At 37.6% G+C, this 62,356-nt stretch overlaps 1 pseudogene across 1 annotated transcript; it reads right to left on the reverse strand.

The window, feature by feature from the left end:
* Positions 1 to 9,565: 9,565 nt before the first annotated feature.
* On the reverse strand, positions 9,566 to 23,289 carry LOC308641909 (solute carrier family 25 member 33-like; annotated as a pseudogene). Its single transcript has 3 exons — positions 23,256 to 23,289; positions 10,598 to 10,721; positions 9,566 to 10,445 (listed from the first exon to the last, which is right to left on the reverse strand). The product of its transcript is annotated as a solute carrier family 25 member 33-like (transcript).
* Positions 23,290 to 62,356: the final 39,067 nt, after the last annotated feature.

A 62,356-nucleotide genomic window follows, 5' to 3' on the forward strand; every position in this document is an offset into this window, starting at 1 on the left:
TCAAAATGGATCAAGGAACTTGATATCAAACCAGAGACTCTGCGTCTGATAGAAGAAAAAGTTGGCTCCGATCTACAGATTGTGGGGTCGGGCTCCAAATTCCTTAATAGGACACCCATAGCACAAGAGTTAACAACAAGAATCAACAAATGGGACTTAATTAAACTTAAACGTTTTTTCTCAGCAAGAGAAACAATAAGAGAGGTAAATAGGGAGCCTACATCCTGGGAACAAATTTTTACTCCTCACACTTCAGATAGAGCCCTAATATCCAGAGTATACAAAGAACTCAAAAAATTAGACAATAAGATAACAAATAACCCAATCAACAAATGGGCCAAAGACCTGAACAGACACTTCTCAGAGGAGGATATACAATCAATGAACAAGTACATGAAAAAATGCTCACCATCTCTAGCAGTCAGAGAAATGCAAATCAAAACCACCCTAAGATACCATTTCACTCCAGTAAGATTGGCAGCCACTATGAAGTCAAACAAAAACAAGTGCCGGAGAGGTTGTGGAGAAAAGGGTACACTTGTACATTGCTGGTGGGACTGCAAATTGGTGCGGCCAATTTGGAAAGCAGTTTGGAGATTCCTGGGAAAGCTGGGAATGGAACCACCATTTGACCCTGCTATTGCCCTTCTTGGACTATTCCCTGAAGACCTTAAAAGAGCATGCTACAGGGATACTGCCACATCGATGTTCATAGCAGCACAATTCACAATTGCTAGACTGTGGAACCAACCCAGATGCCCCTCAGTAGATGAATGGATAAAAAAAATGTGGCATCTATACACAATGGAGTACTATGCAGCAATAAAAAATGACAAAAATCATAGAATTTGCAGGGAAATGGACGGCACTAGAGCAGATTATGCTTAGGGAAGCTAGCCAATCCCTAAAAAAAATGCCAAATGTCTTCTTTGATATAATGAGAGCAAATATGAACAGAGCAGGGAGGAAGAGTAGGAAGAAAAGAGTAACATTAATCAGTGACATGACATGGGAGGGAAACGGAGAGATGAGGAAAATTGCATGGAAATGAAGGGAGACCCTCATTGCTATACAAAATTACATATAAGAGGTTGGGAGGGGAATGGGAAAATAAACAAGGAGAGAAATGAATTACAGTAGATGGGGTAGAGAGAGAAGAAGGGAGGGGAGGGGAGGGGGGATAGTAGGGGATAGGAAAGGTAGCAGAATACAACAATTACTAATAGGGCATTATGTAAAATTGTGGGAGTGTAACCGACATGATTCTGCAATCTGCATTTGGGGTAAAATTGGGGGTTCATAACCCACTTCAATCTAATGTATGAAGTATGATATGTCAAGAGCTTTGTAAAGTTGTGAACAACCAATAAAAAAAAATTAAATAGCATGATTTAATTTAGTTGCCTCTTAAACCTCAATTCTCTTAAGTTAAAAAAATATAATTAACTATTAACATTAATAAATTTAAACCTTCCAGAAAGCATGAATCCAAAAGGAAATGTCCAGCAGGTGACAGGAGCCAGATGCTCTATGGCCTTTCCTATTTTGGTATCAGACACTCTGGGCAAATTAACTCTTCAAGGACAACACCTGAGAAGGGGAGAGCTTCTTCTCCCCTTTCTTTTCTCCCCCTACCAGCTGTTACCATGGAGCCCAATTGTAACTTATCTTAAAAATGTATGGGGCTGGGGATGTGGCTGAAGCAGTAGCGCGCTCGCCTGGCATGCGTGCGGCCCGGGTTCGATCCTCAGCACCACATACCAACAGAGATGTTGTGTCCGCTGAGAACTAAAAAATAAATATTAAAAATTCTCTCTCTCTCTCACTCTCTCCTCTCTCACTCTCTCTTTAAAAAAAAATGTAGACCATCTCTGTGAAGCCCAGCTCAAGGCCAGAGGCCTTGTTTGCACATTTCTTCAAGGCACTATACTGGATATGTTTGTGAAAAACCAGTAAGGGGGAGTCCAGCACCTGGAGTGCTGGTATCTTCTCGGCCAGTGGCCAAGTAAACATGGTGACACCAAAATAGGAAGTTTATCTACATTGGACTCTTTCTCAGAGACTCTTTTGCTGACAGTCCTAAAATCAGCCATGGTGAAAAGGGCTTTTCTGTGGAGAAAGGCGGTGCCACTTTAATTCCCCCCTTTAATGATGCTCCCCACAATTTAATCCTTTAAATTTAAGAGCATCATTACCATTATCTTGGCTTAAAACCTTATACAATGTCAAAACCTTAGTTGTTGTCATCCTTTCAACAGCAACTGCTTTAGTGGACCCAATAGTTTTAATGCACAGTGGAGCCAAACATGGGAGCAATGAACAGGTTAACAGCAGAATACCCACTACACTCGTTAAGCTTTTAAATCTACCAAGAATTGAAAACCATTTCCCAAAATCATGTTTGGGACCTAAACTTTAATTCCCTTCTAGGTATGAACTAGCACATGTGCTAATTCTCTTGTGTTGTTGGCTATATTCTTAACTGTTTGTCTATTGTCATCCATTTGTATGCAACAATCTGAGCTTTTGAACTCTCCACATATTTCTTTTTCCTCAGCCAGTAGGTAATCTAATGCCAAGCGGTTTTGATAGTTAGCCACTCGCATCTGGTCTGTTGTGTGGCTAGGAGGTCAAAGGCTGTGGCAGTCTGATTAATAATAATTTCTAGTACAGCTTGTAAGTGAATAATTCTATTTAACATGTAAATAGGAGTTCTATAGCTCCAACTGTCATTTTGTGCCCAGGTAGCTGGAGCATAAGTGGCAATAATCCTCTGGGTTGCCTGTTACCTTCATCCCAAGATTGGTGACCTCCTAAATCAAGTTTCTTTCCAATGGACCTCTTTTTCCTTTCCAAACAGCCATTCATCTATAGCATTACTCTGGTGGGACAGGCCCTAAATATATGTTTTACCACCTCTTGGTTTTAGTGGATTTTCTTGACACATGGTTCACATGATCTCCATGGTTGGAATAGGAGTAGGGCAGAATCCCTTAAGGTTATCAAAGGAAACCAAACTAAATAATATACTTACATTTTGGTTAGCATAGGTTAAACAGCATGAATGAATAAAGCCAAACTAATAACACCAAACAAATTCTAGAAAACTTATATAAGCAAGATAAAAAAGTATAAGTGAAATGTTGTTACCCAGAGTCCAGTCAGTAGATGTTACTGTTATCAAACCAGTAGCAAAAACCAAACAGAGAATTATGTATATATCTAGAAGCAAAGGGTGGAAATACATTATAGTACAAGAACTATCTTAGAAGTTAAAAGAGTTTATTAGGCCTGTGGGAAGTTTATCTTTCACTGTGCATTGATTGGCCAGTCAGTCCTTCCTGTATGGCTGAAACAGGGCTGTAGTCTCCTCAAGCTTCAGCCCTGTGTAGACCAGTCAGCTTCCAGAGTGACTGGAGCAGGGCTGTTGTCCTTCTGATCCTCAAGCTTCTCTGGTGCTCCTTTTTCTTTTGAATGGTCAGCTTCAAGGGCGTAGCAACATCTGGAGAGCATGCCCTGTCCGCAGCTGAAGGCATGAGTCTGATGTAGTGAATCCAGGGACCTCTCTGTCTCTCTCGCAAACTTGACTGCAGTTGGGGTGGATAAAATAACAGTGAAAGGGCCCTTCCAAACAAGTTCAGGGGTTGAATATTTCATTCTTTGACCCAGACTCAATCTCCAGGCTTGAAGGAGTGTGCACCTGTGGTCAAATTTAGTGGCAATCTTTCTCTAACCCATTGGTTGAGAACCTGTAAAGTTTTCCCTAAGGCGTGAAGCTGTCATCTCAGGGTTAATTTCCCTACCTCTCTTAAGTCTCCCTGTAGTCCCCTAATAAGAGAGGGACTCCCATATATTATTTTAAAAGAAAAGAATACAATCCTCCTAGTGGATCTAATCCTCAGCAGTATAATAGGGAGAAGTTGATCACAATATAACTGAGTCTCCTGACACAGCTTACCCAATTGAGTTTTAAAGTCCTGTTCATCATTTTAACTTTACCAGAACTCTGCAGCCTATAGACAGTATGTAACTTCCATCTGATGTTTAAACTCTTGTCAGTAATCATATCACCTCTGCCCAAAAGCTGGCTCATTTTCTGAGCCAATAGTTATTGGGGCACCAAATCTGGGAATAATTTCCCAGAGAAGCATCCTAGTATCTCCCTAGCCTTTTCAGTGCAGGTGGGAAAGGCTTCCACCTATCAGAATATGAACACATAAAAACCAAAAGTTATTTATAGCCCCATGAGCATGGTAGTTCAGTGAAGTTTACTTCCAAGTCTTCAAAAGGTGCTCCTCCTATAGTTTGGATTCCTGGTGGGAGCTCTGGCCCCTGACAAGGATTGTTGTGAGCACAAACCTCACATTGTTTGTAGATCATCCAGGTTTTGCTTATGAGCTGGGGGACATAGAAATGTCAACTCAGAACTGTCTCAAGTGCTGTATGTCCAAATGTATTCCTGCAGAACTGTCTGATAAAAGCTGGGGCTAGAATCTCCGGGATGGCTATTCCAGCCATCAGAACATCTCCACCATCCACCTGGGAGAAAATTTTCTTTTTCAATCTTAAATCACTTACTTTCATGTTGGGAATATGTTGGTTCCCATTCTGTTAGCTAGTCAGCCAGGCAGAAGGACAGCATTTAAACCTGGGACTGGATTTTCTTTCCATTTCTCGCAGACAACTAACCTGGCCTCTCTGTCAGCTCTCTGGTTGCCCTCAGAAACCATAGTGTTTCCCTCCTGATGACCTTGGCAACATATAATCACAGCCTTCTTGGGAGCCTACAGTGCATCCAAAAGTTTAAGTATTTCTTGCCCACATATCATGTCCCTTTTCTTTTCTCTCCTGAGTTAATTAGCATACATAAGGCCATATGAACAAGAAGGGTAGTGAATATATTTTGAGTCTATGTAAATATCCACACAGATTCCTGCTGTCAACTGAAGTGCTCGAATCAAAGCAATAAGTTTTATTTTTCGTGCTGAAGTTCCCTGAGGCAGAGGTTTTGCCTTGACAATGGAGTCCATGCATATCCAGCAAAACATATCTCATCTTTTATAAAACTGCTTCCATCTGTGAAGCAGTTTGTATCAGTGTCCTTGAGAGGTCGGTCTGCTGGAGAACACTTCACCCATGACCTCAACACGTTTGTGATCAGGTTTTTTAGGTCCAAATGGGCAGTAAAGTTGCTGAGTTTAGAGTTCTGATGACCTCAATGCAGATACATGGGTTTTCACATAACATGCCCTGATATTTGATCAATCTTTCATTAGTTAACCAATAATGTCCTTTATATTTTAACAATGTCAAAATTGAATGAGGAACTCTGATAACCAATTCTTGTCCCATGGCCAGTTTATCAGCTTCCAACACCAGAAGAGCTGTGGCTGCAAGGGCCCATAAACAAGGTGGCCAGCCTTGGGTTACAGAGTCCAGTTGTTTGGACAAATAGGCCACTGGATGGTGCCATGTCTCCAGCATCTGAGTCAAAACTCTCACAAACACTCCAGACTGATCATGGACATACAGAAGGAAAGGCTTTGTGAGGTCAGGGAGCCCTAATCCAGGTGAGTGCTTGTTGAATGTCCTCAAAGGCCTTTTGCTTAGTTGGCCCCCAAATCAGAGGATCTCATTCTCCCCCCTTTGTGGCTTCCTTAAGGGGTTTTTCCATGAACAAAAAGTTAGGGATCCATATATGGCTGAACCCAGTAGCCCCCAAGAATTCTCTAATGTGATGGCAGGTTGAAGGGACTGGAATTGAGCAGATCTCCTTTTTTTTTTTTTTTTTTTTTTTTTGAGGCCCAGTTGTTCTGTTCTGTTGTTAAGTAAGATGGTAACCAAGGTATTTGACCTTTTGTCTTGATAGATATGGGCTTTTAAGTCAGAGTCCAGTGCTGTCCCAAGGATGGTGTATTGAAGTCCTTGGGAGGAACTGTCATTTAGGGAATGGAGGCATACATAGAGCCTCAGGCGCTTTAAATGCAGGATTTTTTTTGTTATCTCCTAGTGCAGGATCTTGGCTGTTAGGATTCTCCAACTCTTAAATCTAATGTAAATCCTAGCAGAGACTGATGACCTGAGACATTATTTGTATAAAAGGCACCTATGTCAATCTCGTTGTGGGTCATCTGCCAAGGTTGGAGGGCAGCGGTGTGGTCCCATTCAGGTCCCATTGTGGCAGCCACATTGTTTGTGCCTACCTAGGTGTTTCTCTTTGTTTGCATGGCTTTATCCTCCTGCCAGGTGGGAGCCTGCTCTGATTGTATATAGTGACTGCCCCACTTGTGTTTTTGTTCAGTAAGCCTGGGTGCATGGGGCTCTGTGGCCCTTCCTGTTGGTGGCTCACAGCGTGTGGCTTGGAGCCAGGGTGGCATGTCCTTTTGGAGTGAGCATCCTATGGCCCACTATTGGCTGTTAACATGAACATATTCCTGGTTCATTTGGGGGATTGCAGCAGCTGAGCCCTCCTGAGGTGCTGGGTCCTGTGCATCAGATGCAGTTGTGTGTGTCTATGGGACCCCTGCCATATTCGTCAATCACAGACTTCTGAGCAAGTGGGAAGAAACTGAAAGAAGGGGCTGGGGCCCAAACATTCATTCCTTCTCTGTTCAAGGCTTAGCATTTGAGCATGGCAGTGGGTACTTGTCTGCCGGGGCCACTGGAGGCTTCCCCTTTTGTCTTGCCGTGCTTTTTTTCCTTATAAACATTTGGACCGTTGGCTTTGTTCTAGTGAGACGCCCCTTTGAGTGACCTTTGGGTTTGTAAGGAGATCCATCCTCCTTTTTATCTTTCTGGTCTGCCTGTCTTTGAGTCTCTGGATCTTGATTGATGAAAACAGTGGTGGCCACCTTAATCAGCTCAGGGTAAACTTCTCAGTATTGTCCTCTAGGATTGTAATTTTTGGCAAATGGCTTTCTGAGCCTGTCCCACAAAGGCTGCATTGATAACCTGTTGCTTGCACCTGTGCATTTCTTCACTGACTAACTTGCACTATGGCTGCAATGTTTGTATGGTGCCCCTCCTCTCCCGGGCACCTCTGGGCAGGGAGAGGGGTGGCAGTGGTGGTGGCCTGGACATTTAGCTCTGAGTCAGTTGGGCACATCTCTTTTGATCATTGCTGCCAGTTTCATAGGGCAGAGGGGCCTTAGGCAGACATAGGGCCAAGAGAAATGTTCAGAGCTATGGAGGGTGTAAGAGGGAGATGCTGGAGCAGCAGGAGGATTATCTCAGCTCTGTTTGTCTGCAGATGCACTCAGCTTAGGCTAGGGCTCAGGGCTGGCTCTGATTCCTTCTAACTCTTGGGCACAGACAGTGTGTTTTGCTCTCTCTTTTTTTTCTATTCTTTTAGACTTTCTATAAGGGCTTCTTGACATCTCTTTATCTTTAGATCTTCTTCTTTGTTGGGGCCCATCCTAGGTCTGGATAATGGGCTGCACCAGATCAGTCATGGCCCAGGGTTTCTCCATGTAGGAGGGAGTATGATTTTTCCAGCTTATGAGCTCAATGGTGGTGAAAGGCTGGCTCACAAAACTGCCTTGTCTCTCTCAGGTGTTTTCCTCTGGTCAATATGGGCAGGTCCTTTAGTCCCTTGCAGGGGCATCTGGAGAGTTCTCATCTGAGTTGTGGCTCTAGTCTTGGGACAAATCACCCACCTTAATCTTGGGAAGTGAAAGAGTCTTTGGTTCTAGGAAGCCTTTGGCTCTGAGGACATCACAGAGGATGGAATAGCTAGTATTGGGGGGCCATCACTTGTTGCCTCTGAGGACAAGGGGGCTAGGGGACAAGGGGGCTGTGGTCTTGGCAAACTTGAGTAGAGTGGCACATAAGGTCCTGGGTCCTCTTCTGGCTCAGGGGAAAACTGTTTCCTTTCCTGTCCTTCCTAGTCAGGTTTTCTGTTTAGCTGCTTTCCGCTGGGTCTTAGAGACCACTATGCACCTGGCTAACATCAGCTTGGACTGTCCATCTAGACAGGCTCTCAACCAAGGGGGATGTTTCTGTACTATCTCTTGCCAGCAATCAATATAAGAGAATTGGTTCAAGTGTTCCAACAACAATCAGATGGACCTCGGCAATGACTCTCTCATCTAAAGATCCTTCTGGTGGCCAGCCCACATCTTGGGTGAGCCACTGCAACATTTGTGGAGTGAGTCTCACCCCACAGTTACCAGGAAAACCATCCTAAAGGTTTCTAACACACATTTCAGAAGGCTCAGTTTCCTTAGTGTGCCTCCCATGTTCCACCCTACGTCAGTGTCACACAGTTAAAACAAAACACACCTAGGACAAGACTTGCTTTGTCCATCTTTGGCTGCTCCCCTCACAGGGACTTAGGGCCCTCTTAGCCTTGCGGGTTGGTATCAACCCCTGACCTGGAGTTTTCACCTAGACATTGGTTGGTGAAATTCTTCCATAGACTGTATGAGGTGCCTCAGAACCGCAGATCAGGACTCTGCATTTGCTTCAGCCCTCGGGTTGGGTCGGAACCCTTTCCTTTGTCCGTCTCATTCACACACTTTCACACAGACATGGACAGAACAAAATTTCTACACCGCCCCAATTCCAACAATTCCAAACCAAACTGAAAGGGCACCATGGTTTCCCCTCTGCTAGCTGACCCTGATCAAGGGCTACTCAGGTGACTCCTTGTTTCAGCTCCAACCACTTTGAAGGGTACTCAGGACCCAATGGAGGTTGATCAAGCCTCTCTTCCACCCACTTAGGCCTCAAAGGGGAAGTCAGGCGGGCTGCAAAACCAAATGGACCTGGGTCCTACCTGTTCAGCTGGGCCATGCTCCAAAACCCTAATTCTGATTCCTGTTGCCTTTGGGTTCTGTTGTGCTCCGAGGTGGCAGCCCCAGGGTGCTGGGTGAGTCAATCACCCTTCAGGCCAAGAGTGGCCTGGGTGCACCAAGGGAACCGCTGTTCTCCCACCACCCCAGGGAAGCCGGTCCCCGGAGACAAGAGAGGCAGAATATCCTTCCTTACCTCCTCTGTCCCATCTGAGACGCCAAAAATGTTGTAGGGACAAACGAGGCAACGCACTGAAGACAGCAGGAAACAGTTTTATTTGGCTGCAGCCAGGTTCAGAGGGCACAGCTTTTGCTGTAATCAATCAATCCCCTTAACCCCGAGTTCAGGGAGTTTCAGAGTTTTATACCCAGCGTGTAAGGGGAGGGGCTCAGAAGTTCACAGTCTGCAGAAATTCACATAGAAGCAGCTTTTTCTTTCACTGTTCTGGGCAAGTTAACTCTTCAAGGACAACATCTGAGAAGAGGAGAGCTTCTTCTCCCCTCTCTTTCCTCCCCCTGCCAGCTGTTACCATGGAGCCCAATTGTAACTTATCTTAAAAATGTAGACCATCTCTGTGAAGCCCAGCTCAAGGCCAGAGGCCTTGTTTGCACATTTCTTCAAGGTACTATACTGGATATGTTTGTGAAAAACCAGTAAGGGGGAGTCCAGCACCTGGAGTGCTGGTATCTTCTCGGCCAGTGGCCAAGTAAATAGGGTGACATGAAAATAGGAAGTTTGTCTACATTGGACTCTTTTGCTGACAGTCTTAAAATCAGCCATGGTGAAGAGGGCTTTTCTGTGGAGAAAGGGGGTGCCACTTCATGATGAGCTGGGCTGAGAGTCCTCTATAGAAGATGAGGTAGCCTTCCTCCCAGAACACCAGGCAGCTGTCTGGATGAAGGACTTGTATTTGGTGCCCTCCTCCTGGAGCCGAGTTCTAATGACCTGGTGTGGATAAGCAATGCAGGAGGCACATCCCTTAGAAAGAGCAGCAGCTGCCATGAGTCCAAAAAAACTTGTGGAATTTTTCTCAGTTCCACTTGTGGAAGAGGCTAATGGATCTTCTTTCAGATACTTCTTTAAACTTTCATAAATAGCAAAACAGATGATAGTTCCTGAGATTCCAGCATATGAGGCAGTTAGTCCTCTATAGAAGCCATGGATGCCCTCTGTCTGGTAAACATATCCAGTGCACTGGAGTGTGTTCATCTTCTTGGAGCCCCTTATTTTTCCCTCTAGCTGTATCCGAGTTTTAACCATCTATATAGGATTCATTAAGGAATTTGTGACAAAAGCTGCAGAACCAGCTGAGAAAATATGCACAATATTGCTATTAGGCACGAAAATGTCATTAAATTGCTCTTTGGAGTAACATGGAAAGTACACAGCCCTTGATGGTGCCACTCCAACCAAATTTGGACCCAAGCCTCTAAAGAGTGACTTTGGTCCTTCCTTCTCCAGGATCCACTTCAGAACCTGTAGGAGTCCAGGTGTCACCAAGTCAGTCTCACCATTACAGCTCCATTAATGGTCCCCAGATGAACCTGAGGATAACAGATGTCCAGAGAGCAAGTCTTAAAGACTGTAGCCTGGTCTTAATGACTTCTAGTGGGCAAGTGAAAATAGCACCAACTGTGCCCCCACACCAGCCACTAATTGTTAAGGAGAAAATGCCTGGCATCCCAGGGCGAGTGGGGAGTGGGGGAAGAGGCCCCGGCCCCTCCCCCCGTCCCGTGCGGAACCCACGGAGAAGGCCCCATGGGGGTCCTAGAGGCGGGTAGCTGGGGCTGGGCCTTAGGCTCACCCGCCAGCGAAGAGGGGAAGCAGCGTGTTCTCCTTCTGCTGGGTGCTGGGTGCCTGTGGCCATGGCCTCCCCGGCTCCGTGGCCCGCGGGAGGGATGCGCAAGGTCCCGGTCCTCTCGCGCCCGCTGTCCAATGGGGCCTCCACGTGCAAGCGGGCTCCGCAGTCCCACAACCCCTGGGGCATCCGCAGATGCCTCACCGGCCTCTGCCAAAATACAGGTTTTTTAAAGAAACTTAATGACATATAAGTGAATAAGACAACACATTAAAAATTTAAAGACTATTCTTGGTATAAATGAAAACTCACCAAAGAGGCAGAGATCATGAAAGTGAACTAAACAGAAATCTAGCTGAAGAGCTTAATAAGCACAAGTAATAAAATGATGGAGAGATAAAAAGGAGATCAAGTGTAACACGTAACTTGAAGACAAATCTTTTGAACAGAACCACTTAAAGAGAGATGCCTGGAAAGGAATGGGGGGAAAACAAACAAACAAACAAACAAACAAAACACCCTGCAAGGCTTATGAGAGACCAATAAGTAAAAGATACCATCACAGACATTTCTGAGGATCATTACAGATCATAGAATCATTTGCAAACTTTTGTTCCAATATGATGGCAAACCTAGAAGAAAAGGGGAAGATTTATAGACACAGACAACCTACCAAATTTGTATTGTTTTTTATTTTTTCTTTTTAGTCATACATAACAGTAGAATGTATTTTGACATATCATACATACATGGAGTACAAGTTCCTATTTTTGTGGTTGTACATGATGTGGAGTTACACTAGTTGTGTATTCATTATTGAACAAAAGAAAGTTATGTCTGATTCATTCTATTCACTTTGCATTCTCATTCCTCCTCCACTGCTCCCACTCTCCCTTGTCCAATCTAGTAATTCTTAATTCCTCCTTTCTCCACCCAACCCCTTCCTATTGTGAGCCAGCATCCACATATTGGAGAGAATGTTCAGCCTTTGGATTTTGGGAATGGCTTGTTTCACTTAGCATGATAATCTCCAGTTCCATCCATTTCCAAGCAAATTCCATAATTTTATTCTTTTTTATGGAAGAGTACTATTCCATTGTATATATACCACATTTTAAAATGTATTTATCTATTAAAGGGAACCTAGGGTTGTTCTATAGCTGAGTTATTGTGAATCGAACTGTTATGAACATTGATGTGGCATATTACTATGGTATGCTGAGTTTTTATATATGACAATGGGATGCATTACAATTCTTATTACACATAGAGAGCACAATTTTTCATATCTCAGATTATATACAAAGTATATTCATGCCAATTTGTGTCTTCATACCTGTACTTTGGATGATAATGATCACACATTTCACAATCATTAATAACCCCATGCCACTTCCCTTCCCCTCCAAACCCTCTGCCCTATTTAGAGTTTGCTCCCTCTTCCTATCCCACTATGAATCAGCCTCCTTATATTAAAGGAATATTCAGCATTTGTTTTTTTTTGGGGGGGGGATTGGCTAGCTTCACTTAGCATTATCTTCTCTAACTCCATCCATTTACCTGCAAATGCCATGATTTTATTCCATTTTGTTGCTGAGTAATATTCCATAGTGTATATATGCTACATTTTTTTCATTCATTCATCTAATTGAAGGGCATCTAAGTTGGCTCTACAGTTTAGCTATTGTGGATTGTGCTGCTATAAGCATTGATGTGGCTGTGTCCCTGTAGTATGCTGTTTTTAGGTCCTTTGGGTATACACGGAGGAAAGGGTTAGCTGGGTCAAAAGGTGGTTCCATTCCCAATTTTCCAAGAAACCTCCATACTGTTTTCCTTATTGGCTGCACCAATTTGCAGTCCCACCAATAGTGTATGAATGTGTACCTTTTCCCCCACATCCTCACCAACACAAACTGTTGTTTGTTTTCATAATAGCTGTCATTCTGAATGGAGTGAGATGAAATATTAGAGTGGTTTTGATTTGCATTTCTCTAATTGCTAGAGATGTTGAATATTTTTTTCATATATTTGTTGATTGATTGTATATCCTCTGCTGAGAAATGTCTGTTCAGGTCCTTGGCTCATTGATTGATTGGGTTATTTGTTTTTTTAGTGCTTAGCTTTTTGAGTTATTTATATCCCTAGAGATTAGTGCTCTATCAGATATGTGAGGAGTTTGCTCCCAAGATGTAGGCTGTCTATTCACCTCACAGATTGTTTCTTGGCTGAGAAGAAAATTCTTAGTTTGATTACATCCCATTTATTGATTCTTGATTTTCATTCTTGCACTATATGAGTTTTATTAAGGAAGTTGGGGCCTAATCCCACATGATGGAGATTAGGGTGTACTTTTTCTTCTATTAGCCACAGGGTCTTTGGTTTAATTCCTAGGTCCTTGATCCACTTTGAGTTGAGTTTTGTGCATGGTGAGAGATAAGGGTTTAATTTCGTTTTGTTGCATATGGATTGCCAGTTTTCCCAGCACCATTTGTTGAAGAGGTTATCTTTTCTCCAATGCATGTTTTTGGCACCTTTATCTAATATAAGGTGATTGTAATTTTGTGGGTTAGTCTCTGTGTCCTCTATTCTGTACCATTGGTCTATCAGTCTATTTTGGTGCCAATACCATGCTGTTTTTGTTACTATTGCTCTATAGTATAGTTTAAGGTCTGGTATAGTGATGCCACCTGCTTCATTCTTCCTGCTAAGGACTGCTTTAGCTATTCTGGGTCTCTTATTTTTCCAGATGAATATCATGGTTGCTTTTTCTATTTCTGTGAGAAATGTCATTGGAATTTTGATTAGAATTTCATTAAATCTGTATAGTGCTTTTGGAAGTATGATCATTTTGACAATATTAATTCTGCCTATCCAAGAGCAAGGTAGATCTTTCCATATTCTAAGGTATTCTTTGACTTCTTTCTTTAGGGCTCTGTGATTTTCATTATATAAATCTTTTACCTCTTTTGTTAAGTTGATTCCCAAGTATCTTATTTTTTTGAGGCTATTGTAAATGGGGTAGTTTTTCTCATTTTTCTTTCTGAGGATTTGTCACTGATATACAGAAATGACTTTGATTTATGAATATTGATTTTATATCCTGCCACTTTGCTGAATTCATTTACTAGTTCTAGATATTGAATCATATCATCAGCAAATAGTACCAATTTGAGTTTTTCCCCCCATGTGTATCCCTTTAATTTCTTTCATCTGTCTGATTGCTCTGGCTAGTGTTTTAAGAACTATGTTAAGTAGAAATGGTGAATGAGGGCATCCCTGTCTTGTTTCTGTTTTTGGAATTTCAATTCAACTTCAATATTTCTCCATTTAGAATGATGTTGGCCTGGGGCTTAGCATAGATAGTCTTTATGATGTCGAGATATGTTCCTGTCATCCTTAGTTTTTCTAGTGTTTTGAACATGAAGGGATGCTGTATTTTGTCAAATGCTTTTTCTACATCTATTGAGATGATCATGTGATTCATATCTTTAAGTCTATCTATGTGATGAACTACATTTATTGATTTCTGTATGTTGAACCAACCTTGCATTTCTGGGATGAATCCCACTTGATTGTGGTGTACAATCTTTTTGATGTTTTTGTATTCAAATTTCCAGAATTTTATTGAAAATTTTTGCATCTGTGTTCACTAGAGATATTGGTCTGAAGTTTTCTTTTTTTGGATGTGTCCGTCTGGTTTTGGAATCAGAGTGATATTGGCCTCTTAGAATAAGTTGGCAGTGCTGCCTCCTTTTGCTATTTCCTGAAATAAATTGAAGAGTATTCATACTAATTCTTCTATAAAGGTCTTGTGGAACTTGGCTATGTATCCATCCAGTCCTCAGCTTTTCTTGGTTGGTAGACTTTTGTTGACGTCTTCTATTTTATCTTTTGAAATTGATCTGTTTAAATTGTGTATATCATCCTGATTCAATTTGGGCAAATTATATGACTAGAAATTTGTCAATGCCTTTGATATTTTCTATTTTATTGGAGTTTAAGTTTTCAAAATAATTTCTAATTATGTTCTGTATTTCTGTACTGATGTTGTGATATTTCCTTTTTCATCACATAATGTTAGTGATTTGAGTTTTCTCTCTCCATCTCTTCATTAGCTTTCTAAGGATCTATTAATTTTATTTATTTTTTCAAAGAAAAAACTTTTTGTTCTGTCATTTTTTTGTTTATTTTGTTTCAATTTCATTGATTTCAGCTCTAATTTTAATTCTTTCCTGTCTTGTACTGCTTTTAGTGTTGATTTTTTCTTCTTTTTCTAGGGCTTTGGGATGTAATGTTAAGTCGTTTATTTGTTGACTTTTTCTTTTTTTTGAGGAATGAACTTAATGCAAGGAACTTTCCTCTTAGAGCTGTTTCCATAGTGTTCCACAGATTATGATATGTTGTATCTGTGTTCTCACTCACTTCTAAAAATTTAAAAATCTTTTCCTTGCTGTCTTCTGTAACCCATTATTCATTCATTAACATATTATTTAGTCTGCAGGTGTTGGAGTGGATTTTATTTCTTATTTTATCATTGATTTCTAATTTCATTTCATCTAATCTGAAAGAATTCAGGGTAGTATCTATACATCTTTATATTTGCTAAGAGTTGCTTTGTGGTATGATATATGGTCTATTTTAGAGAAGGATCCATGTGCTTCTGAGAAGAAAGTTTATTTTCTCCTTGAAGGATGAAATATTCTATATATGTCAGTTAAGTTTAAGTTATTGATTGTATTATTGAGTTCTATAGTTTATTTGTTCAGCTTTTGTTTGGAAAATCTATGTAGTGATGAAAGAGATGTGTTAAAGTCACACAATATTATTGTGTTGTGGTCTATTTGACTCTTGAAGTTTAGAAGAGTTTGTTTGATGAACATAGATGCTCCATTGTTTGGGGCATATATATTTATACTTATTAAGTCTTGTTTCTGTATGGTTTCCTTGAGCAGTATGTAGTGTCCTTCTTTATCCTTTTTAATTGACTTTAGTTTGAAGTCTGCTCTCTTTGATATGAGGCAGGAAACCCCTGCTTGCTTCCACAGTCCATGTGAGTGGTATGATTTCTCCCAACTCTTCACCTTCAGTCTGTGGATGTCTTTTTCTATGAGATGAGTCTCTTGGAGGCAGCATATTTTTGGGTCTTTTTTATATCCAATCTGCTAGTCTATGTCTTTTGATTTGTAAGTTTAGTCTATTAACATTTAGGGTTATTATTGAGACATGATTCGTATTCCCAGTCATTTTTGTTAATTTTTCGTATTTAACATAACTTGTTTTTATTTCATCATCAAATATAAAGCTTAGTTTTGCTTAATATAAGATTCTTGATTGGCATCCATTTTCTTTCAGAGCTTGGTATATGTTGTTTTACAATCTCCTGGTTTTGAGGGTTTGTGTTGATAAAATCCGCTGAGATACAAATTGGTCTTTCCTGATATGCAATCTATTTTCTCTCTCTTGCAGCTTTTAAGATTCTATCATTATTCTGTATGCTAAGCATTTTCATTATAATGTGCCTTGGTATAGATCTGTTATAATTTTGTACATTTGGTATCCTGTAAGCCTCTTGTATTTGGTTTTCCAATTCATTCTTCATGCATGGGAAATTTTCTGATATTATCTCATTGAAGAGATTGTGAATTCCTTTGATTTTAAACTTTGTACTTTCCTCTATCCCAATAACTCTTATATTTGGTCTTTCAATGATGTCCCATAATTCTTGGATGTTATGTTCATGGTTTCTAACTGTCTTCACTATGTGATCAACTGTATTTTCCAGGTTTTATACTTTGTTTTCATCATTTGATGTTCTTTCTTCCAAGTGATCTAGTCTGTTGGTTATGCTTTCTATTGAGTTTTTTATTTGATTTACTATATCCTTTATTTGAAGGATTTCTGACTGTTTTTCTTTCAGAGTCTCTCTCTCTCTCTCTCTCTCTCTCTCTCTCTCTCTCTCTCTCTCTCTAATCTTTTGTTACCTGTATTTGCACTCTTATCTCATTGTTGGAGTGATCAATTTTTGCCTGTATTTTCTCATTTAGGTCATTCTTTAGTTCACAGATCATTTTAATTATGAACCTTCTGAATTCCTTCTATGACATTTCATCAACTTTTCTGTCTGTGGGTTCTGTTATTATAGTTTCCTGGTTTGTTTGGGGCACTTTCCTCCCTTGTTTTTTCATGTTGTCTGTGTGTTTTCCTTTCTTGCAGTGTGGATCTGCGGTATTACAGTTTCTTCTCCATATTCTTGTAGTACCCATGCAGATTGTCTCTATCTCACTTTGATGTTGGTCTTCCAGATCCTGCTGGTTTCCCTCAATGAACGCTACTGCATTCTGGATCTGGTTCCTGTGCAAGTTGGTGTGGGTGGTTCTGGGTCACTGGGTTTGACCTCCTTCAGTGTTCTGCCCATCGGAAGGGGCAGTCCTTCACCAGAGACTAAACTCTAGTAGGTGTCTGCCCTGCCAGGGGAGGGGTGAATTGAGCCTGCTAAGCACCTGGGACCCACACACCTGGTGTTGGTTGATCTAGTCCACAGGACTTGACCTCCCTCGGTAGTCTCTGGTATGCTGATTTTAAGTTCTTTGGGTATATGTCAAGAAGTGGGATAACTGGGTCAAATGGTGGTTCCAGTCCAAGTTTTCTGAGGAATCTCTATATTGCTTTGCAGAGTGGTTGCACCAATTTGCAATGTGTGAGTGTACATTTGTCCCCATATCTTCTTCAACATTTATTGTTAATTGTATTCTTGATAATTGCCATTCTAACTAGAGAAAGAAGAAATCTCAGTGTAGTTTTATTTTGCATTTTTCTAATTGCTAGAGACGTTGAACATTTTTTGACCATTCATATTTCTTCTGTACAGTGTCTGTTCAATTCTGTAGCACATTTATTGATTGGGTTATTTGGATTTTTGGTGTTAAGTTTTTTTGAGTTCTCTATATATCTAGAATATTAAAGTTTTATCTGAGGTAAAGGTGAAAAGATGTTCTCCCATTCTCTATGCTCTCCCTTCATGTTATTGATTATTTGCTTTGCTGTAAAGAAATTTTTAGTTTGATACAATCCCATTTGTTGATTCTTGATTTTAATTCTTATGCTTTATGAGCCTTTCAAGGGATTTGGTTCCTAAGCCAACATGATTCAGATTTGGGCCTACTTTTTCTCTCATAGGAGCAGGATCTCTGGTCTAATGCATAGATCCTTGATCCACTTTGAGTTTTGTGCTGAGTGAGAGGTAGGAGTTTATTTTCATTTTGCTACAATGATTTTCAGTTTTTCAGCAACATTTCTTGAAGATGCTATCTTTTCTTGAATGTATTTTTATGGTGCCTTTGTACAATATGAGATAACTGTATTTATATGGATTTGTCTCTGGTAAGCCAGACTTTTTTAGAAAGAAGTGGTGCCAATATCTCTTGAATAATTTTATAAAACCAAAAGGGGAACACTCCCCAGTTTATTCCATAAAACCAATATCACCCTGATACTAAAACCAGGTAAAGACACATCAAAGAAAGAAAATTTCAGACCAATATTCTTGATGAATAAGAATTCAAAAACCCTAATTGAAATATTAGTAATTATTCTTTAAAAACACAGTTAAGAAAATTGAACATGATGATTCTATGGATTTAATCTCAGAGATTTAAGAATCATTCAACAAATGCAAAACAATAAATGTAATTCAACACATAAGAAATAAGAACAAAAATCATATGATTATCAATTTAGATGCATGAAAAATATTTGAAAAAAATAAAGCACCCATTCATTTTAAAAACAGTGAAGAAAATATAGAAGGAACTTACCTAAACATCATACATGTATACATAACAAAGCAAAAACCAACATCATATGGAATGGGGAAAAATTAGAAGCATTTTTTTCTAAAACCAGGATCAAGACATGGATGTCAAATCTCACCATTCCTGTTCAATATAATGCTTGAAATTTTAGCTGGAGCAATTAGAGAATAAAAAAATTAAAATTTTCTTATATTTTTCCTCAAAGGAAATCTAAACAAAAAGTGTAATACTAGTGAATCATAATATGAGATTTAAAATTATACTACAGAGCTATGGCAAGAAAACTAGCATGGTATTTCAATAAGTAGTGGACAAGTGGACCAATAGAATAAAATAAAAGACAGATAAAAAACCTACACAGATTATGATCATGTGACCTTAATAAAGGTGCCAATAACATACATTGGGAAAAATGAGAATTTTAAAAAATGATGCTAGGAAAATTGGATATCCACATGTAGAAGACTAAAACTAGATCCTTATCTCTAGTCCTGTACTAAAGTCAACTCAAAGTGCATTAATGCTCTAGGATTTAGACCCCAAACTTTGAACTCCTAGGAGAAAAAAAAGAAGCATCACTCCAACATATAGCCACAGGGGAAAATTTTCTTAATAAAGCCCCTAAATGTCAAGAAATAAAACAAAAAATTAATAAATGGAATTGCATCAAACTAAAAAGCTTCTGCATAGAAAAGGAAACAACTAAGAGTATGAATAGAGAGCCTACAATATGGGATAAAACTGTTGCCATTATTCTTCTGAATAATTAATATCCAGAATACACAAAGAACACACACAGGAAAACCAATTTAACACCAAAATAACAATAACTTATTAAAAATGGGAAATAAACTGAATAGAATTTTTTCAAAAGAAAAAAATCAAATGGCCAACAAGTATATGAAAAAGTGTTTGATATCGTTAGCTAACAGTGAAATTCATTAAGCTTTTATTTCACTTCAGGTACAATGGACTCATAAAGAATACAAGTAATAGTAATGGCTTACCAGAACTTTGGGGAAAATGTACAGATATATATTATTGGCAAGACTGCAAATTAGTACATACACTGTGGAAATCAGTATGAAGTTTCCTCAAAAGACTAGGAATGAAACCACAATATGATCTAATTCTACTGCTCCTCATAAAATATCCAAAAGAAATAAGGTCAGAATATTACAGCAATATGTGCATGCCCATGTTCATAGCAGCACAAATTTAAAAAGCCAAGTTATGGAACCAGTTTATGTGTCCATCAATTGATGGATGAATAAAAAAAAGTGTGGGATATGTACACAATAGATTTTATTTTTGTTCTTTATAAAGAAGGACAAAATTATGTCATTTTCAGGGAAATTGATTGAACTGGAGAGCATTATGTTGAGCAAAATAAGTCAGATATAATGGATCATAAATTATCTCTTGTATGTGGAAACTAGACAGAAAAAAGTAGGAAAAAGTAACATCATGAAAATAGAATGAAGAACCAATATCATGGAACATGGAGATAAAGGAAAAGGAGGAGGGGAGAGGAATGGAGGGTGGAGGATGTAATTGAACAAATTATATTATGTGCCTATATACATATGTCACAATAAATTACACTATTATTTGAAATTATAAAAAGGCTATATTACACTAATAAGTGAACAAATATTTGTTACAGAGAGATAAAAATGGCAAAATGCATAAAACCCATATGTAATGAAATGGTAGTTGAAAACTTACCAAATGTTATGAGAGATATGGACATCCAGGTTCAGGAAGCTCAAAGAACTCCAATTAGATTCAGCAAAATAATAAATTCTTCTCTAAGGCATATTATAATCAGGTTATCCAAAGTATAAGAGAAAAAAAAAAGGAATTCAGAATACAGCACATATAAGGGAATCCCCATTAGACTAATAGCAGATTTCTCGGAAGAGACCTTACATAGTAGAAAAGAATGACATGATATACTGAAAATCCTCAAAGACAAAACATTACTTAACAAGAAAACTATACACAGCAAAGCTGTCCTTCAGAAATGAAGGACAAATAAGGACTTTGCAGCACAAGCAAAAGCTGAGAGATCTACTAACCATCACGCTAGACTTAGAAGAAATGCGTCAGAAAAATTCAGCATCAAGAGACAAAGGATAATAACCATCATCATGAGCATGCAAAGGTGTAATTTAGAAGAGCATAAACTCAAAAGAGAAACAGAAAAATCAGGCAATGTCTATATAGAAAACCATCAAATCACAAAATCGAACAATAAGAGAGGAAGAAAGAACACAGGATTAGAAAAAACACAAAAACCAGAAAAAAGTCAACAAAATCACAACAGTTCTTACTTGTCAGTAACAATCTTGAAAATGAATGGATTAACATCTTCAATTAAAATATTTAAACTATCTGTATTAAATGTAAGTTGGAAAAAAATATCTAATGATTCATTAGCTACAATTAACACCTCGATAGTGAAGACATGCACAGACTGTAAGTGAAGTGACGAAAAATGATATTCTATGATAATAGAAACCAAAAGTGAGCTTACATGTATCAGATAAAGTAGTCAAAAATTGTAAAAAGAGACAAAGGACAAGTGGCTATATAGTGGTACAGTTGTCAATTCCATAAGCAAAAATAACAATTGTAAATATATATGCATTGAATGACAGAGCACCCAATTATATAAAACTAACATTACTAAATCTAGAAGGAAGGGTAGACATCAATACAGAAGGATTTGGGGATTCCAGTACCCCAGTTTCACCAATAGATCTTCCAGATAAAAATATCAATGTAGAGACTTAGGAATTATACTATACTAAAGGCCAAATGTACCTAACAGAATCTATAGAACATTTAATAAAAAATGTAGAATAGTGTTCTTCTCATAAGTGCATGGAAAATTCTTCAGGATAGACTCTCTGTTAGGACACAAAGAATATTTTAGCTGATTAAAAAATGTTATAATGTATCTTCTCTGACCCCCATAGAATAAAATTACAAATCAATAACAAACATGTATTGAAATATCACACTGTACCCCCAAAATATGTACAATCACAACTCAACATTTAAAACGTTTTTAAAAATTAAACAGAAAAAATTTAGAAATTGTACAAATACATGAAAATTAAACAACATACCTATGAATAACAAATGGATCAATAAAAGAATTAATATGGACCCTTAAAGAATCTACTTACTCCTACCCCCCAAAAATAGATGATCTCTGATACCCAACCTGACGATGCACCTCGAGGAAGTGGAAAAGCAAGAACTCATGTGAAAGTAACTGGTTCAGCACCAGCCCACACAGCATCAAAGAATTTATGGAAGCAGCTTGGACTGTGCATTATAAATGCACAGGGTGCTTAAAAATTTTCCCTGGTTAAATTTGTTTCTAAAAGTTTGTGCCCATTTCTTGTCCTTATATCAACACAGAATAAACCTCAGGAGAAAACAATTAATTGCTTCTTTAGGTATTTCCTGATATAGTGGTCAGGTATGTGTGTTCCTATGGTATGGATGTTCTTAATTGGTCTGTTTAACTGCCCCACAGCCTAAAGGGCCTTGGCCTTAGTTCATATTCAGATGTCAATTTAGTTGATCTTATTGCCATGGCCTGGGCCATTTTCCAGAAATATAAGAGAATATAAAGTTATCTAGACTTCAGGAGAAGTTATAATGTCTTGTGGTCCCAGATGAACAAACTGATTCATCTAACCACAAGAGAATGGCTCACATGGAATCTGTTCTTTTCTGTTAGGAGGTCCATGACCAATAACTTGCAATGTCCTGAAGGGAAGTCATAGCCTCCCATATTTCAACCCACAGGTATGTATTGGAGGACATAAACTCATCTCAGGCAGGACACTGGTTCATTACAAGTGTAAAGACACATTGAAGTAACACTTAATTTTTACATACAAGTTCTTTGCCTATGTCCATATTAAAAGCCAAATTCAACACACATACAAACAAATTCTAAAATACTGAAATAGTATTTGTGGGGATTTTTTGTTTGTTTGTTTTGTTTGTTTGTTTTGAGAACACACATTTAATCTATTTTATGGTCTTTTGTGGCAATATGTTGATCAATATGAGATCTTCTCAAATAATTTACATACTCCAAATGTGTGATGTATATTCATGTATATATATGTATATATATGCATGCATATATACCAATCATTTGGAGTGATTGGAGTGTGTTATATATATTTATTTATATATAAATGTTATACTTGGTAATAGCCTCAGCTTGATCTTTCTTCAGAACCCAATATTGAGTTACATCCGTAAGCTGGAAGAATATGAAACCATGGGTTCCTTTCCCCAAGCACACCAATTAAACAATAACTTATGGGAAAATTTCTTTTCTGAAAAATCTAGAAACTAATTGAGAAGGTTCTGCTCCTTAAGCAACTGTGAAACCAGACACATCAAAGTTAGGAGGTAAATTAGCAACACCTTCTCTCCAGTATCCTCTGGCACAGTACCATATGATTAAGAGGAAACTTTCTTGGTCTTAGATTTTCCAAGGACAGAAAAGTTGGGGCTTAGTGGTAGAGCACTTGCCTAGCATGGATGAGGCACTGAGTTCAATCCCTGGCACCACATAAAAATTAAAACAACTGACTCAACATGGTGGTGGGCAGGGAAGCAGCACTTTCAGTACCTCCTCAGCCACGCGGACAGAGAGACACATCAGAACGTTTGGATTCTACCTGCTGAGAAATTCCCAGCAAAATTCCACTGAAGTGAGACCTAGATGGGGAATTTGGGATTATTGGAGGTGACGGCTTGCCCCGGACGGGTGAATCTTGGCCACCATGCGTGGAGGTCCAGGCTGCCGCTACCTGGCGACCAGCACAGAAGGAGGCGTTTCAGCATTGCCGGATATCGTGTGCGGCTAGAGACCCTTTGAAGAGGTTGCTAACCAATCCTTCATGAAACAGCGGACCAGAACTGAAAGTGAGTCTGGGACAGACCAGAGACAGGCCAGACCCACGCCTCCCATCAGGCACTCCGGCAAGGAGTCTGGGGCCTGCCATAGCAGAAAGCTGACGTCACCAGAGTTTGGCGAATGGGATACCTTCCCAGCGGAATTGCTTCAACAGGTGTGTGACTCCCATCCCCATCAGATGCATACAGCTGGGAAACCTCAAAACTCTCGCCCCAGAGCTCTGTGGGCATGACTGTAGGGGCCGAGGGAAGCAGAGGGGACTCCCGATCCCCAACTCCCTCTACCACCAGCGGTGACACCCAAGGCCTTAGCCACCAGTTCCTGGGGGCATGGCCACCGAAGGGGTCCAGACAAATTAAACTGACGGTTCCTAGATCACCCGCTCCACAACCTTGGGGTCTGGATGAATGACAAACAGAGAGAGTGCTCAGTCGTTTGGGAAATAGGGCACTCAGGGGGGCTGCAAGTGTAACTAGGTCTGTGGAAATCACCTCTGGGGAGCAGGGCCTGGCTGGCTGGCAGGAGGAAGGGGGGAGGGGGCCGAGAAGAGAAATGGCTCTGGACTAACAGGATTGGAGAGACTCCAAGTAGGGGAAGAGGAGCCACCTTACAAGGATTGCTGCCAGCACATAGAGGGCAGAAGCTTGGCTCGGAGGGCACAGCTCCACCTACTGGAAGAGAAGAAAATAGAACTCTAAGACTTCATTTATCATTTTTTTTCTTTTCCCTTTTCAATTTTTATTGTTCTTTCCATTCTCTTTTATTCTACCTATTTTTCTCTCCCTCTTTCTATTTAAGGACTCCTCCTTCCCCTTTCCTCTAATTTTCATCTCAAGCATTACAACTTTCATTATGTGTAATTTTCTAAATGCAAATAGGTGAATGCTCTGAGGCTATCTATATGGCTTCTAAATACCTAGCTATTACCAAATACCCTGATCCATTCACCTGTTAATATCCCCCTTCAGTAGAGCAATCTTCCAAACTAGACAAGACATACTAACCTTCATAACATCATAGCACCCAACCTAAACATAAAGTCCCAAGACCAAATAACAGATCACTATATGCCTACAGAATCTGTAAGCCTTTTATGAATTGAATGAAGCAGGTTTAAATTCAATAAAGCCCAACATCTCTAGACATAGACTCCTACCACAAAGGAGAGACCAAAGAGATATACAAAACCAAAACAAATTTATAGGAGAAAACAGAAACAAAGCAATTAAACAGAGTTGGCAAGTAATGGGAACACCATGAAAAAACAAGGGAAAAAAGGATTACAAACAATGCAGGACAACTTAAATTCACAGGAGAACCTAGAAGCATCAGAGAAATGGACAGAGAAAGAACTCAAGGCATATCTGACTCAGATAAAATGGAATCTTAAAGAAGTCAATAGACAACAAGTCCAAACAATGAAAGAATACTTTGAAAGTGAATTACATAAGCAGATTCAAGAAGCAAAAAATGAACTCTACCAGGAGATAGAGATTTTTAAAAAAATCAAAGAGTAATGCTATAAATGCAGGAAACCATAAACCAAATCAAAAACTCAAATGAGAATATTACAAATAGACTAGATGAAATAGAAGTCAGAACATCACATAATGAAGACAAAGTTTATCAACTCAAAAAGAGTATAGTCAATGCAGAAAGGCTGGTAAGAAACCACGAGCAAAACATCCAAGAGATATGGGATGTCATAAAAAAACCAAACTTGAGTAATTGGGATAGAGGAAGGTATAGAGGTCCAAACCAAAGGAATGAGCAATCTGTTGAATGAAATAATTTTAGAAAACTTTCCTGACATGAAAGATGGAATGGATTGCCAAATCCTGGCAGCCTAAAGGACCCCAAACATACAAAACCATAATAGACCGACTGAAAGACACATTATTTGGAAGATATCCAACATACAGAACAAGGAGAGAATATTAAAAGCTACAAGAGAAAGGAGGTACATTACATTCAGGGGTAAATCAATTAGGTTAATGGCTGATTTTTCATCACAGACGTTGAAAGCAAGAAGATCCTGGAACAACGTAATTCAAATGCTGAAAAATAATGGATTCCAACCAAGAATATTGTATCCAGCAAAATTAAGCTTCAGGTTTGACAATGAAATTAAAATATTTCATGATAAACAAAAGTTAAAAGAATTCGCAGCCAGAAAACCAGCACTGCAAAGCATTTTGAGCAAAACACTACAAGAAGAGGAAATGAAAAACAGCACCCAAAACCAACAATGGGAAGTAACTCAGTAAAGGGGGGGGGGGAATAACCAAAGAGGAAAAACAAGCCAAATTATAATAAATAAATAAATAAACATGACTGGAAGTACAAACCATATATCAATAGTAACCCTAAACGTTAATGGCTTAAACTCACCAGTCAAGCAACATAGGTTAGTAACTTGGATTAAATAAAAACAGATCCAACAATATGCTGCCTTCAGGAGACTCATATGATAGGAAAAGACATACACAGGCTGAAGGTGAAAGGTTGGGAAAAATCATACCACTCACATGGTCCTCGGAAGCAAGCAGGATGGCCATACTCATATCAAATAAAATCAACTTCAAACCTAAGTTAATCAAAAGGGATAAAGAAGGACACTATATACTGTCAAAAGGAACCATTCACCAATAAGACATAAAAATTATCAATATGTATGCACCAAATAATGGTGCTGCAACATTCATAAAACAAACTCTCCTCAAGTTCAAGAATCAAATAGACCACAACACAATAATTATGGGTGACTTTAACACACTGCTCTCACCATTGGACAGATTCTCCAAACAAAAGTTGAATAAAGAAACTATAGAAGTCAATAACACAATCAATAACATAGATTTAACCAACATATATAGAATACATCAACCCTCATCAAGTGGATATATGTTCTTCTCAGCAGTACATGGATCCTTCTCAAAGACAGACCATATATTATGCCATAGGGCAACCCTTAGTAAATATAAAGTTGTGGAGATAATACCATGCATCTTAACTGATCATAACAGAATGAAACTGGAAATCAATGATAAAAGAAGGAAGGGAAAATCCTGCATCACCTGGAAAATTAACAATATGTTACTGAATGAAAAATGGGTTACAGAATACATAAAAGAGGAAATCAAAAAATTCTTAGAGATAAATGAAAATACAGACACAACATATCGGAATCTAAGGGACACAATGAAAGCAGTTTTAAGAGGGAAATTCACTGCCCGGAGTTCATTCCTCAAAAAAAGAAAAAAAACAACAAATAAATGAGCTTACACTTCATCTCAAAACCCTAGAAAAGGAAGATCAAAACAACAGCAAACGTAGCAGAAGGCAAGAAATAATTAAAATCAGAGTGGAAATCAATGAAATTGAAACAAAAGAAACCATTGAAAAAATTGACAAAACTAAAGGTTGGTTCTTTGAAAAAATAAATAAGATCAAACGACCCTTAGCTATGCTAACGAAGAGAAGAGAGAGAACTCAAATTACTAACATACATGATGAAAAAGGCAATATCACAACAGACATTACAGAAATACAGAAGATAATTAGAAATTATTTTGAAACCCTATATTCCAATAAAATAGAAGATAGTGAAGATATCGATAAATTTCTTAAGTCATATGATTTGCACAGATTGAGTCAGGAAGATACACACAATTTAAAAAGACCAATAACAAAGGAGGGAATAGAAGAAGCCATCAAAAGACTATCAACCAAGAAAAGCCCTGGACCAGATGGGTATACAGAGGAGTTTTACAAAACCTTTTAAGAAGAATTACTACCAATACTTTTCAAGTTATTTCAGGAAATAGAAAAAGAAGAAGCTCTTCCAAATTCATTCTATGAGGCCAACATCACCCTGATCCCGAAACCAGACAAAGACACTTCAAAGAAAGACAACTACAGACCAATATCTCTAATAAACCTAAATGCAAAAATCCTCGATAAAATTCTGGTGAATCGGAAACAAAAACATATCAAAAAAATTGTGTACCATCATCAAGTAGGATTCATCCCTGCGATGCAAGGATGGTTCAAAATACAGATATCAATAAATGCTATTCACCACATCAGTACACTTAAAGATAAGAACCATATGATCATCTCGACAGACACAGAAAAAGCATTCAACAAAGTACAGCATCCCTTTATGTTCAAAACACTAGAAAAACTAGGGATAACAAGAACTTACCTCAACATTGTAAAAGCTACATATGCTAAGCCTCAGGCTAGCATCATTCTAAATGGAGAAAAACTGAAGGCATTCCCTCTAAAATCTGAAACAAGACAAGGATGCCCTCTCTCACCACTTCTATTCAATATAGTTCTTGAAATACTGGCCAGAGCAGTTAGACAAAAGAAATTAAAGGCATAAAAGTAGGAAAAGAAGAACTTAAATTATCACTATTTGCAGGTGACATGATTCTATACCTAGCAGACCCAAAATGTTTTACAAAGAAACTACTAGAACTAATAAATGAATTCAGCAATGTGGCAGGATATAAAATCAACATGCATAAATCAAAGGCATTCCTGTATATCAGCGAGAAATCTTCTGAAATGGAAATAAGGACAACAAACCTATTGACAATATCTTCAAAAAAATAAAGTAAAATATTTGGGAATCAACATAAAAAAAGAGGTGAAAGATATATACAATGAAAACTACAGTACCCTAAAGAGAGAAATACAAGAAGATCTTAGAAGATTTAAATATATACCCTGATCATGGATAGGCAGAACTAACATCATCAAAATGGCAATATTACCAAAAGTTCTCTATAGGCTTAATGCAATGCCAATCATAATCCCAAAGGCATTTCTTCTGGAAATAGATAAAGCAATCATGAAATTCATATGGAAAAATAAAAGACCCAGAATAACAAAAGCAATTCTAAGCAGGAAGATGAAACAGGCGGTATAGCGATACCAGACTTCAAACTATACTACAGAGCAATAGTAACAAAAACAGCATGGTACTGGTACCAAAACAGGCAGTTGGACCAATGGTACAGAATAGAGGACACAGAGACCAATCCACAAAATTGCAACTATCTTATATTTGACAAAGGGGCTAAAAGCATGCAATGGAGAAATGATAGCATCTTCAACAAATGGTGCTGGGAAAACTGGAAATCCATATGCAACAAAATGAATCTGAATTGCTTTCTCTCGCCATGCACAAAAGTTAACTCAAAATGGATCAAGGAGCTTGATATCAAGACAGAGTCTCTGCATCTGATAGAAGAAAAAGTTGGCTCTAATCTACATATTGTGGGGTCGGGCTCCAAATTCCTTAATAGGACACCCATACACAAGAGTTAAAAACAAGAATCAACAAATGGGACTTACCCAAATTAAAAAGTTTTTTCTCAGCAAGAGAAACAATAAGAGAGGTAAATAGGGAGCCTACATCCTGGGAACAAATTTTTACTCCTCACACTTCAGATAGAGCCCTAATATCCAGAGTATACAAAGAACTCAAAAAATTAAACAATAAGAAAGCAAATAACCCAATCAACAAATTGGCCAAAGACCTGAACAGACACTTCTGAGACTAGGACATACAATCAATCAACAAGTACATGAAAAAATGCTCACCATCTCTAGCAGTCAGAGAAATGCAAATCAAAACCACTCTAAGATAGCATCTCACTCCAGTAAGATCGGCAGCCATTATGAAGTCAAACAACAACAAATGCTGGTGAGGATGTGGGGAAACGGGTACACTTATACATTTCTGGTGGGACTGAAAATTGGTGCAGCCAATTTGGAAGACAGTATGGAGATTCCTTGGAAAGCTGGGAATGGAACCGCCATTTGACCCAGGTATTCCCCTTCTCGGACTATTTCCTAAAGAACTTAAAAGAGCATACTATAGGGATACTGCTACATCGATGTTCATAGCAGCACAATTCACAATAGCTAGACTGTGGAACCAACCTAGATGCCCTTCAATAGAAGAATGGATAAAAAAAATGTGGCATTTATACACAATGGAGTATTACTCAGCACTAAAAAATGACAAAATCATGGCATTTGCAGGGAAATGGATGGCATTAGAGCAGATTATGCTAAGTGAAGCTAGCCAATCCCTAAAAAACAAATGCCAAATGTCTTCTTTGATATAAGGAGAGCAACAAAGAACAGAGCAGGGAGGAAGAGCATGAGAAGAAGATTAACATTAAACAGGATGAGAGGTGGGAGGGAAAGGGAGAGAGAAGGGAAATCGCATGAAATGGAAGGAGACCCTCATTGTTATACAAAATTACATATAAGAGGAAGTGAGGGGAAAGGAAAAAAACAAGGGAGAGAAATGAATTACAGTAGATGGGGTAGAGAGAGAAGATGGAAAGGGAGGGGAGGGGAGGGGAGATAGTAGAGGATAGGAAAGGTAGCAGAATACAACAGACACTAGTATGGCAGTATGTAAAAATGTGGATGTGTAACTGATGTGATTCTGCAATCTGTATACGGGGTAAAAATAGGAGTTCATAACCCACTTGAATCAAATGTATGAAATATGATATGTCAAGAGCTTTGTAATGTTTTGAACAACTAATAATAAAAAAAATGGCACAGTATTGGCACGAAAATAGGTTTGTATACCCAAGGTGCAGAATAGATTACACAGAGACAAGCCCACATAAATGCTGTTATCTCATATTACACAAAGCCAACAAAAACATATATTGGGGAAAGGACAGCCTCTTCAACAAATAGTGCTGGAAAAACTGGAAATCCACATGCAACAAAACGAATTTAAGCCCCAATCTCTCACCATGCACAAAAATTAAATCAATGTGTATCAAGGACCACGACCCTGTGCCTAATAGAAAAAAAACTAGGGCCAAATCTTCATCATGTCTAATTAGGCCCCGTCTTCCTTAATAAGAGTCCAATAGTGCAAGAAATAAAATGAAGAATCAATAAAAGGGGTGAATTTAAACTAAAAAGCTTCTTCTCAGCAAAAGAAACTATCAGTGAGGTAAATAGAAAGCCTACAGAATGGGAGCAAATTTTTACCACATGCACATCAGACAAAGCACTAATCTCTGGGATATATAAAGAACCCCCAAATCTTAACACCCAAAAAGCAAATAACCAAATCAATAAATGGGCTAAGAAATTGATGAAAGACTTCTTAGAAGATGATATACAATCAATCAACAAATTTTTGAAAAACATGTTCAATATCTCTAGCAATTTGAGTAATGCTAATGAAAATTAAGATTTCATCTCACTCCAGTCAGAATGGCAGTTATTAAAATTACAAGCAACAATGATTATTGGAGAGGATATGGGGAATAAGGCACATGCATACATTGCTTGTCAGACTGCAAGTTGTTACCACCAATCTGGAAAGTGGTTTGAAGATTCCTTTGAAAACTTGGAAAGGAACTCCCATTTGACCCAGATATGCCACTCCTCAGTTTATACCCAAAGGACTTAAAAACACCATACTATAATGATGTAGCCACATCAATGTTTATAGCAGCACAATTCACAATAGCTAAATTGTGGAGCCAACCTAGATGTCCTTCAGTAGATGAATGGATAAAGAAAATGTGGTGTATCTACACAATGGATTATTACTCAGCATTAGAAGAAAATAAAATTATGGTATTTTCAGGTAAATGGATGGAATTGAAGAATATTCGGCAAAGTGAAGTAATCCAATCTCAAAAAATTAAATGCTGAATGTTTTCTGATATGAGGATGCTGATCCATAATGGGGAAGGGGAGGGGGGGCTTGGAGGAATGGAGGAACTTTAGGTAGGGGAAAGGGGTAGGAAAGAGGGTGGAATGAGAAAGACATCATGGCCCTAAATACATACATGAAGACACAAATTGTGTGACTCTACTTTGTGTACAACCAGAGACACGAAAAATTGTGCTCTATACATGTGCAATAAATTGAAATACATTCTGCTGTCCTATGTTACAAATTAGAGTAAATAAATAAATTTTTTAAAGTAATTTGGGAAATGAATTATGGAAAATAACAAAAAATATGGAAATTTGCTTTTTTTAAATATAAATACCTATGTAATAGCTTCAACTTTGCATCTTGGTCTACAGATCTTAAATTATTTATTATCTAAAGGTCATTTCCTAGACCTTACAGAAAACATCTGCTAATCCATGATGCAAGATTTTTCACGTCTGAGTTTTGAGCCACCTGCCTCATGATCACTTCCAGAACAAAGTCTCATTATCATTTCCTCAAGGGCAGTTATTAAGCAACTGAGGAATCAACATTTGATCTTCAGGATAAAGTTGATCCTTTTGTTTATTCCTTTAAAATCTCTTCTCTAGTCATGTACCCTCTTTAATATCTGACTATGTTAAGAAAGCACTGATTGCACAATGATCCCATGTTCCTCTACCCCTCTGTTCATAGTTGTGCTTGTTATTACTCAGCCTGGAATGATATTTTCCTAGTGTTTAATTCCACCTACCCTTCTTTAACTCTGGAGGGTTCACTCATCCTTGGATACCTGGTTGAAACCTCATCTCTACAGCTGAGACTTCTTTATTTTGTATTTACTAAGTACTACAAACACCATCTTATTGATTCTTCTACAGCACGTTGTACATCCTGCCCTCACAAACTGAACTCTTCCTTTTTGGAAGAAATATGAGACCATTAGAAATCCTTATTATGTTCTTTGAACTCTGTGTTCCTAGCAAGCACAGATGATGTTCTTAAAATACATTAAATAAATGAAAAATAAGATAAAGAAAGTAAACTGCTTTGTCAGAAGGAATACTAATTCTCCAATGCCACCACTCAGCCCCAAATCCATTTCCCAAATTTTATAAATTTAAAATCACTCTGAACTCCTGGTTAGATTCCATTGAGGTAAATCATTGGTTAATAAAATTAGTATTTTATATTGAACATTCCATCTGGATTTAATTTAACTCATAATTGATTGTTTTAACTGATCTTTTAACCAAAATATAACACTAACATAATTGATTGTTTTAACTAATTTTTTAACCAAAATGTAATGCTAAATAACCTAGCATTTATTCTTTCTAAAAAACAAAAAAAAAAGTTTGAACGTGTATCAACATTTTTACTTTATAGGAAAAAATGCTATAGATCCTTATCATTTTGGCTGTGTGGTCTATGTACTTTTCAAAATGATCTATTTGATCTTTATTGTCTGATGTCCTATCTTCTAAGTGGTCTACTCTAATGGTGATGCTTTCATGTGAGTTTTTAATTTGGTTTATTAGTTCTTTCATTTCAAGGATTTCTGTTTTTTTTTTTTTTTTAAAGAACCTCTATATCCCTTCTACCACGCGGCCTGCGCAGTGGTTTCATTAATGAGGTTCTGGCATTCAGTTAGTTAGAAGAGATCAAAATAAAACACACAGACAGTACCTTATTTTAATGCTAGGTCCGAGACGGCTCGGTCTCCCTGTTTCCCTGCCTCCAGCCGCTCAGCAGGGCAGCGAGGATTACTCTGGGCTAGCAGGAGAGAGAGAGAGCGAACACGCCGGGGATCAGCCTTTTATTTGGGGGAAACAAGAGATTCAGGGGAGAATTCCATCCAATGAAGGTTGAGGGGGGGCTGTACTCCAAGGTCAGGGTCAGTGATTGGGTCTCCAGGGTCAGTGGTTACGCACACCCCCACACGGATGGGCTCTCTCATCAGGAAAGGGTCGGGATAACTCCGACACAGCCAGAGTGCCTCAGGCCCTTAACGGGAGTCACCCAATCACGTGTCAGAATGGCTCCCCACAATCCCTGTTGAGGTGATCTTTTGCTTCTTGGATTTGTTTATGTGGCCAGGTGTCTGGTGATGTGGGGGAGTTGGACGATGGACTTGTGCTATGGATAGGTAGCATCCGAGTGACCTGATGAGAGCTGAGCACAGTCTGGAATTCTGCAGAGGTGCTGATAGGTGTTTCTGCTAATCTGCTTGTGAGTCCTGTGTGAGCTAGAACTGCAGGATGTTGGTCTGGAGTCTGGAGACTTACTTGAGCCCAGAGCTTCTGATTTCTGTGCAGATGGTTGCAGCACTGGTGATGTCTGCTCAAATCCACTGTATAGAGATCTTCTCACACTCTCTGAGATGTTGTATTCTACCTAGCCAAGACCTTGTGGAGAACTCTGCCTGTCTGCTTTCTTGGTTTCATGTCACAGAGCAGCCAGAAACAGGCTTTATTTTCCTCTATGATCTTGGAATTTGGAGTCCAAGAAGCTGCTGTGAAAGCTGGAGGCCTGCTTCCAGCCCAAATAAGACTTGTTGCAGATAGGGAAGGAGGAGAATCTGTTAGGACCAGGGCTGACCTTGGAGTTCTGAACCTGGCACAAAAACTATAGATACCACTCTAGGCCCTTTAGCAGGTATACTTTTGTTTACTTATTTTATTAAACTACAAGTTTCTTCTGGTGTTATAGTTGTCCCTGAAGTCAGGGACATTTACAGAAGGGGAATTTAATATGTGCATTTATCAGTTATTAGAAGAAACATTTTAAATAATTCCGCTTTTGACTCTAATGAAAAATGTCTCTGCCTGAACTAACAAAAACCCCAAGAAACTGTTAATATTACTTTTCTAAAGCATTGGTGAAGGAAATGTTGACAGATAAGTGATGTTAGGATAAAGCTGGGTGTGTGAATTAGTGGCAGAAGCTATGTTCTATCTCCATAAAGACATTCTTTGCCAGCAATAACCGGTTCAAATGTGATAGTCTTTAAGGAGCCCCTAAATCAAGCTGGAAACATAGGAAAATTCCAAACCCTTCAAATGGCTTTCTTCTTACCTCTATCAAGATAATGTGCCCTCACATTTTTTTTAAGAACTGCACCAAAATTTTCCTAGTTATTGCTGACAGAATTCACTTCCTGGCCCATGATGTTTTTTTTTTTTTTTTTTTTTTTTTTTTTTTTTTTTGCTAATGTCACTGGGATCATAATCCCAAATGCCCTCAAGTGAATTTGCATCACACTCAATACAAAACTGGATTCATGTGACTGTTATAATATCCTCCACACTCAGGAGCAGCTCCTACATCTTTTTTCTCATGTTTTATTTTTTAGTTGTAGTTAGACACAATACCTTTATTTTATTTATTTATTTTTATGTGGTGCTAAGGATTGAAACCAGGGCTTTATACATGCTACACGAGTGCTCTACCACTGAGCCACAACCCCAGGCCAGCTGAGGATTTTTCACACATATGAATGAGTAAAAGGAACCAGATCATTCCACACAGACCAGCTAAATAAGTAATTCTGTGCATGGCCCAGGAATTTGCACTTTGGGAATTTACTTGAGTGATCGACATATGCCAAAATTAAGAGCCACTGTGCTAAATGATGAAAGGAGAGTAAAAGGATGGTGAAGCAGGAGTCCTACTATAATGTAAAGATATCAAGAGAGCATCCTGGAGAAAGTTATGTTTCAGGTGACACTTAATGGATGTTTATCAATTGTTGAACTACTGAGAGTTGGTTGTGTAATAACTAACAAAATATGCTATTCAGATGAGATAAGAAGATTGCTTAAAACCCAGTAGGTGAGAAAAAGTCTGGAGCAGTTTAAAATCTGATAGAATTTCAGTAATTTTTAAGTGTGGCATTCTCAAGAAAGCAGCCAATGAAAAGAATGGGAAGAAATGGGGCCATATTAGTTTCCTATGGCTGTCATAAAGTACTACAGGTTCAGTGACTTTAAACAATGTAAATTTATTTTTTCATGATTTTGGAGTTGAGTAGTCAAAAATCGAAGAGTCATCAGGGCAATGCTCCCTTTAAAAGCTCTAGAGGCTTTTAAATCACTCATTACCTCTTCTTAGCTGAAAATTCTTGGATTTCTTTGGCTTGTAAAAAAAACCCTCAAATCTCCACCTCCATCACCTCATGGTGTTCTACCTATATATCAGTGTCCAAAGTTCCCTTCCAATAAGGACACCAGTCATTAGAAGGGTACAATCTAATCAATATTGACTTTTTAACTTGATTATATCTGCAAAAAACCTATATTCAAACAAGGCCACACTCATGGGTCCCCAGGTTTAGGATTCAACATATATCTTTAGATTGTACAGTTAAATTCACAATAACCCACCCTCTGACATCCCCAAATTCATATACATTCCATGTGCATTCATCCCATATTGACTTCCACAAATGTCATAACTCATTACAGAATCAACTCTAATTCCAAAATTTTAACTAAACATCAACTCAAAGTGTCCCAAACTTTATCATCTTATCATCTAATTTAGAAATGGGGGAGAGACCTGAAAGACTAGGGGAAACATTATCTGCTTCCAAAATAAAATGATGGACCAAACACAGGGTAGATATTCTCATTCCAAAAGGAACAGAATGAGGCCCTGGGATTGTAGTTCAGTGATAGAGCACTTGCCTAGCATCTGTGTGGCACTGGGTTCAAATCTCAGCACCACATATAAATAAATAAAATAAAGGTCCTTCTACAACTAAAACATTTTTTAAAGACATAGAATGAGAGGAATGAAGGTATTACTAGTCTAAAATATATTTGGGATAGAGAAGAGTAAGTTCTATTAGGTTTTAAGGCCTGAGAATAATTCTCTGAGGCTCAGTCCTCTGTCCTATGATCCCTTCATTGCAGCAGTCCAAACTCTAGCTTTCACATGAGTGGCTCTCCCTTTGTTCATTTCTCTTTTGTTTCCTGCTCCTGTTCCTTTCCATCCAATCTGACAGTTTTCCTGCTGGTCAAATCCCCACTCAACCACCCCCCAAAAAACCCCTTGTGGTTTTGCACAGGTGTCAAGAAGATTCACATTCATCAGACAAAAAGTTTGGATAACCTAAATAAATGAAATAAAATCCTAAACACATACAACCTACCAAGACTGAATCATTTAAGAATGGGAAGTGTGAATAGGCCAATAATGAATTTGGAGATTGAAATAAAAATGTTTTTAGACATCTCATCAAAGAGAAGTCCAGGACCTGAAGTCTTTATTGTTAAATTCAACAAACATTTAAAGAACTAATACCAAAACTTCTCAAACATTTCAAAAACCTGATGAAAAGAGAATACCCCAAAACACATTTTACAATGTCAGCATTACTCTACACCATAGAAAAACAAGAATACAAGAGAGAAGGTTAAGGTCAACATCCTTGATTAACATCAGTGCAATAATCCTCAACAAAATGATAGCAAACTAAATCCAATAGTAGAGTGTAGGGAGTTTCACCATGATCAAGTGGGATTTATCCCAGGAAAGAAAAAAGTACCCATGGAAAGTGATGATATGTTATTTTGCAATCATTACACTATATGCATCAAACACATTGTGTAGTACACCTTAAACACAAGCAATAAATAAAACTTAAAATTTAAGGAAAAAGAGAAGTACAAGTGTGGAAGACATGGGATTTTCCACTTCAGAGAATAATGAGGCCAAACCAGTTATTTGTTACATTTTATTCTGTTTGTGGTTACACTTTATTCTGTTTTTTAAAGTTTATAGAAACCATTGAGTTAAAATAAAGCAAAGTACAATGTTCAGTATAAATTTTTGGTTTTTCATTATGTTCCAATGATGGAGAGAAATTATTCCTGTTGGTTTTCCAGAGAATAATCATAAAGAATTCTTCGGTTAAAGGTTATACATAATCAGAAAGTTAAAAAGAAAGAAAAAAAGAACAATTTAGAGAAGATGCCACCACCCGAAGTGCTAAGAATTAAAATGGAAAGATCTGAATTTACCAAGTGGGGCCCTTGCACAAAGTGCTTGTTCCTCTTAGCATGCAGGAAGCTCACCATAACCTGATCTATGAGGAAAAGCATATCTAACACCTGGTACTAGTTTCTCTGAAGAAGAGAGGATAATGGGAGACAAGGCTGATTCTGTACTTGTTGGGAAAATATCCAAACAGGAGTTGGTTACTTCTAGAAGAAAGAACCTCAGTCACTGTGTGAAGAGTCACTAAAGAGCAACAGATAGGAAGGAACCCTACAGAAAGCAGTCAGAAAACCCTCTGAGCTCCTTTCTGGTGATGCCTAATTGACCCAACCAGCAAAACAGAAACTTGATTTGCTTATTTCCAGCACCAGGATCACAAATCAAAACTAATGGATGGAATGTGGAGTAGAGACAGTAATGAAAAATCTGACTCAATTAGTAACAGAGGTTCTGCTTCATTGCCAATATAACCATGGCTAACTCAGTGATTTTGAGTTCCAATAAATTGGAAAACAAGAATAAGAGTCATGCCAAGTAAGGTCATGGTAAGAGAATAACTCAATTGGTATGAAAATTTAATTCTCCAGGTTATTATTCAAAGAACATATTAAACCACTCAGAGACAGAGTAACATGAAGAAGTTCATTGTCCTTACAAATGCATACCCATTGAAAGATAAATAATAGTCATGAGGGTTATATATGGAGAATTCATCAGATCCACTGGGTACTAGAAAAAAATTTAATGCTTCCTGTGTAGATGACAAAGGACACAAAACATTCTACTGTAAAAGTAAACTTTGAGTCAGGCATTGAAGGATGAAAGTGACTTCCTGAAACAAGGAAAAGTTGGGTGAAAGAGTGAGGAAAGACTTTTAGGTAGAATAAAAAGTAAATAATGATGTGCTTAGAAAGATACAAAGTAATTGTGAAAATTAATATGTTTAACACCTAGAGATCAAAAATTTTTCTTAGTCTGCTATTTTCATGATTTTGAATACTTCTCTACTGAGGACTTGAAATTTTACATGTACATCCTGAAATAATTCCCTAATCATCAGAAGTGTACAGCCATGACATTCATGGCTCATCACAGGCCCAGAAACAACAAAGCCCAGTGACTCTGGACTAAAATCTCTGAAACCATGAGCTAAAATATGCCTTTCCTCCTTTAAGTTATATCAGGTATTTTGTCACAGTTGACTAACACATCAGGTTAGTTGAAAAGTTAACTAACACATCAGTTCATGAAAATCTCTCCTAGATTACATTATTTTTAAGATAAAACCAAAAGAATGTGTATCAATTAATGAAATCAAGGGAGTTGTGGGTATAATGAAAAACACAAGTGAAAGTCACATGGGAAGAAGAGACTGATGAATGTTCTGGGATGAGGGTGAGCCAAGTACATGTGAAGAACTTAAAGAAGTATTACCAGTGTGTGGGTTGCTGAGAGACAAGTGGCATGAGGCTATAAAGAGAGGCAGGGCCCAACTACCAGAGAAATAGAAATCCAGGAAAAGAATAATTTGTATGAGGTTGCATATCAAAGTGCTCATTTCACTAGACCTCAGATTTAGATACAGACCTGGATAATGTCACATTATTATAGAGGCAGAGATTGGAGAAATGAATCTACAGTAAGGGAGAAAGTAGGAAAAAATAAAAGGTTTTTTTTTGGATTAGAAAAAAGGGAACACATGGAAGGGAGAAGGATTGGAAATAGGAAAGAGAGTAGAATGAATTGGACATTACTTTCCTGTGTGCCCATATGATTACACAATCAATGTAATTCCACATCATGTACAACCAAAATAATGAGAAGTTATACTCCATATACGTATAATATATCAGCATATTCTACTGTAATGTGTAACTAATAAGAACAAATAAAAAATAAAACCCAAAACAACAAAATTTGTTGAGAGTGCTTGAAAAAGAAACACTTACACACTGTTGGTGGGAATGTATATCAGTGTACCACTATGGTGGTTCCTCCAAAACTTAAAATAGAACGTTGGTTCTATATGATCCAGCTATACTGCTCTAGTGTGTACCTGAAGGAAATGAAACCAGCATGCAAAAGAGACACATGCATACCCATGTTATTGCAGCACTACTCAAAATATTCAAGATATACCGAACCAACCTAGATGTCCATCATTAGGTGAATGGGTAAAAATGTGTTTTTATTTTGTAGCTACAAAATGGAGTATTACTCAACCATAAAGAAGAATAAAATCATGCCATTTGTAGGAAAATAAATGGTACTGAAAATCACCAGGTAAAGTGAAATAAGTCAGACTCAGACTAACATCCCATGTTTTCTCTCATGTGGAATAAATAAATAGTAGAAGGATTGCTAGGGAATGGGAAGGGAGTCAGGGAGAGGGTATTAAGGAAAGGTAATAGGGAGGATGGATATAATCAAGTATGTTCGAGTCATGTATGAAAGTGTCACAATGAAACCCATTATTTGTATAATTAATACACACTAATAATTACAATAAAATTAAAATAAATTGACTTTTTAAAATTACTCTACCAATTACCACTGAAAGTAAATTTCTCAGAGTTGTGAAATGGAGAAAGTGATGGTGCACAGAGGAGTCAGTCAGTGGTAATCTCACTGTTTTACTGCCTTGCTGATTCAGATAGTATTTATGAGCCTCTATTCTGTGCTAATAGCAGAAATAGATATATAGAGTACTTTAAGAGAATCATCAATGATTTTAATCTCTTTTGATACCCTGTCCCTTATTATTGCTTGATTTTATTGATATCATTTAAAATTGAACTCCTGTTAATCTAGGCACCCAAGAAATATACTTAAGAGTTGAGCCCTTAACTTTCTTTTATTCACTCAAAAATTTACCCCAGCAAATCAGTTAATTCTGTCTACCAAATATATCCTCATCACCATGGTAAAATCAGAATAAAATTTGTAGCTTTTTTTTTTTTTTGACCTGATATGGTTTCAACACAAAATGAAGAAATAATATTCAGGTTCTAATTTTGTGTACTGAAGTGTTAACTCACTTCATATCCTTGTGTGTGCATGCATATGTATGTGACAAAAATAGATATATAGAGGGAAAAAGAAGAAGACCTCAGAAGATGGAAAGATATACCTTTTTCATGGATAGGCAGAACTAACATCATCAAAATGGCGATATTACCAAAAGTACTCTATAGGTTTGATGCAATGCCAATCAAAATCCCAACAGCATTCCTCGCAGAAATAGAAAAAGCAATCATGAAATTCATCTGGAGAAATAAAAGACCCAGAATAGCTAAAGCAATTATAAGCAGGAAGAGTGAAACAGGTGGTATAGCGATACCAGATTTTTAACTATATTATAGAGCAATAGTAACAAAAACAGCATGGTACTGGTACCAAAACAGGCAGGTAGACCAATGATACAGAACAGAAGACACAGAGACAAATCTACAAAATTACAACTGCCTTATATTAGACAAAAGTGCGAAAAGCATGCAATGGAGAAAGGATAGCATCTTCAACAAATGGTGCTGGGAAAACTGAAAATCCATATGCAACAAAATGAAATTGAATCCCTATCTCTCACCATGCACAAAAGTTAACTCAAAATGGATCAAAGAGCTAGGAATAAAACCAGAGACTCTGCATCCAATAGAAGAAAAATTTGGCCCTAATCTCCATCTCGTGGGGTTGGGATCCAAATTCCTTAAATAGGACACCTATAGCACTAGAGTTAAAATCAAGAATCAACAAATGGGACATATTCAAACTAAAAATTTGTTTCTCAGCAAGAGAAATAATAAGTGAGGTAAATAGGGAGCCTACATCCTGGAAACAAATTTTTACCCCTCACACTTCAGATACAGCACTAATCTCCAGAGTATACAAAGAACTCAAAAAGTTAAACAACAACAACAAAAAAACAAATAACCCAATCAACAAATGGGATAAAGATCTAAACAGACACTTCACAGAGGAGGATATACAATCAATCAACAAGTACATGAAAAAATGCTCACCATCTCTAGCAATCAGAGAAATGCAAATTAAAACCACTCTAAGATACCATCTCACTCCAGTAAGAATGTCAGCCATTATGAAGTCAAACAATAACAAGTACTAAAGTGTTAAATTCAGTTAACACTTCAGGATGTGGGGAAAAAGATATACTTGTACATTGCTGGTGGGACTGCAAATTGGTGCAGCCAATTTGGAGAGCAGTATGGAGATTTCTTGGAAAGTTAGGAATGAAACCACCATTTGACCCAGCTATTCCCCTTCTTGGACTATACCCAAAAGACCTAAAAAGAGCATACTACAAGGACACAGCTACATCAATGTTCATAGCAGCACAATTCACAATAGCTAGACTGTGGAACCAACCTAGGAGCCCTTCAACAGATGAATGTATAAAAAATGTGGCATTTATACACAATGGAATATTACTCAGCACTAAAACATAACAAAATCATGGCATTTGAAGGGAAATGGATGGCACTAGAGCAGATTATGCTAAGCAAAGTTAGCCAATCCCTAAAAAACAAATGCTGAATGTGTTCTCTGATATAAGGGAGGTGACTCAAAACAGAGTAGGAAGGAAGAGAATGAGAAGAATATTACCACAAAACAAGAAAAAGAGGTGGGAGGGAATGGGAAGGAGAAGGTGAATTGCACAGAAGATGGAAGGAGACACTCATGGGTTCACAAAATACATATACAATGGTGTGAGGGGAAAGGGAAGAAAAGTAAAAGAGAGAGAGATAAGTGTCACAGTAGAATGGGTAGAGAATAGTGATGGGAGGGGAGGGGAGCAGAGGGGGAATAGGGAAAGCAGAATACTACTGACTAGGATTGCTGTATGTATATACATGAATGTACAAACAATGTGATCCTGCAATTTGTACACGTGGAAAAATGAGAATTCATACCCTATTTGAATCAAATGTATGATATGTCAAGATCATTGTATTGTCTTGAGCAACTAACTAAAAAAAGAATAGAAGGAAAAATAAAAAATAAAAAAATCAAGCCTCACTTCTGAACATTGCAATTCTGGGTACCAAGAACATGAGTTCATAGAGGAAATTACAATCCAAACTGATAGGTATCAGATAGACATGCATGGTAGGAATATTACTGAGAGTTGTCTTTAGTTATTTATTTTGTCATGTTAATCTCATTATAATAGTTAACCTCCATGGGTTTTACTTGGGTACTATTGGGTAAAAATATGCACAGTAGGGACTTAAAATCTAAGGCAAACCTCCTTTCCATCAAAACTTGAGATTTAGCATCTACCAAGAAACTTCTGTAGAAACTTCTCTAGAAACTTCCGCAAGATTCCAATACAAAACTAGGGAAAAGAGATGTCATCACCGTTTTATTTCTGCCAAACAACTAAATCCCATAACAACATCTTTTCTTTCCTTTCTAATAAATTTTGTAAACTTTTACTATAATTTTTGTTTTGCCTGAAATTTTCTCCTAAGAGAATACAAGCATCTAGAAATAAAACACAACTTCTCAGATTCTCAGGACCCCTGCTAACACAACCCTGAAAAAGAGCATACCAGGAGGAGTGGCCTAAGGAACACAGTGAGTCCCTGTTTCTAAATAAAATATTTAAAAAATGTCTGGAGATGTGGTTCAGTGGTTGAGAGCCCCTGAGTTAGACATGTTTCTGCATAACAGGTAATTGTTTTAGTCAGCATTTTCATTGATGTGACTAAAGATCTGACCAGAACAATTGTATAGGATGAAAAGTTTATTTGAGATCTTATGGTTTCAGAGGTGCCAGTTAATAAATAGCTGGCTCCTATCACCTATCCACCATAGATAGCCATGATGTTCTGCCTCACCTCAAGCCAGGAGGCTGTTTTTGTACATGTGATCCTCCTGCCTCAGCCTCCTGAGCCACTGGGATTATAGGCATACAACACTATACCAGGCTCTAACATAATCAATTTGACATTAAAATACTTGGTGGTCTTCTTAAGGAATGATGTAATATCGAGAGGGAGCACTTCTGGAAACAAGCTTTTATTAGAAGGACTCTGATCCTAGAAGGTTCTATTCATAAAAAGGCAGACGGGTCAAGACTACAAGGGAACAGGTGAGTATAACTCAACCCTAGGGGCACACCCACAAAGAAGACCTCCTTACTAACCCAGAAGGTCTCTGCCTAATCCATAGTGAATACAATGGTTGGTCAGAGCCTGAGGCATCAGGACTGGAAGAGGTGGTTATTCAGTCTGGCTCCCCACATATTTCCCTTTCTTTCTTTGAAAAAGCAGGTGATGAGTCACAATCTTGAGTCCCCAAATTCTTGTTTTGAAGGCACAGCATTCTACAATTACAACACAAGACAGAATTAGTAGCAAAGAGAACAATTCAAGGATATATCATGAAGAGTGTTTGAGAATGTTTCCAGGGTTAAAGCCATTTAACACTCTAAGTATTTTATCAGCTAAAGAAGTAGGATCTGAAAAATCAATCTTTCTTTTTTTGTATATATTGAATATGATGATGTAACTCCAAAAGATCCAAGGTGTTATTATTATTCTGCTAAATACTTAACAAATGGTTTTTAACCTTCTCCCAAACCAATTGGAAGCATTGTATTTGGCAGCAGTAACACATGCATACTTATAGTCAGTGTGACCTTAAAGTCTTTCTCAAATTTCAAAGCTGAAAGTTCATTACAAATATTTGACAATAGTTTCTAAGGCATTTAGTGTAGTCTCAATCCTTTCATCAATATTTATTGTATTATTAAGACCTTTGAAATTGTTCTTAGATAAATTATTAAAAAAATCTGCATGTTAAATATTTTGAGATATGGCCACTGAAGCTGTCACAATTGAGGCAATAAAGGAAACTAAGGCAACTACTCCCAATACTACGTATGAGTCCAAGAGCACGTTTATATTTCACTAGGTGGGCATGTATTTTTTGAAAACCAGCATCAGTGCCCCATAGCTCTGAAATATTAGCTGGCAATAAGACAAAAGAGGGCTGATGAAGTATTAGTGTTCTTCCCCCTCTATTATATCTGGTAATACAATTAGTTTAATTGCATTTATTACATGCTACAAGATATCTATCTTCTTTTAACTTTCACATTTCCAGTAATTAAAACATAAGGAGACTGAACACTGGTCTGTAGGCCATAATAGAAACCCTCCTTAGAGTTTTTGCCTACAAAGTCCGGTAAAGTCTTGTCAGTAAAATGTAAGAATTCTGAGGCAGCAATTAAGCATCAGACATCTTTCTGAATGCCACTTTTGCTGAAGGTCAGCATGTTACTAACAAATCCTCCAGGGGTCATGGCAGCACCTTTGCATACTTACTTTTTGTCAAAAAAGTACCCACTATTTTTAGATACCTTGTTCTGTTCTGGGAAAGTATTTATACACAATCCATCCACTTAGGAAAGGTGCCAATTTCTATCACAGAATGGTTAGGACAATGAGGTATTAGTGGATATTGTGCTGAAATGACTGCTTGTTATGATGAAGTCCCATTTTAATAACTGATCTGATATAAGGCTATGAGTCTCCAGGAATAGTACAATTAGCTGGTCTAGGTTCCCCAACTGCTGTCATTTCCTCAAAGGACACTTTTAGGCAGCCAGCATGTATATCACAGGAACAACACATAGTAATGTGTTGAACCTTATAGCCAGAATAATTAAATACAGTCACATGGATGGGAGTAATATGGGTGTCTGTAAATCCTCCCATCATATATGAGTCATTAGTAAATACAAGGATGGTTTTTCCAGTCCACACCCTGAGTGTACTAAAGGTGGATCTGGAAAATATGTCCAGTAGGTTTCTCCCTGATTTCCCTTTACCTTACAGCTCAATAGAGCTTGTACTGCTACAAACATCATCTTGGAGATACAGGTTTTCCTTGATGTTGAATCATTTTTTTTAGCCTCTAGTGTCAGATTATTCAGCTCCTTTCATGAGGGTAGCTTCACTTTGGGGCCTCTCTGGGTCATCTGCTTTCCCCTTTTCCTTTGAGAATTTTTCTTGACAGTGAGAGTCAGGTCTAGCATTTCTGGATTGATCCTCAATTGTTTGAATCTTGGTTTTAGGTCCTCTATGTCTGATGGTACATTCAGATACCCAAGCACCTTCTAGGAAAATACAAGCATGATCTCCACCCCATATAATTGCTGGATATGGTCCTCTCCATTGGCCAGTCTGCAATTCCTTCCACCAAATGCAGCCTAAAGGGCCTGTTGCTCTGGAAGACATGTGTCACTCAGCTACAGTGCGACCTTCTGAGTCACAGTTTAAAAAAATTAAAATGAACAGAGCATTATTGAGGTTATTTTGGGGAGTCTTAGTTGTATCTCCTCCTTTCTATTTTTGTAATTCTTGCTTAATAGATAAATGAACTCATTCAGCAATAGTTTGATCTTGAGGGTTGAAAGGAATACCTCTTTTATGGTCAATATGAAACTCTTGGCAAAATTTTTAAAAAGAAGAGTTAACATAAGCCAGTGCATTATCAGTTTTAATCTATAAATGACATCCTAATACTTCAAGAGCCCCTAGGCAATGAGAAATAACATGTTGGATATTTTCTTTTGCATGGGCTGTGGCAAGGATAAATCTAAAATTAGTATCTACAATTACATGTCCATACATTGTTTACCAAATTGAGGCATGTGAGTTACATCCATTTGCCATAATTAATTTGGTTTTAGTCCATGGGGATTTACCTCAGATTGTAAAAATGAAAAGTGTATAACACATTGGGGGCAGTGATGTACAATTTGATGAACTTGTTTTCTAGTAATATGAAATTTTTTTTTATACAAACTAGGAGTTTTTTATAATGCAAAGAATGTGAAGCTTGGGCCTGTCATACAAAGACATTTGCTAAAAAACAGCAACCAACTTATGAATCTTATCATGACATGATCTTAAATGCTCTGGAAGATTAGTGTGGGCCGATCTGAGGTCTATAAACATGGGTGTCATCATATTTTTTGTACCATCTTTTGCAGGGTATGAAATAAATTGAATAACTCCTATGATGGTGCATACCAAATAGTTGAAGTTTTGATATTCTTAGTAACTCCAACTGCATATAAGCTGTCAGAATAAATATTAATGGGATCATTTGCAAAATGATTTAAAGCATAAATGAGAGTTTGAAGTTCTGCTCATTGGGCAGAAATATATGAGGTCTGCATTATGTCTGTATGAGTGTGACTATAAAAACCTGCTTTACCTGAGCTTGAGCCATCAGTGAATTCCATTAGTGCTCCACCTATTGGTTGTGCATGAACAATCTTTGGAAAACTAAATGTAGCTACCAAAGGCAAATTGAATAATTTTATCATGAGGATAATGTCTTTCTATATTACCAGGAAAATTAGAAAATGCTACTTGCCAAGTATTCGAAGTTTTTGGAAAAGCCAATCATTTTGTTGAGCAGAAAAATGGGATGATTATAATATTAGGTTCTGATCCAACCAGCTGTAAAACTCTCATTCTTTCCCTAATAACTAATTGAGAAACATAATCATGAAAAGGAGTTAATGACTTTTGAGGAGAGTGGACTAAATGAATCCGTTAAATAACTTCCAATGATTGCCATATCTCCCCTGTAGGAGCATAATCAATTGGGAATATTAATAAATATATAGACTCTTGTAGGTTAATTCTAGTATGCTGAGCCTTTTTAGTAGCAATTTCAACTATTCTCAAAGCTGCTCTCAGTTCTGTTGTGACATGATGAGAAGAAGTTGGAGAAGGATCTCCTGTAATATTTGAAATAAGGGAATTAAATCTGTAGTAGTTAGCTTCCAAGATAGTCTTAGACAATTAATATTACCCAATATTTTTTGACAATCATTAAGAGTGTGTAGTTCCTTGACTCTTATTTGTAAATTTTGAGGATGGATTACGTGTCTTTCAATTGAGGACCTAGATATTGGAAAGTAGATATCCTCTGTAACTTTTTAGGTGCAATGCACAAGTCCATTGCTGTGAGTGAAGTTTCTAATTGGGCAAGACTTTTAAAAGTACATATGATTAGCATGAGCTAAAAGTATATCATCCATAAAATGAATAATATATGCATCAGGAAATTTCTTTTACAGGCATAATGGCCTGTGTCATAAAATCTTGACATAGTGTAGGGCTGTTACACATTCCCTGAGGCAACACTTTCCATCAGTATCTTTTAACAGGTTCTTTAAAATGTATTGCCAGGACACTGAAGGCAAACCTTTTACAGTTGTCTGAATGCAAAAGTATAGAAAAGAAGCAATCTTTAAATCTATGACTATTAAATGATAATTCAAAGGGATAGCTGTAGGAAAAGAAAGCCCTTGTTGTCACTCCCATGGGCTCAGTAACATAATTAATTGTCTGATATCGTGTAATAACCTCCAGATGCCAGATTTTTTTCCTTAAATACAAGAATGAGTGTGTTCCAAGGACTGAGCATAGGTGATAAATGGCCAGCCTAAAGTTGTTCCTGAACTAGCATGTGGGCTATTTTAATTTCTCCCCTGTTAATGGCCACTGACTAACCCAGATTGGCTCTTCTGTGAGCCAACTAACTTTTTCTGCTGTTCTCTGGGTTAGGGATAAAGTCAGGGCCCCTACCAAAAATTTTGTTTGGGTGAATTAATTAGTCTTTGCTGGGAGGACTGGGTTATAGGTAGATACCCTTCTTGTAAATTGTCCTCAATTTCTCTAGAAATACATTTTTTATTAAGTCCCTCAGATGGCATAATATAATTTGGAGTTATTAATAGCAAACCTAGACTACTTAGAATATCTTGGCCCAACAAATTTACTGGCAAAGTGTCTAAGACATAAGGCTTAAAAATTCCAGAGTTACCATCTTTATCTTCCCATGAAAGATACCAAGCACTTTGTGCAGGCTGAGAGATCTGATGAATCTCCTCCAATAAGGAAAGGGCAGCTCTTAGGCCAGAATCTGCTAGATAGAATAGATCTATCAGCCCCAGTATCCAAAGTAATCCTGAATTATTTTATGATTTATTTTAATATCCACCAGATATTAAAATAAATTTTATTTTAATATTCAGCACTCTTGCTGAACTAACTGAACCCAATACATTTGGTCCAGGGACCAGGAAGTTGAGCTCTCATCTGGGCCATTTGTGGAGCAGGAAGGCAAGAATATTAGCTGCACCCATATATATCTCTTGAAGAGAGCTCAGTAGTGGAATTTGACTGTACAATGATTTTATTTCTCCTTCAAAGTTTGGATCAAGCACTCCTGGCAGCACCTGGATTCTCTTTTGCAAATTGTTTTGCCTCCAAATCAGGCCTATGGTTTGTGGTGCTAGTGGCCCATGAATCCCAGTAGAAATTTGTTGTGGCCCCATTTCAGGGGTTAGGGTTATTCCCATGGCAGGCTGTAACTGTAATGTCTCTGCAGAGCCAGCTGGTAATAATGACTAGCTGCCATGGCCTGCCCTGATGACTTCTGAGTCTGTGACTTTTCTTCTGATTTATACTGTAATGTCCCTACTGTTTTATTGGGCCAGGGAAGGCCTTGACCCTGGTTTCCTGGCTGCAACGAAGGCAGAACTGAGGTTAGAAATGGTGGCGAGCTGCCCCCTTCATATCTGTTGGAGTTCCCCCATGCCATGTGATCATTTCTCTGGTAGCAACATCTACACAAACCAGGAGAGGTCTCTGCCCTATTGCACAGAGACCTGTAATCCCAAACGATAGGCCCAGTTCTACCACAGTTGAAACACTGCCCTTGAGAATGTCATCTCGAAGACTGAGGTCGTACTACCTATTTCAGAGCCACAGCAAGAGTTAAACCCTGTAGCTGCATGGGACACACATCCACACAAAGGCAAATAAATTTGGAAACAGTCCTCCTTTTACCATGGGATCAGAGTATCTCCTGATAAACTTTATTAGCATTTTCAAATGCTAACTGCTTGACCAGGAACTCAGAGGCATTCAAGACTCCTATTGTTCTGTTTGTTGCCAGGTAGAGATATGCCATGAAATCTGAGAACCACTCCTTTGATCCCTGGTGTATCTGATTAAAAGCCAAAGCTAATTCATCTCTATTAAGTAGTTCCCTCCATGCCTTTTTGGTGCATGCAGTAATTTGATCATAAATTGCCAGATCATAATTTAGCTGCCTTTCAAAATCTGCAAAATTTCCAATTCCTTTTAACATGTCTAAGAAGGCATCAAATCCTTGCCTCTGGGGGCTGGGGATGTGGTTCAAGTGGTAGCGCGCTTGCCTGGCATGCGTGCGGCCCGGGTTCGATCCTCAGCACCACATACCAACAAAGATGTTGTGTCCGCCGAGAACTAAAAAGTAAATATTAAAAATTCTCTCTCTCTCTCACTCTCTCGCCTCTCTCACTCTCTCTTTAAAAAAAAAAAAAAAAAAAAAAAAAAAGCCTTGCCTCTGGTTTCTCCCAACCTGTTCAGTGCAATTATCAGTCTAGTGGGATCACCAAAGCAGATAGTCACCCTCTGAAAAACAAGACTTGGCCATAGTAATCCAATCATTTGGGGGTAAGGGCTCATTACATAAGGATTCAAACAGACTTTGAACGAAGGCTGAATTGGGACCCTAAGAACTGCAAGCATTTTTGAGCTCCTTTAGAGTCTTAAAAGGAACCTCAGTCTGCACTTAAGCGTGCTGGGTTTTCTGGTTAATGTGTTCAAACATGGGAAAAGCTGAATATCTGTAATGTCTTTCCTCACTTCCAGAACTGTCTTAAGACCATGTTGGAGTGGCAAAAGTGTATAGTGTATTACCACTAGTTCAGAGTAGTTATTGAACCTTGTTCTCTCAGAGGAGAGTGGCTGGGTCCAAATGACAGGTGTGGGGCCAGCCAGAATTAATCTACTAAAGCCCTCCTGTAACTCATTTTCACCCTCTGACTGGAGTATTCAGACTGTGGCTCAGTTTTGTCAGTTTCTTTTTGTCTATTTTCCTCCCCTTCATCTTGATTTTAACTCACAGAAACCTGATCAGAGCTGATTCCTCTCTAGAGTATGCCCTCTCTAGGGTATGCCCCTTGGTGCACTTGTAAATCATTGGCTCTGTTTCCTTTAGCTGTGACTGAATGTTTGGTTTTTAGGTTTTGCCCCAAAGTCATCTGTCTGAGGATTTCAAGCTGCAGACTGGGCGAGAATTGACTGTGCCCTCAGTCTGGCTACAGATAGAGAAAACCGCCTAAGAGCTCCATCCAGCAACATTTTTGCTCTAAACTTCTAATTGTCTTCTGGAGCCCTTTCAACAAGTCTTTCAAAGACCATTGGTCCTCATCTCAGTCCTCAAAAAGACACATTTCTAGAGCAGTCCAGACTTTTTGAGTATTTTCTAGATAGCTTAGCTGAGAAACAACCTTTAGACAATTTTCTATTGAACCCCTCCCAAGTACGCAAATCTGGTGAATCTTCTTCACAAAACAATGGGCATACATCATTGTTTTTAGGAACTGAGCCAGCTGGGCTCCTTTGACCTGTTTCCCTACCCTGTTAATTAAAATCTCCAGGATCATCAGATAAATCTCTTTTTCTGAAGACATGGAATTGCCCATGACAGTTCTTTAAAGTCCCTGGCTCTTAGTCTGCCAGCTTCTTCTACAACTGCAAAACACAATTCACTGAATTTCTAAAGCATGCTCCACTGAGTCTACCTGGCAATTCACCTCGAGTGATCCCTGTTCAGATGCTGCCTGCTGCCCTTTACCAGAATGGGCAGCTGAATTAAGATTGCTAATGTGAATTTGCAGGGATGAAAAATAAAACATAGACACAATTTACCTTTACACATCTTCAGGATGGCTTCCCCAGCTCTCAGACTCAGGTTCCCCAAAAGGGAGAGCAAGACAAAGTCACTAGGGCTGATGAGAGAAAGGGAACATGTTCAGAAACTAGCTTTTATTGGGGTGACTTTATTCTTAGAAAGTTCTATCCATAAAAATGGCAGAAGGGGCAGGACTACAAGGGAACAGGTAAGTGTAATTCAATTCTAGGGGCACATCCACAAAGAAGACCTCCTTACTATCTGAAGGGTCTCCTCCTACACCACAACGAATGCAGTGGTTGATCAGAAACTGAGGCATCAGGACTGGAAGGCATCACCATTTAGTGGGGCTCATCACAGGACCCAATGTTTATGGGCTGCTGTTTCTGTAGAAAATTTGGAAATTGAAAGATAATTTAAAGTAAATAAGGTTTTGTTCAAGGAATTGTGAAGGGACTTGATATAGTTTCCCCCTCTGTTTGGTAGCATGGTTTTAATCCCTTGTGTGTTCTTTGTATGTTGCCTTGAGTCTGAGGGTTATAGGGGATCTGAGTTAAGGGCTGTATATGCCAATCATTGCAAATTGCCTGAAATATCTTCCTAGCATAGGCTGGCCCATTGTCAGTTTTAATAGACATGGGAACACCCATGATTCCAAACCATTTGGATAAATGGGAAATGGCCTTTTTTGTGGCTTCTCCTGAGGAGGCTGTGGCCATGATACAGGTATCAGTGACTTCATATTTTAAATTTCCAAAGGTGCATAATGAAGGACATCCATTTGTTATAAAGCATTAGATTTTAACTCTCGGGGATTCACTCCAGCAGGTTGTAAAGGGTCAATGGAAAGAAAATGTGCACTTTTTTTTTTTTTTTTTTTTTTGCAATTTCTGACTAGCTGTTTGCAAGCCTCCTTATACCTGCTTTTATGCAACTGCAGTGGCTGATGCCAGCAGAGAGGCTTGAGCTGCTTAAGTCTCTATATACTGGGTGGCCAAAATATAGTCATCCAGTGTGCTATTTTGTACTGGCACAACTTCTGCTGTATGCTCCTTATTTAGTCCATCCCAGGCCAATTCCTTGGCTAGGGCTTCCCTAGCTTTTTCATGAGACATGTTCCCTTCTACCACCTTGCTTACTCTGTCAATAAACTGTGGTAGGACTTCAGTGGCTTTTTGTCTTAAACCTTGATTAGAAAATGTACCTCTGCCAGCTGGTAATTTCCTTCAGGCTCTTAAAACACAGAGCCACACCTGATCAAAATAATTTGGTGGATCTGTGGCTTGTACCACAGGGGAACTGTAGATTCCTGCTCCTTGCAAGCATTCAGCTGGGATGTTAACATTTGTGGTGTGGTTACAATTCCAATGCTGTTCATATTCATCACAGAAAAATGCCTTCCATTTCAAAAATGTTGTGGGCTCAAGAGCCACTCTAGCTATGTCTTTTCAGTCTTGAGGGCAATTAAGTTCAAGACTGAGTGATTTGAGCATTTGCTCTGCAAATGGCCCATGGGGCCCATCCTCTTTTACTGCCTTCTTTAACACTTTCAGTATACCCAATGTGTGCAGATACCAAGTGGCAGGGTGCTGGGACATGAGGGCAGTGTCAACTGGGAAGGCTTGTATTCCCTTATTCCACTTTTCATCTCTTATCTTACATAGACCTTCAAAAGGATCTCTGGAATCTTGGAATGGATTTCTGGGAGACCATGGCTTAGGCTTGTCTGGTGGCCTGATTATTTCACAGTCCCTTTCTGGCTTTTGCATTGCCTCATAAGGAGGCAGTTGCCATTGACTCAGGGAAGGATATAACATTTGCCTGTCAGTAGAAGGTGCACCTGCACCCTTTGTGGTTACCTCCTCTTGCACCATGAAGGCTAGTGGTACCATTTCCTGTCTCTCTTCCTCCTGCATATATTGTGGTTGATTACTTTGAAATAGATTTTTGCCCCCACTTTTTTCCCCTTGTATACCTCTCATAGCCTCATCTTTCCTCAGGTCCATCATTATATGAAAGTGGTCTGTTGTAAGGCCCTCTAATCTTTGGTGAGTGGCTTTCACAACAGGAAAAAATGCAGTGGGAGAGTATATCCTTGTCTCATTTTAGCTTGCTGCTCATTTGACATTATCTTGTCCCATATCTTAGGATCAAAACATCAGTCACACCAATCCAGGGGCTAATGTCTATTAATAAATTCCAAAACTTCTGGGCTTCTTTCTTATTAATGGTTAAACCTCTAGTGTCTAAGAGAGTGCACAGCAATTGCAACTGTGAGTTTTTGATGGAACTTGATAGGTTCCCCCATTTCCCTTTCCTCATTGCTCTGTGAGGGGCCACACCCTTTTATAGGCTTACTTCAAGTCCATGTTAGGATGCCAGCTGCATGGGCTCTCTTATCCAGTGAATAATGTCCACAAAACAGGTAGAGGATACTGTACCTACAGAGTCATGAATTAAGACCTATGGAAACCAAGCTGGTTTCTTTTGTGCCAATAATTAACTAATATAGATCTCAATGTCAGGGATGAGGTGTTGTCCTAATTAATAACCAAGAATGTGTTTGGGGTTTTTCAACCAGACAGTGGGTAGAAGAAAGCTTGATTTGTTGTTGTTGTTGTTGTTGTTTTTGTTTGTTTTTTGAAACCATTAATGAAAATCTGAAGATTTTGAAGAAATTGTAAAAATATTCTATCCTTTCAGTAAAATATGAAGGAGCTAAAGGGAAGTTAACATGTAAGTGAAAAGTAGATGAAGGAGGATCCTGGTTATGTAATAGTAGATTATGAGAAACTGTGCTTCATGGGCTACATAAGAAATTATATATTCAGACTTACTTGCACATGGATATGAGTCTTATGACCAGATCACATACTTTGATCAATGTATAAAAAGAGTAAGAATTCAGGGACCTTGAAAAGGATGAGTGTAGTTTGCATGTAGAAGAAATCTAAACAGTTGGTGTCCAGAAGGGAGTCTCTGTGGGATTTAATCATACGTCAAATAGTTGTTTGTTATTCCTCTTATCAGGAAGTGGAGTCCAATTTTCATTCCCATGAATGTGTGCTGCAATTATGGCTTAATACTAATAAATGGAATGCAACAGAGAGCACATACTCTTCTCTGTAGACAAGGTCATAACAAGGCAGTGAGATTCACTCTCAGTGCCATAGTCCATCACAGATCACCCTCTGCTGGGGAAGCAGCTACTCTGTGGTGAGAAATTGAGCCTCTTTTCAAATTCCCAGCTAGGAACTTTTGCCTGCTGCCTACTGATATATGTTCCATCTTGAAAGTAAACCCTACAGCCTTGATCATGTAAGAAGGTATTCATACCCACATGGCCTTGAGAGTTTTGCATGGTCTAAGAATTCAGAGTAACACAGAATTCGTTCAAATATGAGGTTGTGTAGCATACTCTTGCTCACCTATGAATCAATACCAGGCGTCTAAATGAAGTAACATGCTTGGGATACATGAACAGTGCTTATTATTGGAATGTGAGATATTCCCCTCACAATTTTCAGTTTTATTCACCATTTAGTTTTTCCAAGAGTCAGTATTGCAAAAGAATTTCTCTTTGGAATTCCAGCTAGTGCTGTAAATTGAGTCCAACTAAAGCAATGCCTTATTTTTAGTCAAAATTGATATGCTTTATCTCCAATGTAAAACTTTTTAATAAAACTATAAAGCAATAAGAAGTATAAATAAATAAACAACAAGTAGCCCTGTAATTGAGAAATTCTTGTATGAGAGTAATTTCCTATTGCAGTTAAATATGTTATACCAATAACTTTGTATGGTGAATATGATATTCTTCACCTGTCATTTGTGATTAATGAATGAGCTAATGCTCTTGGACTTTGGAGCAAATGGGCTTTGGTGAAAAATGCTCAACTAAACTACTTGAGTTTTCTAAAAATGAGAATGATGAATTCTTATCAGGATAACACAGATACATAGTCATAGACATACACAGACACACACACACACACACACACACACACACATCAATTCTATGACTGGCCCACATGTAATAGATGTCTAGTTTTTACATAATTCTTCTGAGTTACAACAAACCTAAAATTCCAGCAAGGTGGCAAAAGGGGTCACATAAACCCCATTCTGTCTATATCCTTGAAAGACCATGAAGACCTGTGATATTTTCTCTACAATGGAATGACAGATTTCATGGACTTGCCATTAACTCTTGTTGTGGTGTACAACAGCTGATGTCCCCTGGTTCTCCTGATGGATCATTAAACATGTATTTAGTTGGCACAAAAAGGATAAGCTAATTTATTCATGATGGATGATTCTCTAGTATTCCCCCTTGTCTGTCATTCCACATTTTTTGAGTGGTCAGTTCTTTTTATTCCATGGAAGTGCCTTTTTATCCCATGGAAGGCCTGCAGCAGGAGAAAATTACGTCTTAAATATTATTGTCTTAATAACAACAATTTGTTCATAGGTGATGTATTGTTGAAATTGGGATCTGTTAACATTGTCCTTCCCCACAAAGGAGAGATCTTGGAACCCTACAAGAGCACTACAAATCTATAGGGTAGAAACAATAACACACCAGATTCACAGAGCTGGAAAGGAAGACACATGAGCAACATGAAGAGACAAGGGAAGAATGTACCACAAACAAATCAAGAGAGCACGTCATTAGAAGCATTGGCAGTTTCATCAGAAAAAAAGACAGAGAAAGATTTCAGGATATACATGGTTAAAATGTTTTGGGACCTCAAAGAAGACATAAGAGAACAAATATAGGCAGTGAGAGATTACTTCAACAATGAGCTACACAAACAAATCCAAGAAGCAAAAGATCACCTCAACAGGGAGATAGAGGTTCTAAAAAAAGATTTACTCAAACCCTTGGTCAGGTGCCAGGTTTTTTACCAAAGTTGATGGGAAGAAGATCAGCTTGCTCTAAAGAATGCAGAAGATACCTGCTTTCTCCATGTCCTTTCATGTTTGTGATTCTTTTATTGTGGTTTTTACCATATATGTCCTAGGGGAAAAGGCTCAAAAAAACCAAACAAACAAAAACAGCAGGAAGATACCTCCATCAAAGTGACACACTTCTAAGGAATTCCAGGAATTGATTACTGATCAAAGAGCAAGAAAAAATAAAAAATACCATATCACTTCTAGATGCTACCAAAAAAATAATATATAAATAAATAAACACAATAGAAATAATGAATCCTATTTATTGTTGTTCTACCAAATTATTGTATACAAAATATCTAAACATCCTATTACCAAATGTTTACTCCCCCTGAGTTATGAGCAGGCTTTTCAGCAAGATTTATCCTGTTTGTCACTGAAAGAAGAAGACAAAATTTAGGAATAGCCACCCAAAGAAGTGGACCTGCTCGACAGCAAATGGCTTATCTTATTAAGGAACTTAACATCATAGCTTTGTTCTCAAAGTCAATAGAAAGTAAGTATCATAATTTTAGACATCCAAACCTGTCCAACTACTGACTTTAAAAAATTGGTTAAAATGCCTTAGGCATGAGGTTTTCACTCAGAACAGCAGTTTTCCCTAGCTCCTTTCTGACCTAAGCCAGAACTTACATTGAAATGCAAATGAAAGCTCAGTAGGAGACTGGTCTCAAAACATTAAAAAAGGAAAGTAAAAGTGTCCTTTACCTGAACTTATATTAGACTAAACCAAAAAAGTAAATTGTAGGATACTTTACTAATTACTGGCTGGTCATTTTTTAGGACTCTTGCTTTTTCTTAGAGTCTGTATATTTTGAACTCATGATTTTGATCCTACAGACCTAGGTTACTGTTTTTCCAATCAGCCCCATTTTTATTCAATTATGGAGTTTTTAACAGTGAAATGGAAATTTTACCTGAGAAAAGCTAAAAGGCCTTACTATTATGTTATGTGTGCACATTTGTGTTATATGTTGTATGTCTATATGTTCATATGTCCATATATCCTGTTCATGATATGAAAATTGGCAGATACATAAGAAGCACTAATAAAATTAAAATTTGGATCCAAATACCTTTAATTCATGTGATTTAAAATGGTTCAATTTAAATTGGATAAACAGATGAGAATAAATATGTCTTTAAAATTAAGCTTAACTCAAAATCTCTCCAGGTAGGAAAAAAATTAATTAATAAAACATTGTCTATAACATGTCTAATATTCCTTTGTTCTAGAAATTTTTTTCAACAAGGAATATGGTGAATACTGTTCAATTTATTTGTCTGATATTTTGGTAAAATAAGTAAAATAAATTTGACATGGGATTACTCATGTTTATCAGTAATTTTGTTTTTTAGACATCTGTTTAATTTACAAGGTTAAAATGCTAACTGTTAAATATTCTATAAAGCACTCTTGACTCCTTCAATTCCTTTGGGTAACATTATTGATGTTTTTATAAATTGGTAAATGAAAGAAAGGGTTTAAAGTTGAAAACATACACACAATGTGTAATGATCAAGGTCATTGGCATATCCATCATTTCAAACATTTATCTTTCTTTGTTCTGGGAACATTTCAAGTCCTATTAGCTATTTTGAAATATACAATTAACTGTTGTCAGCTGTAGTTATCCTACTGTGCCCTAAAACAGTAGAGGTCACTCCTCCTCTCTACTACACCTCTGTACCCATTAACCATTCTCTCTCCATCCCTGAGCCCTGAATACATTCATATTGTCCTCATTATATTATAGCCTTCTACTTTAAAATAAATAAATAAATAAAGTTAATTTGTCATCACTAAATAGGTTTTACTAAAAATTTAAATTCCCAATGGGCATAATTCTATATAATTAAACATTGTGTTTCCATAAAATGGTAAACAGATGTAATTCTATATACAAAGGTTTATTGAAGATTTTAATGTGCAAAGGCCCAAAAGTTTTAACTGTTTCAATTAAGAGTGATGTAAACAACATAAAGTATTTCTTTTCATTAAAATGAAATAATTTGTCTAAACTCAAAAATTTACAGGGCTTGTTTCATATTGTGATCAAAAGGGGGTTAACAGATAGAAAAATTAAAAGTTCTATATGAGTTGGTTTTATATACATAAAACAACTAGTCAAGGCTATTTAAAGTTTTTCCTTAAGGTCAAATGTTAATATACTGATATAAACCAAAGTTTCATCTGTATGTTAAAAATGAGGATTTCATAAAACATTGATTTATACATAACATTGTGTTTATTAAGTCTTTTTTTTTGAGCAAGAAATCTTAAAGGAATTAAGGATTATACAATTATGGTTAAACAACAACTGTTATTTTAAAATATTACAATATGTAATTTGCACCACACTCAACTGCAAATAACAACCCTCTGCCTGTTTAAACCTGGCTAGTTCTACCCTTAACTCAAATGCACATATCAGATGGTACAACTTTCTAGATGGAATTCTGAGGCTCCATCCATATATTGAGGTTAGGATTCCATATTTGAAATTCACTTTCTGTTCTTACTTGACTGCTCAGTGGCTTTATCATGTCTACTGATGTGGTGATGGTTGGTGATCTTTCTGAAGACAGAAGCTGTACATGTTTCTGGCCCCTCTCTGTCAAAGGATTTGTCACAGGGAGTCATGGAACATACTGATAAAGGAAATGCAAGGAAGGGAAAAAGATGTGGGGAAGGAAGGCAAAAGGCACAGACACAAGGTTGAATGTATTTGGAAGCTGAGAAAGGTGATATTCAAGAACCATTACTGGAATAAAACTAATCAGCTGAGCTTTGGGACAATGTAAATGTGATCATAGACTGAGCATACTGATAACTATTTTTGCTTTTCAAATTACTTTTTAAATGTAAGATTTATATTTAAAAGCTGCCCATATTTAACAGCAGGCAACTACTTAATGATTTTGGAAGTAACTGCATGCATACCTGTGTAGTTGTCACCAAAACCTCTCCATCAATATATTGAATCCCTTAAAATTTTTTTTCCTGCTCTCTGTATTCACTTTTATTAATTATTTTGAAGAACAGTTAGCTCAAGACTCTCCCTCTTAGAAAGCTTTTAAGTACATAATACATTATTGTTTCTTTTTGTCTCCATGCCAAACAGTAGCTTTCGAGGACTTAGTCATCTTACGTATTTCCACAATAAACATGGAAAGGCAAATGTCTCCTTAAAATCCAAATTTGAATTCATTAGGATATAAACCAAGAGGTGGAACTGGTAGATCAATTAATTCTATCCAAGTTTTTGAGAAATTTCCATATTATTATCCTTTGTAGTGGCATCAAATTATATTATTATCAACTGTGTGTACAAGAGTTGTTTTTTTATCCATGTATTCACCATTAGTTGTCTTTGACTGAATAATAGCTCTCCTAACAGTTATAGTGTGATATCTCAATGTGGTTTTGATTTCTAGTTCTCTGATATTTAGTGATGCTAAGCACTATTTTCACATAGTGTTTTGTCATTTGTGTCTTCATTAAGACATGTCCATATTTCAAGACAAAAGAAAACAGAAACACAAGATAAAAACAACTTGGGGAATACAGTAAAATTAGTAATAAGAGGGCACTGGAAAAGCATCAGATGAAATTCAGCATCCTCTTATCATAAAACTCTCAAAAAATTAGGCATGCAAGAATCATACCTCAACATTATTAAGGCCATTTGTGAGAAATCCACAGGACACTGATGAGTGTTGGGGAGCTGATAGTTTTAGTTGTAATATCTCAAAAAGACAGTAATTCCAGTAGTACTATGTAGTACTGTAAGAACTCAGAGCAATAGGAGAGAGAAAAAATTAAAGACATCCAAATTGGGAAAAAAAGGTAAATTGCATGCTTGCAGATGATATGAGCTTATAGAGAGAAAATCATAATGCTTCCATCAAAAAGCTGATAGAACTCATAAATCACTTAATTAAATGTGCATAAAAATCAATGTACAAAAATCAGTATTATATCTACAAATAATAATAAAGTATGTAAAAAAAGAAGTCAAGAAAGTAATTGCATTTATAGAAGCTACAGAAAAAAATACCTAGGGATAAATTTAATGTGAAGGTGAAAAATCTGTATGATGAAAAATAATACATTTGTGAAATAAATTGTAGAACACAAATAAATAGATATTGATCTTAAGTTTTATTTCCTTGATCTGGTTTTGGTATCAGGGTGATACTAGCCTCATAGAATGAGTTTGGAAGGGTTCCCTCCTTTTCTATTTCACAGAATACTTTGAGGAGTTTTGTAACAATTATTCTTTGAAGGTGTTGTAGAGCTCAGCTGCAAATTCATTTGGTTCTGGCATTTTCTTGATTGGTAGGCTTTTGGCAGCATTTTCTATTCCATTACTTGCAATTGATCTGTTTAAATCATGTATGACCTCCTCATTCAGTTTGGATAGGTTGTATGTCTCTAGAAATTTCTTGGTGTGTTTGATAGTTTCTAATAATCTTCTGTATTTTAGACATTTCTGGTGATATTTTCTTCTTCATCACATATTTTAGTAATTTGGATTTTGTCTTTTTTTCCTATTTATTAGCATGGCTAGAGGTTTATCTGTTTCATTTATTTTTCCAAAGAACCAAATTTGTTTTGTCAATTTTTTATTTTGTTTCAATTTCATTCATTCCAGCTCTGATTTTATTTCCTGACTTCTGCTTTTGGTGTTGATTTGTTCTTCTTTTGGTAGGACTTTGAAATGTAATGTTAATTCATTTATTTGTTGACTTTTTGTTTTTTTAATGAATGAGCTCAATGCAATAAACTTTCCTCTTAGTACTGCCTTTATAGTGTACCAGAGATTTTGATATGTTGTATTGGTGTTCTCATTTACCTCTAAGAATTTTTTCATTTCATCCTTGGTTTCTTCTACTATCCATTCATCATTCAATAGTGTATTTTTTTAGTCTCCATGTGTTAGAGTGGCTTCTATTATTATTATTTTGTCATTGATTTCCAATTTTATTCCATTGTGATATGATTAGAATGCAGGGTATTACCTCTCTCTTTTGTGAATTTCTAAGAGTTGATTTGTGGCATAAGATATGATCTATTGTACAGATGAAGCTGTGTGCTGCTGAGAAAAAAGTATATTCAATTGTTAAAGGATGAAATATTCTATATATGTCTTTTAAGTCTAAATTGTTGATTGTATTATTTAGTTATACAGGTTCTTTATTTAGTTTTTGTTTTTAAGATCTGACCAGTAGTGAGAGAGGTGTGTTAACATCACTCAGTATTGTTGTGTAGGGGTCTATTTGATTTTTGAAATTGAAAAGTCTTTGTTTGATGTGCATAGATGCTCCACTGTTTGGGGTATAACTATTTAAGATTATTAGGTCTTGCTGATATATAATTCTGTTAAGTAGTATGAAATGTCCTTCTTTGTCCCTTCTTATTAAATTTGGCTTGAAGTCTACTTTATCTGAAATGAGGATGAAAACTCCTGCTTGTTTATGTAATTCATATAAGTGATATGTTGTTTTCCCATTCTTTCACCTTCAGTTTGTGGATGTCTTTGCCTTTGAGATGAGTCTTTTGGATTCAACATATAGTTGGGACATTTTTTAATCCAATCTACTAGTCTATGTCTTTTGATTTATGAATGTAGGCTGCAAACATTCAAATACTGAGATATGATTTGTATTCCATCATTTTGATTTGTTTCTGTTTTTTTTTTTAAATTGGCTTAGTTTCTCCTTTGGTTGACCTTTAGTCTAGTTTCTCCCTTTGCTGGTTTCATTTTTTTTTTCCACTTCATTCTCATGAAATATTTCTCCAAGGGAGCATGGTGTATGAGATCCCTAGACCTAATTCTCAAGTCCAGCCAAAGAAAAGGCTTAGAAATACTTATGGGATACAGAAGCTGGGTGGTAGAGCATGGTGGTGCACATATGTAATCCAAGCTTAGGAGGCTGAGGCAGGAGAGTCACAAATTGAAAGACAGCCTTAGCAACCTGAGGCCCTAGGTAACATATGAAGACAATGTCTCAAAATAAAAAATAAAAGTGGGGCTGGGGATGTGGCTCAAGCGGTAGCGCGCTCGCCTGGCATGCGTGCGGTCCGGGTTCGATCCTCAGCACCACATACCAACAAAGATGTTGTGTCCGCCGAGAACTAAAAAATAAATATTAAAAAAATTCTCTCTCTCTCTCTCTCGCTCTCTCCTCTCTCTTAAAAAAAAAATAAATAAATAAAAGTGGCTAGGTATCTGACTCAATGATTAAGTGCAACTGAGTTCAATCCCTCGTACCAAAACAAACAACAACAACAATATGCAACCAAACATGGTGGTCAGAGATAGGAGGAAAAGGTGACCAAAGGAAGGGAAAAAATCGGCAAAATATCAGAACAGACAGCTCTCAAACAAAGATCTGTGGACATGCAATAGGTAAAAAACAACAACAATAAAATACTCAATATTATTAAAAGCACAGTAAGTGTACATCAGTCCTACAATTAAACACAGCATGGTGGCATGTGCTTGTAA

This window comes from Spermophilus citellus (assembly GCF_964194105.1).
Source record: "Spermophilus citellus genome assembly, chromosome: 2".
Taxonomy (NCBI): Eukaryota; Metazoa; Chordata; class Mammalia; order Rodentia; family Sciuridae; genus Spermophilus; species Spermophilus citellus.